General features: G+C 50.2%; 1 protein-coding gene and 1 long non-coding RNA gene across 3 annotated transcripts; one reads left to right on the top strand and one right to left on the bottom strand.

Annotated features, from left to right (window-relative positions):
• Positions 1–4,048: 4,048 nt before the first annotated feature.
• MAP3K7CL (MAP3K7 C-terminal like) lies at positions 4,049–47,214 on the top strand. 2 transcript variants are annotated; one of them, XM_087818039.1, is made up of 5 exons: positions 4,049–4,174; positions 30,009–30,021; positions 31,608–31,669; positions 39,827–39,942; positions 47,034–47,214. In XM_087818039.1, exons 1-5 carry the CDS (start codon positions 4,067–4,069, stop codon positions 47,212–47,214), a joined length of 480 nt encoding a protein of 159 aa, XP_087674165.1. In that variant the 5' UTR covers positions 4,049–4,066. The 2 variants fall into 2 exon arrangements, with proteins under 2 accessions (XP_087674165.1, XP_087674166.1); XM_087818040.1 differs by lacking the exons at positions 4,049–4,174; positions 30,009–30,021 and adding an exon at positions 20,735–20,849.
• On the bottom strand, positions 36,682–39,551 carry LOC107539900 (uncharacterized). Its single transcript, XR_015714660.1, has 2 exons — positions 37,370–39,551; positions 36,682–37,075 (listed from the first exon to the last, which is right to left on the bottom strand). It is a non-coding gene; the product is annotated as an uncharacterized LOC107539900 (long non-coding RNA).
• Positions 47,215–60,948: the final 13,734 nt, after the last annotated feature.

Here is a 60,948-nt window from a genome sequence, read left to right as displayed (position 1 = left end):
CACGTGTTGTCTCAGCCGTCACGGCCACCCTGACGAAAGCCTTCTAACTACTTCCCGTGGGACTTAGAATTAAAACCAGGCTGTGCCAGGGCCTCTAAGGCCGGCAGGATCGCGCCTGTCCCTGTTTCTTGTGCTACTTCTTTCCACTGGGCACACCCAGCTCCTTTCCTCCTCCACTCTCTCCACCAGTGTCCCTCTGCCTGGACCGCTGCCCTCCTGCCTGAGCGTGGGTGACTCCTCCTGGTCATTCTGGTCGCCGATTAAATCCCTCCTCCCAGAGAGAGCTTCCTTGACAGCTCTGTCTAAAGACCCCCGAATGCCTGGTCCACATCACTCTGTCCCTATCATAACACCTAAAACGCCCTGAAAATTTTCATGTTACTTTTTAAAAAATCCCTCTACCAGCTGCGTTGGTGTTGCTCAGCAATTGAACATCAACCTGTGATCCAGGACATCGCAGTTTGATTCCCGGTCAGGGCACATGCCTGAGTTTCGGGCTTGATCCGCAATGGGGGTGTGCAGGAGGCAGCTGATCAATCACTGTCTCATCATCAATGTTTCTCTCTCTCTCTGTCTCCCTTCCTTGCTCTGAAATCAATAAAATATTTTAAAAATAATAAAATAAAAATAATAGAAATGTTTAAAAAATCTCTCTACCAATAGGAATGTAATCTTCCTGAGAATTTGGATCAAACATATATTTTAAAAATATAGCTTTATTGATTTTTAGAGAGATGAAGGGAGAGGGAGAGAGAGAAACATCGATGAGAGTCATTGATCGGCTGCCTCCCGCACGCCCCCAGTGGGGATCGAGCCCGAAACCTGGGTATGTGCCCTGACCAGGAATCGAACCACCATCTCCTGGATCCTAGGTCAGTGCTCAACCGCTGAGCCATGCCAGCTGGGCAAAGATATTCTTTATCATTATGTTTCCAGCTCTGAAAACAGTTCTTGGCACATGGTAGGTGTTCAATAAATGAAGAATTCTGAATTTTGGATCACGAAGCTGAAGCACAGAGAGGTTAGGATATCTGTCTCAGGATGCACAGCTCCTAAGACTTATGCAGGATTTATGCAGGCTTGAGTTCAAAGCCCATTTTCTAACCACTATGCCCTAAGACACTAAGAGATTTCTTTACATCAAACCTGGACTCATGAAAAGATTATAATGAAAACTAAACTTAGCTGCCTAGGAGGAGGGTTCTGGTTTTGCTTTAACCTCCTAAGTTAACTGAGTGGGTAAGAGCTTCCTTATTGAGTTATTATGCATTAAATGGTGCCCATATTTTTCAAAAGTGCTGAATTCCGGCTGCAATCAGGAGAGAGCAGAGCTGTGAAAATATTCCACATGTTCCAATAGCTTTGGTAAAAATAGATGCTTTAATTTTTCCAGCAGTTTAACTGTGAAGAGTGAAGCTTAAATAGACAGTTTACTGTTCTACTTATTCTCGATTAAGGAGTTTAAATGTGACCATGAGAAACAGCAACTAATAAATCCTGTCCCTTTCTGTCGTGCTCTCCTCCAAGTGTTGATTTAAAACATAGGATCTGTATTTAGCAAAGAGGAAAAGGCTTGGGGCTTGCAACACTTCTTCACATTTTGAATTATGTATAAGGAATAAAATGTAATTTCTGAGTTCTTCCAAGTTCCTTCTCAGAAGCTCTTTTTACGTTATTTCACACCCTGCAAAGTTTAATTTAACTGTGCTAGTTTTATTTGATAGGTTAAAAGGAATTAAATTGGTTTTTAAAAAGTATGCTGCAAATAATAAAAATGATAATAGCAAATAAATCCCGTAACGCTAATGCTGCATTTCTTGAGTTGACAGAAGCCCAGTTTTACTATCATTACAGGCAGTCTTAGCCTGCAACTGACCAATTTATGAAGTGAGTTTAGGTGACACAGGGAAAAGTGAGTGTGAGTGTGAATGTGTAACTGCGTGAGTGTGTGTATATGTGTTTGAGTGTGCGTGTGTGTATACATGTGTGTTTGTGTCAAGAAGGCAGGGACAGTCCAGCTTTTGTGGTCCTGCTTTCTCTGATCTCATGATGAGAACTTTCCTTTGTTTTGCACTTTGGAAATCCTGGGGTGTGACCGTCCCAGTGAGTTAGCTTCCTTTTTGCGCAACAGAAGGCCAAGGCGGCTGGTGCTGGGGGTCTGTGACTGGGTCTCCCAGAGGTGCTGCTCATCCCCAAATCAGGAAACTGGGGAGAAGGCTGGGCTCCTGGATCCCAAGTTGGGCCTCACAGTTGTTTTTCCCCATAAAAATACTGTTCTATGTTGCTGTTTGGTAGAGTAGAAACAATGTTAGTACTAGTCTCTCAGCTACGTTACGGGTGAAAGGGTATTTGCTTATTTGCAAACTTGCCCAGGAATAAATGAGAAGGTGTCCAGTTCTAAACAACCAGCATGTAAACGGCCTCTGGGGAGGTTGCTGTTCTTAAGTTGGGGGCTGCTTATCATGATGTGCGTGACACTAGCATGAGGTTGTGGTTGGTGATGTTTGCGGTCCTACTATCCTTGACCTTGTCTGCGAGGCTGGCTGAGAAGCGCAATCGAACTATTAACCTCACAAAGTCATTGCATAGAATTAAGCAGCACCCATCTCGAAGTTGAATTTGACCTTGTGGCTTCTGTGTTTATACAGGATTTATAAAAAAGAAATAGGTGTGTCTCAGTTCTTCAAAGTGAAAGAAAAAAGACTGAAAGGAAGGCAGGGGGTGGGGAGGCAGGAGGGACAAGGGGAGAGGGGAGAGAAGAAGGGTCTCCCTGACCTGAAAACAGCTCCACAGTTTTGAGCCTGTTTCCCTGCTTTTAGTTTCGTCGTTGCTGGGTGCAGGGTGACAGCCGCCGGCGCTGGCCTGAGCTGTAAGTCGCTCACCCACAGCTGCCTTCACCGAGCTTATTTTTCTTTTAGAATGTCACCAAGGAGCCTGCAGGGGGCGCACTTTCCTTAATTTCCGTCTTCCCAAACACCGGAGAGGACAGTTTTTTACGAGTAAAAACTCTTCTCTCAGAGGAGGAGAGGGCGGGGCAGCACAACCTTCTCCTTTCCTCTGTTGAACGTTCCAAAACGGAGCATTTAAAAGGCACAGGGAATGCAGTTCTTGTAGATTTCTGCTGGCAGAAAAGTCAGTCTCGACGACTTTTCTTTAGGTGGAGCTAGAGTCGGCCAGCCTGTGTCCGCCCTCGTGAACTGAGGCTTTTCAGCTTGTCCCACCCTTGGGATCCCTTTTCCTCACTCATGTGCGTGTGTGTCTTCCCCTCCTTCAATAACAGCTTTGTCTAACAGAAATATAACACAAGCTACATGTGCAATTTCAAAGTATTTAGTAGTCAACATTAAAAAAGTAAACAGAACAGGTAAAATTAATTTTAAAATATATTTTATTTACTCCAATTTATCAAATTTTCATCATTTTAACATAAATCCAATCGAAAAACAATAATGAAATATTTTACATTCCGCTTTTGGTACAAAGTCTCCTGAGTCTGGTGCGTATTTCACCCTACAGCACAAAAGCCCGCATTTCAAGGACCAAACAGCCCCAGAGACCAGTGGCTCTGAGCTGGAGCACAGCCCTATTCTCTCGGCTCCCCTGTCCCTAACTACTCCAGCAGACATCAGTGTGTTACCAAGCGGTGCTATGTATGCAGGGACCCTTATGTCTTCTCTGCTAATCTGGGTCATGCAGGGACCCTGAGAAGCGACATGTGCTCTGTCACCGTCACTGTCATCAGATCTCTCCGTCTTACAGGAAAAACTAAAACCCAAACCTGAGGCCAAGGGAGGCTGAGTGGTTTCTCCGTTAAGCTTCCAAGACTGGAACCTGGGCCTTCTGACTCCAGCCCTCGTGCTCTTCTCTCTGCGTAGAAATGTTTCTAGATTTAAACTCCCTTCCACAGGGCCATTAACGATCCTCTCTAAAGAGGAGGCAAGAGGTTTCAAGTTCTTCTTGGATCAAAAAAGAACTGACATCAAAAGGCTCGTTTGGGGTCATTTGTCTCATCCTGACTTTGATTTGGCCCCGATCTATAGTTAGCATCTCAGTTTTAGGATCTGCAATGAACTCGGCCTCTTCGGAGGACCATCCAAAGGTCAGAGAGTTGGCTGCTGGTAGCTGGATGGTCACTCAGAGGCCAGAGTCTATCTCTGTGCCTCGGAAATCCCCAGCTCACCTCTGGATGAGCATGGCACCCACGCCCTGGAAGGCGGGGTCGGGGGGCGGCGGCCCTGTGATGGTCTGGTGTCCTCACTCATACACTTTCTCATCAGGAGCTGCAGATTATTAACATTTTTTTCTTTTTTAGAGAGAGCGAGAGGTAGAAACATCAGTGATGAGAAACATGGATCAGCTGCAGCCTCACGACCCCTGCTGGGGATCGAGCCTGCAACCCCGGCATGTGCCCTGACCGGGAATCGAACCCCGACCTCCTGGTTCATAGGTCGATGCTCAACCACTGAGCCACACCAGCCGGGCAGAGGCTGCGGTTTAGAGGAGAAAGGCTAGTCCTGAGTTTAATTGCGCTATTTTTTCACTTCTCTGACTTAAGTACAAATCCCCCTGGGATTTTTGACTAAGGCTCATGATAACTATCACAAAGTTTTTATTCCCAAGTTAGAGCTCAGGCCCGCAGCTGTGGGTAGTCTCACTCCAACTTGGATAGACAGCACATTTCCATCATTGAACACTAACGGCTTGGAACCTGGTTGTCCCACAGTGAGTAGCAGGTATTTTCCTTCACCCACAGTCTCCCTGAGCCGGGTGCTGTGCATAGAGATGTCCTGGTAGAGAAGCGTCTGGGGCTCCAAGCGGCAGGCATGGCTGTGATCTGAACACTCAGCGTCTGGTTCAACAGGTCTGGGCTGGGCAGGGGCGTCTGCATTTCCGAGAATCTCCCAGGCGATGTCCATGCTGCTGGTCCAGGGACCACACTCTGGGGGAGTTAGGCTGAAGTTTCCAGAAACTGACGATTTCATCATGAGAATTGGAACAAATACACAGAGGCACATGGAACAATGACAGTGACCGAGGGTGGTGCTGGCTGTTTCTAAGGTTTAAAAGTGAGGTGAATGGGGGATAAACGGTGATGGGAGACTTGACTTGGGGTGGTGAACACAGCACAATACACGGATGGTGTGTTATGGAATTGTATCCCTGAAACCTGCATAATTTTATTAACCAGTGTCACCCCAAGAAATTCAATAAAAAGGAAAAAATAACTTTTTAAAAAAAAATTAAAAATGAGGTAGGTGGTTTTAGAACATGGTGCTCAACCCTAGGTGCCCCTGAACAGTTTATTATTTCTGCATGGAAGCACGTTTTTGGAATTAGGCATTTGGAGCAAGGAGGGAGCTGGATTAAGGTGGAAACATCCCAGACCTGGCCTAGTAACTGGGTTCTGAGCTGTGGGATCGCAGGGAACTCACTGTCCACCAGCTCGGAGATGAAAACACAGTTTAACAGTAATTTGACAATACTCACAGATTTGCTGTCAGTTTCAAAAGACAAAACACCGTTTATTTACTGTTCATTCAAAATCTTCATTGGATGCCTACTTTGTCCTCTGGGCCCAGCACTGCTCTGGGTGCTGGGGATGCACCAGTGGGGAGGAGGGAGAGTCCGACCCCGTGGAGCTGGGGTCTGCCCGTGAAGACAGCACCAGGGGCAACGGCATAGTGCACAGGGCGTCATGGGAGGCCACAGCCTGTGCGTTACCTCCATCTGTGGTCAGGAAGGACCTTCCTAAGAAAGTGGTTTCTGCTGAGACTGAAGGCAAGGGCTCCAGGTGGAGGCCTATGTCCAGAGCTAGCGATGAAAGAGCTCAGTGACCAGAGAGAGTGTCCAAGTTACCTGGAGAGTGGCTCTTGTGAGCCTGGGAGGGTCAATGTCCGAAAGCACATTCGGTTACGGAGCCCGACTCATGGAGCTCACGTGTGGAAGGCAAACGCATGGCTGCTGGAGGTCGGTGAGCGCCAGGCCCAGGGGGGAGAGGTGGGATCCTAGGTCTGTCTATGCTCCTCTGTCCTCCACTCTGCCCTGCCCGCTGGTCTCCCTCTCACCTGTTTCCCACAGATTCCTCACGTGGCTGGAAATGGGGCATCGCTAGACGCAGCTCAATGAGGTCACCTCTTCTTCAGGATTCGTGTGAAATCCCAGACAGAAATCTGACTGCATCAGGTACCTGTCTAGTCCACTGATGGTGGCTGGGGGTGGGGGGAATACTGTGATTGATGTTCCCCCAAAATCACAGGTGGGGGCAAGGGATCTTTCTTTAGGGAGAAAACAGTTGCTATTAAAAAAAAAAAAAAAAAGGGGGGAGCGAAGGAGCCAAATGACGCAGGACAGAGCCAAAAACAGACCCTGCAGGTGTCCAGAGGCATGGGAGGGGTGTGTGCCCCACAGAGAGACCTTAGACTTTCCCTCAGTGCAGCTCAGGTGTCACGCTTGGTTTGCTGGGTGCACATGGACTATACGGTACCAGCAGATACCTGGGGCTCACCTGAGGGAAATAAGAGGAAGGAAGAAAATAAAGGGCCTTTATAAATTGAAAAAACTACTGCACACAAATTATGAGCTAGAACAAAAAGTTTATTTTCAGTTTAAGATCGCCGCTGCCCTTCCCTTAAGTCGACCTTGAGGTGCCTGCCAAGGATGCTGGTGCATGACAACTTCAGCTCTTGGACTAAAAGACTCATCACCGGTGTGTGTAGGTCACAGGATTCCTCCTGCATCCTTTCAAATCAGTCATTTCTCCTGTAGGCATTATGTCAAGAAACAGGATGTGTAGTTGCCACAGCCATCAATTTACCATTAGGCAGGAAAGCAATATTCAACTTAATTAAAACATGCAAGGATATAATTTATGAGCTGCACTGAGGGAAAGTCTAAGGTCTCTCTGTGGTGCACACACCCCTCCCACGCCTCTAGACACATCCCATATAATTTATGGGATGTTTACAATTGGTCAAAATGGGTTACCCGTTAATGATATAATATTGGGATTAATAGGAGTAGAAGAGTCTTGCTCAGTTTGTTCGTTAATTCTCACCTGAGGGTATTTTTTCCATTGCTTTTCAGAGAGAGTGGAAGGGAGAGACACATCGATTGGTTGCCTCCCGCATATGCCCCAACGGGGGCCAGGGATGGAGCCTGCAACTGAGGTCTGAGCCCTCAGGCTGGAATGGAACCCAGGACCCTTACAATCCTCAGGCCAATGCTCTAACCACTGAACAAAACTGGCCATGTTTTAGCTCAGTCAACAGAAACTGGTTGAGAGTTAAGACTGGACGAGATCAACCCCTGGCCGGTGTGGCTCCATAGCTAGAGCACGGTGACTATAGGTAACAAGACTGTGCTGTATGTTTGAAAGTTGCTAGCAGAGTAGACGTTAACAGTTCTCATCACAAGGAAAATAATTGTAACAGTTGGTGATAGATGCTGACCAGACATTGTGGGGATCACTTCAGGATGTGTACAGACAATGAATCGTTACATGTACATCCGACACTGACATAATGTTATATCTCAGTTACACCTGAATTAAAAAGCAGATTTCCCCCCTCACATTTCCTCTGTCCTTTCAGAAACGCCTCCAGGTCTCCTGTTGCCAAGAGCAATGGTCTCCATTTAAACTATTGCTGTCCCAGCAGAAACCCCTTTGCCCACTTTTCAATGCATCCACCCCCCGCCTCGCTGTCCACGTGGGGAGGTGTCCAGCCGCTGATCAGCAAGGAGACCTGCACCTGTGGGTGGGCTGCAGACGAGCATGTGAGAGCCTCTGCCCGAGGGAGGCTCACGTGGACTAGAAAAGCCCTCTGGGGACTTGGAACCACACATGGGAAAGGCCTGCGTGACGAGGGCAAGATGTATGGCCGTCCCTACTGACAGCTCCAGGCAGCACCACCCAGGGTTCGCTGGGACCCCAGTGGCTCTCGGCACCTTCTCTCCCCAGGTGGGGAGGTGGCATTCTCAGCAGCGTCCCTCACGCAGCCTTTCGGGGTGCTCCGCCTAACTGCTCCCACCAGGTACAGGCAACAGGTATTATTTTTTAATATATCTTTATTGTTGAAAGTGTACTGTAGGAGCTCCAACCCAGGGAGCACCACGCTGTTCTTCGCTAGTCTGAAAGAACCATGCAGGGGACCCGAGGGAAAAGACAGCCTTTATTACATACATAGTGGGGCAGATCAGACGGCGAAAGGCCGGTCAGGTGTGTCTCAGTGCCAGGCCAGGCCAGGGTTGAGCTAGTGGTTATCTAGCAGCTAGCAGGGGGTGGGGAGGGAGCAGTGCTGGGTACAGTCTGCAGGCCAAAGTCAGAGCCCAGTGGAGCTTGTTAGCCGTACTGACGTGGGAAACACTTGGGTCTGAGCTGCTCTGCTCCTCGTGGCCACTGGCCAGGCAGACACCTTTCCACTGACTGGGAGGGGAAATTGGGCCATATCCTCGCTTGACACTAAGAAGTATTACAGACGTCCCCTTTTTTCCGTCCCCCCCCCCCCCCCCCCCGGCCTCCTCCGCACTGTCTGTGGCCACGGCTATGCTTACTCTGCGTCAGCAGTTTGCTAGTGTTTGACTAACCAGTTCTCCTCAACTCTGGGTCCCAGGGAAGGACCACACCCAGGGGCTGCAGAGCCATGGGCATATTTCTCACCCAGAGAAGCACTGTTTCCGGAACACAAGGGAAGGAGCCCTCAGCAGCCCCTGTATGGTTTCCACTCAGGTCTCCAGCCCCAGCCATGGGGAAACTGTCCCTGATGAGCTTTTGCCCCGACCCTGATCTTTGCTTTGTGTCTCTGGCACCCCACGGGAAGTGGATTTCATGGGTAAGGGAGGCCTGTCTCTGATCAGTCCCAATCCTCCTACAGGTGTCCTCTCTTCTCCCTGCCTCCCCCACCCTTCCTCACCCTCCTTCAGCCTCCCCCACCCCATGCTGACCCTTAACGTTCGGAGGGCCAGGTGCTGTGCTTCACTCCGCTCTCGCCCTGGCTCCTGCTAGTGAGCTCCTTTGGCTCTGAGATACTTTCCTGCTTAGCTGCCGAGTCCCACCTGTAAACTATAACCCCAGCGAAATCCCAGTGACCTGAAGGGATCCCTGAGGAGGGGTCAAGTCCTTCACCTGGAGGAGACGTGGGAAGGGGAGGGGATTCCAGGTGGTGGGAACAAGCAGCCCCTGCAGGAGCGGGGCCCTGAAGACTGCCGTGCTTGGGGAGGACCTAGAACAACACCTGCAGAGCTCTGCTTCCACAGCTCATTTGGGAAGTTCAGTGAAGGGTTGGAGGCAGGGGTGGTGACCTTTGAGAGTGCTCATGATGACCTCACTGCGCAGAATGGAGGGGCAACCTGCCCAGAGCTGCCCATGCGACGTGCCCTCGCCTGGAGCAAGAGGGAGGTTTGTTTCAGGGGAGGCCAGGACATCCTACCCCTAAATATTGAAGATAGCTCTTAAAATAGGCCCTGGGCAGCCCTTGCCTCTCAGCCTTTCCTCCCACACCTGGGGTTCCCGACCCTCCCTGTCCTCTCATCACCCCTGGCCCCAGTGTCTAGGATCGAGCCAGACGGGGCTGCAGGTAACTCCTGTGAGGTCCTCACACAAGGGAGAGAAGGCAGCTTCCTGTGGGTGGTCAGGTGGGGCCAGCCTCAGGCTCCTCTGTGAGCACCAGGAGGTCCTTCTCCAGGCTGGGGGAGCTTAGCCATGGGGTCAGGGCTTGGAGGGCAGAGCGGAGCTGGGTTGGCCCCCCCACTCCCCGCCCGAGGCCTCACACAAATACCATCTGCACGACACCAGGCAGCCCTGGACCATGGCCTGTAGCTGGAGAGTCCAGAATCTCAAATCCTGGAATTGAAACACCACGGCTACCAGCTCCCCTCTGGCCTGATGACTCAACTCTGACCCGTGGGCGAGGGCTCTGTGCCCTGGACCAGCTCCTGCCTTGTTCTGGTTCTGAGACCCTGGTCCTTCCTGTGGCCAGTCTGTTGGAGGCATCTTCCGCCTTGCTGTCAGTCCCCGCGCCACCCGGAGGCCTCTCTCTGCTATCCGTCCTCTGAGTACAGGACCCCCTGGCTCTGACCAGTCCTACCCGGGCTGTGGCTTGTTGCTGGAGAAAGGAGGCCTGTTGGGCTTTCGGGCTGAAGGCTAGGAGGAGGTGCCTGGCGTTCACAGACGGGGATGTGATAAATTCTGCTTACAGAAAACTAGCCTGATCTGGGGGGGTGAGATCCCAGGACTAGAAGGGAACAGCATAGAAACTGCAGACAGCCTAAGCAAAAGCGATTTCCTCTTCTGTGGCTACTCTGTTCAGCTAGGACAATGGTCTAAGCTAATTACAGAAATCCCATTTTCTCTCAGTGCTGAGGGTAGGCATGTGACCCAGTTCTGGGAAGTCTGCTGAGGGGTTTTGGGAATGACTTCCTCCCGCACCACCCCTACCTACCTACCTACCTACCTTTGGAAGGTGTCATGTGGGTGGGGTGGGGTGTGGAGCTGCAGCAGCCGTCTTGAGGCTGTGAGGACAGCAGGGACACTAATAAGCCCTGACTTTATCGAGCTGCTAAGTGGACCAGTCCTGCTTCTGGACTTGTTCTGTGAGGATAATTGTCCACCGGTTAAGACATCTTTATTGAGTATTCTGTTAATGGCTAATGAAATGTCTTAACTGACATGGAAACTCTTATTTGCCAGGCACTGTGCTAGATTTTCATAGTAATGTAACTACTCCGTGCAGCATGAATTGCCGTTGTCTCTTCTTTTGGATATGAGTAAACTGAAGTTCAGAAACGTAGAGCATTTTGTCCAAAGTTGCAGGAACATCTTGGTACCTATGTTTTAGTTAAGGCGACACACCCACTATTACCTTAGATAGAAGGCAAGGATGGAAAAGGGGTGGGCAGAGACGGGGGACAGGTGCTTCTCTCCACAGGGGATTTGACCTTGGACTCGGCCCTCAGGAAATCTTGACTTTTTTTTAGGGTTTGACCCTCAGCTGATGCAAGCCTGTTATTTCTGTTCCCCCACTGCATAGGGCAGCTCGCGGTTTTCGCATCTATAAAAGGCAGCGAGCAGAGCGCCTTTGATGTGTCCCTTCTGTGACATTGCCGTGGCCGCCAACTTGGTCATCCCACGATGGGCCTCTGGGCCCACTCCTAAAAGCTCTAATTTGGGGAGCAGAGCTGAAACAGCCCCAGAGGGATCTTGCTTGCTTGTCATTTAAATAGCTGAGCCCCTGCCACGACCATTTCAAACCTCTCATCTTTCAGTTAGCTAAGCAGTTCTTTTTTCAAATCTGGCTTGTTTGTGAATGCAAAACCTCCTTTACTTTATCCGCTGCAATGTGGTCTCTATAAAAAGCACCGGCTGCAGGAGGAGAGAGTGGAACCAATGTTCTGTTAATAAACGACCTCAGCTGGAACTGCAGAACCAGCTGGGCACGAGCATGTGGTTCCCACATCTCCTGGTGGGTGCGGAGGTGTGCAGTGGGGGGTCCTGGCAAGAGAGTGAACTGCCCTTTGTCTCAGTTTCTGCATCTGTAAAATGGGAGTGATGACAGTTGTAACCTCACAGACAGGACTAGTTACAACGTATGCAGAGCCCCTTGTTCAGATCTCAGTGAACTGAAAATGCTGGGCCCCTTGTTCCAGTTTTGAGATGACAACACCAGCATGTTGATCCAAGTGTGGGGTCCTCCTGAGCAGGGGCCTCTGCGCCAGGGCCCAGGACACTGGCCCTGGTCACAGGGCTGTTAGGAGTAAGTGGATTCTTGTATTTAAAGTGCTTAGCATATTTCCTGGCACATCCAGGTGGATGTTAGTGGAATCTGAAAAAGAGACAAGTGATCTGGGGACCAAAGAGACCACGGCCAGCTCAGGGAGCACAGGGAGCTGGTGGGAAGCAAGGTGTGGGCTCTGTCCGTGGCCCCGCACGTTGTTTACCTGAATCCACGCTACACGCTCTCCAGGGAAGGCCTCTCATCCAGTCATTGCCTCCGGATGCTTTTGGTGCTCCCTGCACTGCAGGAGGCAGTGGCCCTACCTCCTGAGCTTTGAGTTCTGCAGCTTATTCTGTACGATGCTGCAGACCCTGGGCCAGGCCTCGGCGCACACTGAGCTCGTCACGGGGTGGGCCACGGGGTTCTTTCCTTATTAATCCATATGGGTTTAGAAGAACCAAGTAATGACAATTGGGGTCTGGTCACGAGAACATGAACAAAACTTACAAGAGTAAATTATTTTTCAGAAGATAAATGTAAATATAAATGATGCACAAGTTTCCTCAGGAGTCCAACCAGGGGGTGACAGGTGGTTTGAAATCTTCTGGCCTGGCAGGTGTGGCTCAGCGGTTGAGCACCGACCCTGCACCAGGAGGTCACGGTTCGATTCCCTCCCGGTCGGGGCGCATGCCCGGGTCACGAGCTCCATCCCCAGTAGGGGGCGTCCAGGAGGCAGCTGGCTGATGTTGATTTTTCTGTCATCGATGTTTCTACGTCCCTCCCTCTCTAAAATCGGTAAAAACATTTTTTAAAAAAAACTCCTAGTTTTAGTATTAGCAATACAATCACACGTGCCCCAATCCCTTGTCACTGTCTTCAGGCACAACCAGGAAGCCCTACTTGAAGTTACTCTACCTTTTGTTCTTAACGTGCACTTAAAGATCATTGAAAACATCTCAGATCAATGACAGGTAAAATTTTCTTGAAATCTTTGAAGAACTTAAACAGAGTGCAAAATAATCTGTCTATATTTTCATTACTCTTCATTTACTTTCGTTCTTGGTAAAAAGGGAATGTCGCTCTCCTTCATTGTGAATTTCAGAATCTAAATTTGGAAAAAGAATTCTAAAGCCATACTAATTAGGCTCTGCAGAGTTCTTTAAAAATTTGAATATATAAATAATTTTAGCACTCAAAGTATGAATTAGCTTGTAGTTAGTCCAGAGGGCTTTTTAAAGTAGTCAGCTTTTTTTTCATGTTCAGGAACATCTTCCTGATAAATAACTTCCATTTTCATGGAACTCAGGCCATAAAGGGTACTCGGCATCGACATGTCTAATTCAAATTACTTGGCTTAATTTGGCAAACTGTGAAGTGCTCTGATTCCCATCTTGGCCACATTCACCCTGAGTAAGGCCTTTTGCTGGTCAACGAAGTGTTGGTGAGCTCTGTCCTAATTGTTGGTGGCTTTAATATATTCTCACATCTCCAAAGGAGACACTCTCCTGTCCTCTGGGTTTTTCTGCTGTAGGAAATGTTTCTATTCGTAGCCTCTTCTAGGAAACCTTCCTTCCCATTTAGCTGGAGCCCTGATGGGAAGCCAGCCCTCCTCTGATGGAGCTAACGCCCTATTTCTGTACCTCATTTGAGAGGCCGGCAGCCACTCATTTGTGGTTGATACTGTAATTTCTAAAATGTATTTTTAAGAAGGGGACGGACGTATCAGGCTCCTTTTTAGTCCGAATGCGATCACTGCTCAGGCACACACAGAACTGTCATCGACACGCCGTCTGAGCCAGGCAGGTCCTGCGCAGTGAGGGTGTGGGAGCTAAAAGGGGGCACCAACAGGTGTCTTCCGAGGCCGCGGAGGTCGGTCATTTTTGTGTCCACACCAGCGGGCGACACCCCACTTCTAAATGTGGCGCATTCCCGGGCTTTCAGGAAGAGGTCCCTCGGGTGATTCTGTGCCACTATTTTGGGATGTGATGGCTTAATTTGAAAAATGCTTTGATGGACAAACACGATCTCATCCTAGTCACTTTTCTGAATGTCCTTGGATTTCAGTGTCACCGGGGACGGAACAGGTTCTGTTTGGGCATGAAATGCCCAATGCCTACGAGGCTTTGGCGTAAAGTCCGGGGGGGGGGGGGGGGGTGACCCTTCAGCGGGAGGAGGAGGAGGGATTGTCTTCATTCTGTTCTTTCCTTGCCGGTTGCTGTAAAATGTATTTTTGGCTTATTACAAACCAGTGGACTCTCTACTGAATCAAAACTAGGGAAGGGGTCTTCAGGATAATTATTTTTTCATTTTGGGGCTGCTCCACCCCCTAAAATGAAAGGATTTGGAATTCGACAGGACTCTGGAGAGCATCCGCTTGAAATCTCTGCTAAACCACTCGGGCCATTCGTGGAACTGGAGGCCTCGTTCTTGCATTTTGTCACAGAAGGGTGACTTGCTAAGCGATATCCCAGCCCCCACTTTTGACCCAACCTCTGATAACATTGACTCTGTGGAAACTAATAAGCAAAGAGAAGCTTGAGGTGGTAATTTGATCAGTTAAATGCCACCACCATCCCCAACAACAAGCTCCTGTAGCAGTGCTGAGAAGTCCCAAATCTGGAGAAAGTTCTGGAGAATTTGTCAGGCATGTTGTTTTATATGTTTATAGAATCACTGCATGAGCATGGTGAAGGGATGCAGTCCATGGGTTGGGTGGTAGATCGAGGGGGAGAGAGAACGCAAAGCTGGAAATCTCTGGGATAAAAAGTCAAAGGGAGACTTGTGCTTGTGTCACCTGGGCAGGTGTGTTTCACGTGCACAGTGTACAGGGACCTGCGAGTAAAAGGTCCCAGTGCCAGGGGTATTTGTCTTTGGAGGTCCTGAGAAGGGGTCTTCTCACAGCTTACATATATTATTCTCTCTGCAGTGGACAGGGCTTTGTCAAGGTAAACATCGATCCATTCTACAGGCCTTAGGACTGAACTTCCCACCATAACCCACTCAGTTTGGAATTATTTTAATGATCAAATGTCCTGTGTGGCTACTTTACAGTGTTGACGTTGCTGAACTGCCAGGGCAGCCTCCTTTCTGTTCACCAGCAATTTCCGAGTTGGTTGGATGCTGCAACGCTTCGTGACATTGGACTTTGTGACACTTTGGGGGTGGTGACTGCACCCACTGGGTCACCTCTGTTGCCTCCCACAATGAGCTGTGAGATCAGACTCAGCATTTCTTTCCATGCTCAAAATACACGGTTCTGAAAGCATCGGAGAGCGATGTGGATTTTACTGTTTCCTAGGGAGCTGGGGGGGGGGGGGGGGGGTGAGCAGAAAAACTTAGACTGTCCCGTGGGCTTGCACATTGCTCTCCCCACTCCTGGTCCCCTGTCCTGCCTTTCTTCCTCTTACGCAGCTTTACAAACGCCTTTATGTTCTGGAGCTGCTCAGCTCCAGCCTGAAGAGTTCGTGCCCTGGGAAGGAGAACACAGCCCGTGGCAGACACCGAGCGGGCGTGTTCGGCAAGCACGCTGTTTAGGACGGGGGCACCTCACTTCATTCAGTCAAACCTGTGGCTTTTTGGCTACTGAGTCGCTGCCTTGGCAGAAGCCAGGATTGAGGCAAATTTGAGAAACGCTGGCCTGGAACAAACTCAGTCTTCCAAAATGTTTATTGAATTGATGAAATCACATTTGCTGTGACCACAGTCTGTCCCACGAGCTGCTGAGGATATTAGCGGCCGTAACTCGGAGCAAGTCTAGAGTTCATTCTCTGAAAGCTCCTTGAATACTATAAAAATCACTTTCTACATAATAGTAAAAATACATTTACTTCTGAAAAGGTAAAATAAGTAACAGATGTTGCTGCCTGGTAATGTTTTGATGTGACATAATCCTTATTGGACTGAATTACTATAATTTTATTGAATTTTTAAAATACAATATGGCTATTTGGGGTTACAGTTCTGGAAAGAAATTCCACTTGGGGTTCAGGTTTGTTACTTTCTTGGAAAAGTTTAGCTAAAGAGCCAGGAAATACATGGCTGCTCCTATGGGAATAGAACTAGGGAATATTCATTATTATTTGAAAATCTTAAATTTATGTGGTCAGACTTGGAAAGAACACATTTAGCTTATTTAGATGTATTCTTTTAGTTTCTTGTCGTGGTCAAATTGTCCTTTAATGAGATCTTTTCCTTTGTAGCTCTTCACCAACTGGGCCTCTGCCACACCATGGTGATGTCATCCCTGATGTCACGAGGATGCCGCGTGGACACACAGCCTGCACCCTGGGCAGCCCCGGCATCCTGTCCTGATGCTGGAGAACCCCTGGGTAAAGCTCTATGCAAATCTGTGAGGTGGTGGACAGTATCATACAGATGATCATTTCCATTGTGTTCAGTGTGGAGCTGCCCCTTTCTACCTCTGGGCGGTTCCCCAAGGGCTTTGGTGGTCAGGGCGGAGAAGGGAGGTGCCACCTCATTCCGGGTCTTTTTATTCCGAGGGGTCAGTTTCATTGGAATCCAGATGCTTCCAGTCACTCGTTACTGTGGCAATGCCAACATCACCCCCCTACCCCACTTTTCTGAAGTCGGACCCGGAGCTGACTGGGGGCCATGCAGGTGTGGAACCCACCTCCCCATCAGCAAACAAAAGATACACAATTTCGATTTCCGCAGGGTTGGTCACAAAGGCGCCGGGGCCAGATGAACCTGGATGGGAGACCATTGGAGAAAGTTACACCTTTGTCTGCCCCAAGCCGAGAGCCAAGAGCTAGACTTACTGTTAACGAAACAATCCTGTCAGATCTCTCACGCAGACGGCACCTGCTGCAGCTGAAACAGCAGGAGCCTGAGCGCAAGTTGTCTGAGTCTCAGTTTGCTCATCTGTCCCGTGGGGAAGATGATACAGACCATGATTATTTTATAGGGTCTTCAGGAGAATGCAGGAGAAACTGAATGAGACTCTTCAATACGTTGTATGTGTCATGTGAGGTGACAGTAACTATAAAATAACGTTGTCGTAACAGCAATGATTCCTGGACAGATCTGCAGTTAGAAACGTAAGGTTTGTATGCGGATGCTCTAAGGATCTGAATCTTCCTACTGCCCACGTTTGTACCATGAATTAGCCTTCCATTCATTAGGTCAAGGAAAGCTGCTGAGTCCTCTTATTTTAACATCTGTGGAAGCATTTTTAGGCTTACAGGTTAAAAAAATGAGTGAAAAACCTCAGTTTCCATATATTCCCTCCCCCATAACTTCTCCCTGTATTAACATCTTGCATTAGTGTGATACATTTGTTACACTTGCTACAAATTCCGTAGTTTACGTTAGGGTTTGCTCCTGGTTTTGTACATTCTATGGGTTTTGATAAATGTGGAGTGACATGTGTCCACCACTGTAGTATCACACAGAGTAGCTCCACTGCCTGAAAGTGCCCTGCACTGTGCCTACCCATCCCTCTGTCCCTCTCCCTGGACTCCTGGCAACCCCTGAGCTTTTCCTGTCTCCATAAATTTGTCTTTTCCAGAATGTTATATGGTTGATATTGGCTTCTTCCAGTTAATAATACACATGTAAGTTTCTTCCATGTTTGTGGCTTGAGAGCTCATTTTTCATTGCTGAATAATATTCCATTGCCTGGACGGACCGCAGTTAATGTACCCATCACCTGCTGAAGTCCATCTTGGCTGCCTCCAGGTTCTGGCCACTATGAATAAAGCTGCCATAGGGCTTTGTGTGCACCTACGTCTCCAGCTCCTCGGGTGAACAGCCAGGAGCAAGGCTGCTGGGTCGTGTGGTCGCAGCGCGTTTAGTCGTGTGAGAACCGCACGCTGCGGAGCCGGCACCCTCGCTTCCCACCCGCGTGGATGGCGCACCTGCTGCTCCGCGTCCGCCCAGCAGGGGGCGGTGTCGGCACTCGGGGCTGCCGCGTTCTGACAGGTGCGTCTCCTGGTCTGACCCAGTCAGCTGGGGACACAGGTGTTCACGGCCTTCCCCCGCTTGCAGGCGTCTGTACAGCTCCTTCTGTGAGCTGTCGGATCTTTTGCCCATTTTATAACTGGGTTGTGTGTTTTCCTATTGTTGCGTTTTAACAGTTCTTTCCCTACTTTGGACCCCAGCCCTTTATCTGTCACGCATCCTGCAGAGGCTTTCTCCCAGTTTGCGTTCTTTTAATGCTTGTTTATCTTTAATTATTTAACCTCATCGTCACTGTCCAATTATTTTATTTTATTTTTAAAAATATCTTTATTGATTTCAGAGAGAGGAAAGGAGAGGGAGAGAAAGAGATAGAAACATCAATGATGAGAGAGGCATTGATCGGCTGCCTCCTGCACGCCCCCTACTGGGGATCAAGCCCGCAACCCGGGCATGTGCCCTGACGGGGAATCGAACCCCGATTGCCTGGATCCGAGGTGGACGCTCAACCACTGAGCCACGCCTGGCTGGGCGCTGTCCAATTATTTTAAAGCACGCTCCACATTTCAGGTTACAGCTGCTAAGAGGCCCACAGTCCTAACACCCTCACCTCGGCCGTCGCTGGCATCTGCAGATGGGACCAAGTCATAAGCCCGTCGGTGCCCAACCTCAAGCCTCACGTTCTTAGCGGGGATCCTGGCTGCTGTCATCGAGCGTCGCTGTGGCCCGTGGGCTTGGCCGGGCGTCTGAGCTGACCAGCGGCGTTTCTGCTGACTGGGTCACACTGTGTTTGCCAGTTTGGTGGAACAGTCAGACACGGATTGGGTCACGCTGAAGACATTCCTGTCGTGTGAAGCAAGCCTGTTTGTATTTTAGGTTTGCCAGGACTAATGAATTAAAACATTTGGACTCTCGGCAACCCGCTGTTTATCAATGCCTCTGACAGGAGGAGGGCTTCTCCGCTCCGGCTTTTTCTAGAAGCATGACAACATCCCGGCTGTCGGAGAGGCGAGGACGGGAGCGGGTGGCAGCGGGAAGCGGAACAGGAGGCCCGTGGGACGAGGCCTGGGGACAGCAGGTAGCAGCGCCGCCGGGCAGCTGTCGCTGCTGCTCAGACCGCCAGTGGCTGCAGTGCGGCAGGTGCAGCCGGCTCAGTCCCTGTGGCACAAAGGCGACGGGCGGCCCGGCGGCGCTGGCCCTGGATCACAGGAGGGCGCACACCCCACCGAGTGAGGTAAGGAGCAGGTGCGGCCGCCGGCCTGCCGCGGGCACCCGCGCCCGACCGGCCCTGCCCCAGCCAGAGCAGGGGTGGGGAGGCGGGCTGCTGTGGGGCGCTGTGGGCGACACCGTGGGCCCCAGGCCCCCGACGTGGCCTGTCGCCCTTCTGAGGCGCACAGATGTCTCCGCGGGGAGCAGCTCTGCCCGGCCTGCGTCGGTCACCACCCTCCCGTCTCCGGGGACCCCGCAGACCCCGAGCAGATGGCCACTCCTGCCTCGCTTCCGGGGGAGGAAAGCGCAGGGAGAGGAGCCGGCCTCGCATCCTTGGGTGTTTCGATGACGTGGTTTGCTGGTTGTGCGTGAGTGACTGTAAGACCTTTCCTTCCAGGTACAACGCTCGGGATTTTTAGGGTTGGTTTTGTTAGATTTGAGACAACCTGCTCTGCTCCCCAGGGCCAGGTGCCTCACAAGACGCTGGGCTCTAAGCAGACGAGGCTGCACAGAGATGGGCAACCTGGTCAAGAAGCACTGATTTTTATATCACCCCTTTCTGAAGGTGGATGTTTCCGTTACTGCTCTTTTCTAGCGGGTGCCCTGGGGCTCCTCGCTGTTTGTAGTGGGAAACGGATGCAGCAAACACCATCTGCACCATGTGATAAACACTTGCTGTTTCACCCCAAAGCTAAACTAGGTGTTTAACACAAGCCTGTTTTCTTTCCACACACTGGGTGAGATGGTTCCATATATACTATATCTAAATATACACGTACATATATATGCACTCGCTTCGGGTCTATAAATAATTGTAAAAACAAAATCCAGTGTTCTGGACACTATTTTTAGATGGAGAGAAGTTATGGGAAAGAGTCAGGGACCTTCTTGTGAGAAAATGTCCTGCTGAAGCGGTTCCCAGAATCCCGCTCGGGATGGATAAAAGATTATTTATATTCTGCCGTTTCAGAGACATTTTCCTTAAAATATCCTTCAGAATTTTGGGTTTACTGTCTACATGAGAAGGAAAGTAGAGAGTTTAGGGGAAACATGACTAAAAATAGAGAAGTTAAATATATGTATTTAAATAACAAAGATATATTTATAACAATATCTTTTCCTAGTGCCAGTGAACAAAAATGATCATATATCTTGGTTTAAATGTATTTGGGCTAAATTCTCTTATTATAACAACAAAAAAATGTGTGTTTTGCCCACCCAAACCCATCTTACCTGTAGGACATTTCCCCATTCATTCTGCCCTAGTTTATTAATTAAATGATAATTTAATAGATGAGGTGGAATATCAATAGGATGTTTTCAAGTTTTGTCTTTTGCTTGTATCATGCATGGTTTAGACGTGCTGCCTTAGAGATGCTGACAGTCGCAGGGAGTGGGTCAGATATTTAAATCACATAATGTTCATAACATGTTTGTGGGATATTTTAAAATAGTCTTTGGTACTTTTCAAATGCTTCCACAACACTCATTCTTCACCACCCCCCAGATCAATAATTCACATTTAACTTAGACTTCTGAGCATGGGAAGCCAGTCTAGTCTGATGTGAAGCCATCTGCTGCCCTGTGAAGAGGTCTTCATCCCCTCAATTAAAAATAAAACGTAAGGCCTTGAAGGGCCAGGCTGGGGCTGGTCAGTGCGAAGGGCGATAAACAACAGATCTTGTATGTTTCATTCTAGGTGTCCAAAAGCAATATTTCTATAAGTCAGAAAAAGGGTTTTAAACGGGACCGGTGAACTCTTGGGATGTGGGGAAGGAAAGCTAGTTACCCGGAGTATCTTTAAAATAAGAAAGCAACGTTTAACAGCACCGCCCTCTAATTTCCAAGGGCCCTGAGTGTTGCAGAGACGACGTTGGGTGGTGACGATGCCCCTCTTGTCGTTACAGCTGGAAGACCCAGGGGAAGGCCGAGGCTGCGGTGCCCACATGATCAGCACAGCCAGGGTGCCTGCGGACCGGCCGGTGCGCATTGCCTTCAGCCTTGACCATGCCCCAGGTGCGTGAGGAGGGGAGGGGCCGCCCCAGGTGTTCTAGGTGCGTGAAGGGCATGCGCCTGGCTGCCGCCACGGGGCGGCTTTGATCGTGCCCATGCAGGTGCTTCCAGGAGCGCCCCTGCCGCAGCTTCCCCGTCGCTCGTTCTTTCCTCATCTCGCCCCGTGTGTTGCTCTTTTTCTCCTTCCCTGTTTACCTTTCTTTTATTTAAAAATTCCTGGGCTGGCCCTGGCTGGTGTGGTGCAGTGGTTAGAGCGTCACCGTGCACCCAGGTGTCGAGGGCTCAGTTCCCGGTCAAGGGCACGTACCTGGGCTGCAGGTCGATCCCACGTGCAGGAGGCAACCTATCGACGTCTCTCTCCCCCTCCCTCCCTGCCGCTCTCTCTAAAATTCAGTGGAAAAAATATCCTCGTGTAAGGATGAACGAAAAATTAAAATTCATGGGCTTTAACAATTTCCAACAATAGCAAAGTAGGTCATTGTTAAGCCTCCATGCGGAAATGGTTATTGAGGGCTGGCAGTTGGTCGGGGTTATAAAAATATCGCTGTCTCCGTTCCAGCAGCACTTCATGAAGCCTGAGCTCCTGGGCTGGGCTCTGGCCGCTGCTCCTGCACATCCGACCGGGCGCAGAGGTGCGCGGACAGGTGAGGCGGCTCGTCTCCAAGAAGTGAGGTCTGGGGTGAGGCTGCCGTGCCCAGAGCCCTGCCTCAGGCTCCCCGCATTGATCCTGTAACACTGAATTGCAGTGCCTTTGACGGGGGCCTCGGGCTGGGTGGTCGCGGCGGTGACAGAGGGAAGGCTTGGATCTTCCGCGCGGTCGGCCGTCGCCTCGGCCCCTGTCACCTGTCAGCGTCGCATACGTAATGTGTATAAGATACAATGCTGCTTAGCCCTTGAGTCTTCTGAGGACTGATTTTCTGTCTGTCACCTGCCTGTCACCTGCCTACACGTCATCTACCTTTCCTTCCCACCGTGCCCATGTAGAGGTAAAGCTTTAACAAGCCATGACTGAGGAGAGACAGGTTCATCCCCAAATAATGCCAGGTAAGGACTGGGCTTGGGGAAGTCTGAGTGACACAGGCAGTTCTGGCTTAGCTTTCCCGGTGATTCTGGCGGTTTCCGGGACTGTGTGGCCCCCAGCAGACGGTGGTCCTGGAACAGGGGAGGTGAAGCCTCAGCTCGTCACCACCTGGTCTTTCCATGGCCTGCTTGTGTGTCCGCCCACCCATCCCCACGTCCCTGTGTCCCCTTGAAAGCCAGGGGTGAGGGGAAATCCTCCCGATAGGCAGACCAGTCCATGGCAGCGTAGAAACGACAGCCAGCAATAACTGCGGTTGTCTTTTGCATCAGGCACTCGTATATGAAAGCATTAATAGTCCCAATTTGCGGAGGTCCAGAGACCACATTATTAGTGAGTCGTGGAGCCACAATTTAAACCCAGGCCCCTAGACTGACAGTCTGACCTCCCTCCACTATTTCACGCTGCTCCTCTAATTGGAAAACTCGGGGGGGGGCGGGGTACGAGAGCCCTACACGTCCTGCTCAATTTATCTGCAAACCTAAAGCTGCTCTAAAAAAAAAGACTATTAATTAAAAACAGACAAAAAACAAAAGGACAAGCCCCTTCCATCTTTATGCATTTTGTAAATGCAAGGCTTTGAGGGACACTCAGTGTTGAGTGGCCAGGTCAGTGCGTAGACGCATGGAACCCCAAGTCCAGGGAGAAAGAAGACGTAGCATTTTCTTTCTGTTCATGTCCCCTGTACGCAGAACAAGTCCTGTTAAACTCAACAGCCTTACAAAGAAAAATTCAGCCCATCAGGCTGAATTCCAGGAATATTATTGTATCATAATTTAGGAAAAGACAAATAAGTGTACTTTTCCACATCTTTACTTCAGTGGAGTTTCACTTAAGCACAGAGGAAAGCCGGGGGTAACTCTCGATCTTGGGCTGCACGAGCAGGTTTCCTGGATGCCCGAGACGAATGGAGACCTCGTCATTGACTTGCCACCACCTGCAAGCTCTCCGGGCCCTGCCTGGGAGTCTGCATGTTTTTATCAGTCACTGTAGATTGATTTGTGTCCCTTTCAAATGATGCAAGAATGCCCGCGCGTGAAAAAAATACTGGTATCATAGCTTCAAATAGGGGTGGTCATTTATTTCAAGTGATTCCTGTCCTTGATGGGTTGGGAGCCATTTTCATATGACCAGTGTGTCCCCGTATCTCTAGAAAGGGCACCTAACTCGAGAACCCCAGGCAGGAGCTGGTGTCTCTCAACCTTTCTTAAAATAATCATCTGAGAGCACTCGTCGGAAACACGCGTCCCACGCCCAGATGGAAGCCTGGGAGGCTGCGCTTTGCCTGGGCAGGGGCTGCGAGTGCAGAAGGGTGCTTCCCACATATCTGAGGACACTCCCTGCAAATTCTTGAGTCAGGGGCATGTGGAGTGTCACGCTGAGCAGCTCTGCCATCCTCACGCTGTGCGTGCCTTTCGAATTCCGGTGCATGTGGCATACAAACCCCACATTCAGGGGAAACACCCCAGACTTTCACAGGAAACGGGACAACCAAGGTGGGCTTTTTGTTATTAAATCTCATCCGAGGATACTTTTTCCATTGATTTTTTAAAGAGTGGAAGGGGGGGGGAGATAAACATGAGGGAGACACATTGATTGGTTGCCTCCAGCATGTGCCCTGACCGGGGCCAGGGGTCCAGCCTGCAACCCAGGTGCATGCCCTTGTCCAGAATCGAACCCACAACCCTTCAGTCCTTGGGCCGATGCTCCAACCACTGAGCCAAACCAGCCAGGGCCATCGTGGCCTTTTAGGGAGTAATTTCATAGCCTTGAATCTATGGTCGAGGAATCAGCAGAGTCCACGAGAACAGGACTAATTTTTGCCTGTGAATGTCGACTCCTTAATTTCTTATGAGCCTAATACAGTGCTCACTCCCCCATTTGTGTTAGGGCTTTATTTTTTGGCATGTTTCTCTGTGAGGACTTGGGATGAAGGTTGAGAACACAGGGCTCCAGCGTCAGCAGGCATGGTTTCTACACCCATTTCCTTCCATCTCTATTTGTGTGATCTTGGCTAAGTCACTACACGTTGCTGAGCTACAGTTTCCCATAAGCTGTGAGAATCCAGTGACACTCCACAGGTAAAGCATGTACCATAGTGCTTGACACAAATGAAGTCCCCAGCTGGTCCCTGTATCCTGCCTACACCTCACACTTCTATTCGATGTCAACGTGGAGTCTATGGCACTAGTGACCAGCAGTAATTTAGGGACTAGTTTTCCAGCTGGTGGGCTGTGGGTGTCCCTGCTTCTTATCAGTGGTCTGACCTTTATTTAGTTTCTATGCTCCCAGACTGCCCAAGGTGGGTGAGATGCACAAAAGGGGATACGGCATAACTCTCCCTGTGGGTCACAAGGCAGAGAGATTTGGGGGAATCTGATGTGCAGAGTGGAGGCAGCAGCTTCTGGGAAGATGTGGTCAACTTGGGTGTGAAGGCAGGTGGAGTATTGGAAGGTGTTGCAGGAAAGGTGCCATTTCTGGGTACCAGGTGCAAAAGAGGGAGCTACTCATCTCTCTTTTTAAATAAGTTTTTATTGATTTCAGAGAGAGGAAGGAAGAGAGAGAAACACCAACCGGCTGCCTCCTGCATGCCCCTTACTGGGGATCAAGCCCAAAACTCAGGCATGTGCCCTGATGGGGAATCAAACCAGTGACCTCGTGGTTCATGGGTTGACGCTCAACCGCTGAGCCACACTGGCCAGGCTGACCCTGTGTTTAAAGCTTTCAATACACAGTGACAACCATAGAGAAAATCCCTCGTGGTTGGGGTGGGAGAGGGATCCCCTGTATTTACACCCTTTACAGAGCAGAGAGCTGGGCACCATAGTATAAACTTAACTGTCAAATACTATGAAATCAGTAATACATATGTACAACCACCTTGGCTCCCTGGTATCAGATGAAGACTCTATGAAGAACAACTGGATTTATTGGTTGGAATCTGCTGCTTAAAGCTCTAAAGAAAGGCCAGAAAGGAAGTGAATGTTTATCGAGTACTTAGGTGCCTTGAGTTGTATCATTTTGTCAATTTAGTCCTGGCAGCAACTCAGAGGGGAGACATTACTGTACCCATTTTACAGATGTGGACCATCGGCTAAGGGAAGTTGAGTACTTTGCCTCAAATGGCAATTAATAGCATTTAAAAGGGATTCAAAGCCAGGCCCCTGGGCTGTCTTTCCTTTCTTACCCACTTGGAGTAGGGTCCATGTTACAAAAGAGAAGCTGAGTGTTCCAGCAAGTGTCCCCGACGGTCATGGGGCGCGATGGAGGAAGGGGAGTTCTGATATATTTTATAGAGCAGGAGGGAGGGAAAGTGGAGGTGAATTTTATTTGGTGGTAAATATACTTCCAAGAGGCTCTTTTTGAAGCAGATATTTCTGGGCGAGTATGTTATGAGCTAAATAAGTAAAAAAATTCTTACAAAGGGATAAATCAATATGAAGGCTACAATAATGGTGACCAGATGACTGTTTCTAAGAAACGTAAAACCAGCCCTCAAACTAGATCGGATCTCTCTGTGTGGAGGATACCTCAGTCTGTGTGATGAATGACCTGTTGGCCTGATAGTTTTAAGTTCTGGTTGAGGTAACATGGTGATTAATATCAATTATAAATAACTGACTACCTGCCAGGTGTCATACCAAGTCTATCTGTATTCATACCTCTATCCACATTTTTATCTATATCTATACATTTAATCTTAAGGGCTCTGAACATCTAATGTGTATTAAAGAATTCACATCTCTCATGCTTAATACACGGGAAACAAAGTTTAAAAAGCTTTTGATGTGTTTCAAAGTGATAGGATGCTCTAATGAGAAGCTGGGCATCCAGAGCTTTTAAAAAGTTGTTTGATATATTAACGTGGGTTGACAGCCTTATTTTATTTCTATAAATAAAACATGACTCTCAATTTAGATTTAAAATGAAAGTGCTCAAAGTCCTTTCATGCATAAGTTAAAACATTTGGACAATATTTCATACAGGAAGTGTTTGCTTTGATAGGAAAGTAAAAGAAACCATTCTTAAGTTGAGATTTAAGTGAAAAGAGTAAACCCACAGGACTTGAGGTTTTGGCTGCACCAGGGAAATCTCCTTTAACGGGCCTGAGGAGAGCTAAGTAGTTAGAGGCTGTCCTCTTTCTATTATTCAGATGAATAACAATACCATCAGCCTCACCATGTGCACACAGTCACACACACAGTCACATGCGCGCAGTCACGTATAGTCACAGTCACACACACGGTCACAGCCATGCACAGTCACATGCTCACAGTCACGTGCACAGCCACAGACACATGCACAGCCTCACAGCCACACGTGCAGTCACACGTGCAGTCACAGTCGCACACAGTCACGCAGTCACACATGCAGTCACAGAGTCACATACATGGTCACACACAAACATACACAAACATACACAGTGTCACACACAGTCACACACATGCACAGACACACAGGTGCCTGGCCTCCCCATTGCTCCTTGGGTGAGGTTTGTGGTGAAAAAGAATGGAAACTAAACTTGATTATCTTAAGCATTTATTATTACTGATTATTTCCCAGACACCAGGCTTTAGGATAAATGATTTACGCATTTCTTTACTAAAAACTAGTTTCTGAGACAGGGAATATCATTCCCGTTTTGCAGAGACTTAGTCTCAAAGAGGTTACATTGATTCTCCACATTCACCAACTAAAGAGTGGCTGACCCAAGTTTCTGTCCAGGTCTGTCCACTATATGTTGTACTGACCGCAGTGACCTCAGTGGTCAGGAGCCTGCACGAGTGAACAGTTCCCAGGAATGATTTTGCATGAGCCTGGCACTGTAGCCACTGCCCTAACTCACTTGCCCTTCAGTGTGCTTGCCTCTGGTGCCCTGAAGGATGGTCTCCAGGACATTGTCCAGTGCTCAGGTCACATGGCAGATAGGACCAGCTATGTGGTCTGTGGAGGTACCATGCAGTAACTGCGGGGCTCCTGTTCAGAGATGGTGAGGAGTTTGCAGACACCGTGGGCAGAGCAGTCACCTGCGTGGGCCCAGTTGGCCCAGGGCTCTGTGTGACTGCACAGTGGTGACCATGAGGTAGCTCCTGCTGCAGGATGTACAGATAGAAGGAATGATGTCTGAGCAAGTAGCCTCTCAGGGTCCCGACTAGGTGGGGGAAGGAGTTTGGGGTGTCCCCTGAGCCTGGCTTCCCCTCCCCGGGGGGTCTCCTGTGTGTGGATTCAGTTCCGGCCCAGCCCCAGATTGTGTCTGGGTTGGAGACGCCAGTTCACACGCTGGTCAGGTGTCGATGGAGTTTTTACCTCTCTGATGTAAAGCTAAGGAAATAAGGACATGGCAGTGAGGACTTTTTAGTGTTTGTGTTTATCTACAAAGCTAATTTATCCAATATAATGGACACTCTTCTGGTCTGAGATTATGTTTGTCTTACGGCTTTGGTGTTAAATGTTCTGTCACAAAGAGATTAACGACACATGGTCCTAGTTTTGAACTTTACTCACTAGCTGGATCAAAGTTTGGATACTCGGTGACACAATTTCCAGTGTTTGGGGGAAACTTGCTGGCTCCTGACATCCGATGTGTGGGTTGCGTGGACTCGTGGAACGGGGGGAGAAGGGCAGAGGCATGGTGAGGAGCCCCGGGCTGGGACACCCCTCGGTCTAAGAGGCCCCTTGTCTCCTCTACACCCAGCAGACTGGTCCAGACAGTCACTTAGAGCCGTCCAGCTGCTCGGCACCAATTACTGCGGAACAGGGAGAATCTGGAAGACAGGCCGGGGGGGTCCCACTTACTTGATTCATGGAGAAACGAAGAGAAGACAGTTTAAGGTCTAGGACAGAAAACCCACAAAACCACCTGACAGCTGCTCAATGGGCCTGAGACGAGCCTGCGCTGAATGCCCGGTGGAATGTCGCTGGGGTGCGAAGCAACAGCAGTTCTATTTCCAGTACCATTGACTTAGTCACATTGTGTTTGCAAGGCAGGCAGTGAACATCTGCGTATAAAAAACCCCTCTAATTCTTTCCTTATGTCCCATCCTCTAAATGATGTCTTGGGACCCGTTTTGGGACCATCAAGCCCACTCTGTCGTTTTAAAAAGGAAGCCTATGAATTATTTCCTTAGTACATTAAAAATATGATAAAATATACTGCAAAATATGATAAAGTGCCCTGGCGAATGTTGCTCAGGGGTTAGAGTGTCGGCCCACGCACCGAAGGGTCTCGGGTTCGATTCCTGGTCAAGGGCACGTACCTGGTTGCAGGTTTGATCCGCAGCCCTGGGTGGGGCACATTCGGGAGGCAAGCAGTCAACGTCTCTCTCACATCGGTGTTTCTCTCTGTCTCCCATTCCCTTTCCTCTAAAATCAATGGGAAAAACACCCTTCGATGAGGATTAGTGAGCACAACATGATCGTGATTTCCAAGTTCAGTGCAGAGCCTCTGTGACTGCATTCAATCGGCATTTGGCCAGTAAACTTAATAACATGTATTTGTATCTGACCTTGTCACACTATAAACATGTCTGGCAGCTACTTTTCTTTTTTACAGTTTGCCAGGGTGGTTCTCCGGCACAGCTACTGTACAGTCTGCCTTGTGCTTCCGGAATCGCCAACCAGCCTTCGTTGCTCTCGGGAGCTCAAACCCAGGGTCACTGTCCAACGGCTCCCAGCCGCGCCAAGCGTTGAGCGCACAGCTGTGGTCCTCACAGCCTGAGTCATCTTCCTCCTTCCCTTCTGGCCCGGTCCTGTGATTCATCGTTCCGCTTTTAGAATATTTGCCTATTTTTAAAACCAGTCAAAGAAGGCAGCCACTGTTTAAAAGTAAACACACCACACATCCACTGGGGCAGCTTGGAGAGCAGCCTGGAGAGCCCTGGAGCTTCTGGCGGGCGGGGGTGCCAGCTACGGCAGATGGCACGGCGCAGGACGCGCAGGGCTGGCTCGGACACAGCTGCCACCTCACATCTGCCTTTGGCTTTCTTGCTGCTGCTGCCGTTTCCTGCTTGGATTAATCCAACTGGATTCTTTTTTTTAACAGAAAAGTCTTTTATTTTGTCATTGTAAAATATCAATTATACAGGGTGTCCCCAAAAATGTATACACACTTTGAATAATTATAAAGGCAGTATTTATTAAAATGCATTTCATTTTCAAAATGGAACAGAGTCAGCTGCTAAGTGTGTAACCATTTTTGGGACACCCTGTGTATTTATTTCTATGTCAGTCGATCAGGTTTCCCTAGCAGCTGGAGGCATCCAAGGCTGAGCCTTTCCTTACCTGCGGGATTGTCGGTGTGATGGCACACATGTGCCCGGATGTGCTGCGACTCAGGTTTCTGCCTTGGGCTTCGTCGATTCTGGGTCACACCGGGTATTTGCTATTTACTTTGCTGCAGCAAAGCAAGTGAGTTCTTTATTACAGTTGAGGAGGAAGGAGTGGGACTCCATGGGGAGCCTGGTGGACAAGGCCCCGGAGGCCTGCGTCCCATGCCTGCTGTCTTCTGCGTTCCGGCAGCGGTGCCTGTCCTGCTCTAACAGGCGGCTTCTGCCCCCCGTCTGCCTGCTCACCTAGGATTATCAGGGTTGGGAGGCCAAAGTATAACATGTTCCCAGGTACCTGTGCCAAAATGTTCTGGCCTTGAACTCATTGAGCTAAAATAGTTGTGTCGGGGATGTGGATATTCTATTGAAGTACATTTAAATGCAACTTTGACCCAAATCAGTTGAAAAAATTACAGGTTTTATGCCTGGCAGGCGTGGCTTAGTTGGCTGAGGGTCGACCTGTGCGCCAAGAGGCCACAGGTTTGATCCCCGGTCAGGGCACGTGCCGGGGCTGCGGGCTCGACCCCCAGCAGGGGGCGAGCAGGAGGCAGTGGAATGATGCTCCTTGCTCATTGGTGTTTCTATGGTCTCTCCTCCGCTCCTTTCCCCTCTAAAGAACCACATAAAAACCCCCAGAAACTATAGGATTTATACTGAAGGCCACCTTTAAAGGGTCAGTGGCAACAAAGGAATATTTGTCTTCTGTCCAATTCTTTGCAAGTGACGGGTGGATTTAAAGCCCACAGTGTTTGGCAGAAGTCGTCACCTCTGAGTAGGAAGCGAGCATCTGAAGGGCCGGGCACTCGTTTCTTTAAGACCGTCCAGCCTGCAGGAAGAACTGGGGTAGGTTCCCGTTTCCACTTCTCCGTGAAGCTGGTTAGTGCCTGCGAACCCTGGGCGCCCGCGGTCTGCGCAGGCCCCGGAGCCGACGACTACAGGCTGCGGTGCCGTCACGGTAGCCGCCTGTCCGTGCAGAACCCTTACCCAGCCTTCACTAAGACATGCCAGAGGCCACTGGGTGACAAGACCCTCGCGGTGCTTGGCTGAGGCTGAGACTGTCCTTGTCGCAATCACCTCGCCGGTGATTGTCTCCGGCACCTTCCAGGAAGCCAAACCCTTAGAGGCAGGAGCTCTGCGCCCTGTTGGGGCGAGGATGGGAGCCTCTGCGCCGTGGACGACCGGGTCACGTCCTCTCGTTCTAACAAACATCAGCCTGGCTCCTGTGGCTCAGCCGGTGGGGCTTGGTCCCAGGCACAGGACGTCCCCAGTTCGATTCCGTCAGGGCACATGCCTGGGTTGCAGGCTCGATCACCCGTGGGGGGCGTGAAGGAGGCAGCCGATCCATTTGCTTCTTTCCCATCGATGTTTCTCTCTCTCCCTCCCCATTCCTATCTCACTAATACCAATAAAAACAAATTTTCTTAAAAAAGAACATCAATTCTTAGAAATAAACTGGACTACGGTAGTAAGAATGTGAAAATGATTACTACAATTTACAAGAGCTTTGGTTTTTAATTATTTGTCCAGCCTGTATTTTGGTTTAGTCTCAGGGGCTATGTCCTGGGCAGGTGCTGTCAACAGGAGGGAAAGGACAGGAGTTGCCCCTGGACCTGCTGAGCCGGAGCCACCTGGACACGTGGAGGTTCTGTTGACGGGTGCTTCCCGCTCCTGCCAGGGCCCTGTCAGCAGGATGTTCTTGAAGAGATTTGGGGGTAACTCGGTTATTTGAGACCAGACTTCTCTTAGGTTTCCGTTGATGCTTCTGAGACCTGCGTCTGCTCATCAGAAACACCTGCCAGTCTGTCGGTGTGGAGACAGATGCCCATGTCTCTCGGGCATTGAGGCAGTGGGCGGGGCCTCAGGCTGGGGGACCTCCCTTCTCCCCGTGACCCAGAACAGGTGCTGGTTAGCTGCCCTGCTCCGCTGCTCATTAGCAGGGTTTACAGTTGGGGCAGAGAGCAAAGCCATCAACACCAGTCCCCTGGTCATTCACGCAGGACTCAGGACTCATGTCCGGTTTTCACTAACATGTTCTCTACTGTCTGTCGAGGTGTCTGGGCACCTTGTTAAAGCACTTCCCTGTGCATCGTATGTTTTCGGTTTTGTCTAATGTGGGGATCATGGGAGCACAGAACAAGGAGCACTGAACTACCGCAGAACATTTGCAAAGTGCTGGCCCAGCCGACTTCGCTCCCGATCCTTCTGTGTGTTGAAAATGAGCGACATTGTCTTCTGCACCCTGTGTGTCCCCAACCAAGTGACACAGTGAGGGAGGCAGTCGGTACTGATGGTTTAACTGCAGGCCAGGCCAGGTGAAAGGAAAGGCTCCATAGTGAAAATCTTTCCTTTTCGTTTCAGATGGTGCGCCCCCCGAAGACCCCTCTCCTCTGGCCTTTCCAGAACTAGACCAGCAGCTGCAGGTGAGGATTCTTCTGGCCCCTCTTCTTTCCTTCTGCTTCAAAACACAGAACTGAGGGGCCATCTAACTGGGAGGCAGACAGAGGTGGCTTTCAGGCCTCTGGGGCCTGGGTTTCTAGAGCTGCAAGCTCAGGCCCAGGCCCTGGCTCAAGTCCCTGCCTGGTGTCCGCACAGCAGCAGACGACCGGGACCGTGCAGACGAACCGGCCCCTGTGCTCGGAGCCATAGGACTGGGATGTTGGGTCAGCTCCCCTTTGTCTCTGGGCAGCACTGGGGGCCCGCTGGATGGGTGACTTAGTAAAAGATGGAGACGTCCATGTGGCGGCCAGAATAATCTTCCTTCTCTACCCGCCCCTCTCCCTGGTTCTCTGACAGCCTTTAATGGAATATAATTATTTTACGTTAAACCTTGTGGAAACACTCTGGTCTGACCCATGGGACAACACGTCCTGGGCATAGCTGTGGGTGATGTATCAGCGATGGTCCGTTTTGTACACCACAGTGACCGGAAAGGAGCTACTTTAGGGCATTTGGTTCTCTTTAGAGGGTAGGTGCTGATTCCAGGCAGCGCAGCTCTGGGAAGACGTTGGACACTGGCCTCGGGTCAGACGTCCGTGTCCCAGGTGTCACGGGCTTGGGTCCTGCGTAAGGACAGTGGCTTAGTCGCTACTTTTCTCTAAATGCTGTGTCTGAAAGACTTCCAGTGGGGTCCACAGCCTCCAGTTCCCCGCAGACCCTGGGGTTTCCGTACACCCAGCAGCTGTCCCCTCTGTGGCTGTGCCTGGTCCCTGGAGGCCCTGGAGTTGGAGCCCCTGTTCCTGGACAGCCCTGGACAGGTGGGAAGAACCAAGAATGGGCCCTTGTGTCACCCAACCTGGTGTCCCCTTTTCTCAGCCAGTTCTTACCTCGGCGCCTGTGCCCAGAGCTGGTGCCCCTGCTGGGGTGGCCTCCAGAGGAGCCCCATCGCACCTGCCCCAGCCCCGGGCACTGCCACCGCCCTCAGCAGAGCAGTGTCGGGGTGTAGAGATTACGGGGGGTTGCCCAGGACCTTGGGGGTCACACCAATCACACTCGTTGTTGAAAGGCACCTCTGTTCTCTACACTGTCCCCTGCAGCTCCAGTGTCCTCTCCCCCCTCCTCCTGTGTCCCATGCAGGGTCTTCAGCCTGCTCCCTGCTTCCTGATACCCACACATTCCCTGGATTCCTCCTCCTCTCACATGGGTAGCACCTGGCCCTCTGTCTGCATCTCCATCCGTCTGGCACAATGTTCCCGCTTAGACTCTGGCCTCGCCGATGGGCTGTGTCTGTTGCCCCTGATACTCTGTTGACTCTCCAGGGCAGGGGACAGTGGGACCTGGAGGAAGAGACTATCAAAACCGCATCTACCGCAGAATCTTATCTCACGTTATCATAAGCATGTACCTTTAAGCCATCCTGCAGCCAGGTGTGTCTGTACCAAAATCCATGGAAGCACTACATGTGGGAAAGGAACCGTCCATTCCACAAGCGGGCGGTCTCATGGCCGTGTGCTTCCAGCACGGTCCTCGGAAGAAAGGAAGTCAGGCTCCAGCCGGTGTGGCTCACTGGTTAGAGCGTCAGCCTGCGGACAGAGGGGTCTTGGGTTCAGTTCTGATAAAGGGCACATACCTGGGTTGCAGGTTCATTCCCGCCCTAGTCTGGGCCCCTGCGGGAGGCAGCCAATCAATGTGTCTCTCTCACATTGACGGTTCTCTCTCCCTCTCCCTCCCTTCTCCTCTCTCTAAAAATCAATAGAAAATATACCCTCAGGTGAGGATTCACCCCAAAAGAAAGTTAGCTCACACGGGCACATGGAGCACCTTGTGCTTGTCACTGTTTGCTTGAGGAAGAACTGACTTGATCTCTCCTGGAGCCCAGGAACCTTGCCTGAGAAAGAGGAGTGACGCCCTCCCTGCCCCCTGAACACCCTCGATTTTGGTGCCACTGTGCACCGCCAGGCAAGGGTGTTCCCCGCAAACCATCTCCTCTGATCCTTGCAACAACCGTAGGAGCTGACTGTTATGTCTCCACTCTAGAGACGAGAAATGTAAGGTCAGATTTTGGTGTAAATACGTTTGCCAATTTAGATGACCTCTGATTCTGCATCTCCATAGCCTCCTTCCCCCGACACCTTCTTTGGAGCCTGTGAATAGCTTAAATTGCTTCAATAGGTGTAGATTTTTTTGTTTCTGGTTTGTGAGGTTGCTGTAGTGTGTCCATAGAACAACCTTATAAAAAATCTGTTCAGACTTTCCAATAGCTGTTTCATATTCTTTTGTCATTTATAATGCAGCTACAAAGTATATATTTGGTGGATACTCTATCACCAAGTTGACCCCTAGGATTTTCCCGTTGCTTTGCCAAGAATGTGGACATGTTCGAGCATGAAATTCATGGTGCTTCTATTTTCACAGAAGCCAAAAACAGGCCTGTGCAGGAGCAGCAGTGACAGACACTGCCCTTGATGTCTCTATTAATGCAGGGGGTTGGGCGGGGGACCTTGGGGCAAGGGAGGTGTTAAAACAGATATCGGTGTTCATTTGTGGGCTGCGGGCCCTGGCCCAGGGGCAGGCGGTAGGCTGACTCTATTTTGTGTGGATTCCTTTCCTGGAAATGGGTTTCTAAATTCTCCATGCCCACCAGAGGCCGTGTGTGGGTGGAGCGAGTTTAGAGCATATAGGGGCACCATTTTATGTCCACTTGTAAGAATGAATGAAACATTGTTACTCTTCTTTTTTAAAAATCCTCACTGGAGGGTATTTCTCCATTGATTTTTAGAGAGTAAAAGGGGGGGGGGGGAGAAACATTGATGTGAGAGACACATCAATCGGTTGCCTCCTGCAGAAGCCCCGACACGCCACGGATTGAACCTGCAACCCAGGTATGTGCCTTTGGGTCCTGATCCCAGGACCCTTCAGTCCGCAGGCCAGCGCTCTAACCGCTGAGCCACACCGGCCAGGGCTCATTACTCTTCTTCAGGCCTCTGTTTCCCTCTGTTTGAAAAAGGTGATGACTGGCCTCCCTTTCTAGTCTGAAGGATGGGACAACTCTTCAGTGGGCTCAGGGTCTGGGTCAGCACCAAGTTTGTCTTCAAATTTAACAATTGTGCTATGTTTCCGGGACCATGGTTTGGCCTGTAGATTATCCAAAGCTAAGCTGCAATGTGGTCTTAATTGTTATCATTGGAGTGAGGAATATGTTTTGATCATCGGGTAGGGGACATGCTAATGAGTGGGTGCTAATAACTTCCCTGAAGGGAATCACAAGATGGCTGGCAAGCAGGGACGTTGGCATTGGATTGGCCTGGACTGGAGCTCAGCTCTGCCTGTAGTTCTGTGATCCCGGGAGTGCTGTTTCCTCTCTCTAAACCCCACTTTTCAGAACTGCAAAGTGGAGATAACATCGAGCTCACGTTACTGTTGTGGGAACCAAATGTGATGACAAGTGGAGCCAGCGCAGCGCAGTGCTTGGCAGGATAATTGCTCAATTCATGTGAATTGTCTTTCCTAATGAAATTGTTTATTGAATGAAGCATTTGAGAATTTACAATTATATGTGTCATGGGAAAGGAGAGACGTTTTCAGTTAGAAATAGAGGTTCTGATGCCCTCTTCTTTTCATGAAGTCGAGGTACTTGGAAAACAATATGACTTTTGTTAAGCAAATTGAGCAATAGTTTCACCTCCCCCCTCCCCCCCAAGTCCTCCCATTGAATCTGAGAAGTGACAGGTGTCTGTGGAACACATTGAACTCGCCTTTCCTCAGACAGTGTCTGGTTCGTCCAGAACCTGAGGTCACCGCCACAAATAAGCAGTGCGCAGCCTGAGTTGTGACTCTGATGTCTCGTTATCCGAGTCGTCTCTCCAGAAACTCGTTTTAGGTCTTGCATCAGTGTATCGCTTTAGCTGGGGAAGGAAGCTGGAGCCTTAGGATTCCAGGGCCCTGGACCCTCCTGCAGGAAATGGCGGCTTTTCCCTCTCAAACCTGTTGAAAGGTATTTGAAGAATCTTGCAGCGCCTTTGCCTCCTGTGACCACAGAGACCATAAATACAGACCCTTGAAGCTTTGCAATGGTACCTTTTTTTTAGTGGTCATTAGGACATGACTTGTAGGGAGGGTCGGAGACACTCTGGAGTTATTACCTTTAATGTTGCTTATGTCAATAGAAATGACGTAAATATTCTTCATTTCAATGTCATCTAATGTATAAAATACGCTGTACATCTACTAGTGCTGTCGTTGACCATAATGTCGATACTATAGAAATCTCACTTCTTAAAATGTTTTAAAAATATTTAAAATTCCAAGATAACAGCGTTTTCCAATATTGCAACTATTCCTTAGTATGTTTTTCCATTTAGCTTTAACGAATTATGCTTGTGAATTTTGGGGCATTGAAGTGCAACATAGATTTAAACCTGACGCCCCACTGCCCCCCAAAATAAAGGTGACACCGAGAATTAAGGGATAAACACAAAGTCTGCGCAGCAACTGTAGGACATTTAGCTTCCTAAATATATCTCGTGTGTGGGAAGCCGGGAGAGGAAAACCAGCTTCTTACGTTTTCGAGGCGGACGGCCCGGTGTTTGGAGGCGCGAAGCCCCGGCCCTGCGGGGAGAGGCCCGGCCGCGGGCCTCCTGGGCGTGGGGCGCGGCTCCTGCGTGGTTAAGTGGTCCTGACGGGGCGGGGGCGGCTCAGCCCCCCCCCCCCCCGTAACTCAGGGCCCCGGAAGGTGTCCGGGGCGGCTGGGCGCTGGCCGGAGGCGCTGGCCCGTCTCCCTCCCACCCTCAGAACCCGCGCTGCGAGTAGGACAGACACGCGGCCAGGCTGCGGGTTCCCACGATCGCGCGCACCTGCCCGCGGGGCCCCCCACGGCGCCCTCCCCGCGGCTCCTGGGGACCCACAGGCCTCCCCGCGGGGCCGGTCCAGAGCGGGCGGAGCCTGACTGCGGGGAAAGTGAGACCGGCCCCACCGATGCAAAAAGAAACTCGCCATCTGCACGGAGTTTATTTATTGCTCGTTCGTTCCCGGCCCAGAAATAACTAGAAAGGCCTCTTGGAGGACAACAGTTAAAATTACGCGGTGAGAATGGAAACAAAAATAAAAGTGTTAATTCTTATTCCGAGAAGTTAATAGACGATTCCATCCGGTTACCGGCCTTCTTTAAAGATACTTTTTAGTTTTTAGCAGGAACACGTGTTAGTGTCTGAAACGCGTGTGCGCCAGTTAACGCAGGAGGGCCCGTGTGTGAAAGTCGCCTGACTCGAGCTCACTGGTGGCTCCGCTGCAAGTTGGAAGCTGGATTCTCTGCTCGAATTTCAGGAATTATTTCCTCAGGCAAACACGTCCGTGGACACTGTTGGTCATATAGTGTCTCCTCTTCTGAGGGGCTGTAAGAAGGAAAGAGTCACTCTCAGAGAGTCTCAGATACTACACACAAACACACATACCCACACACACAGACACGCACACACACATGCATACACACAGACCCAAACATACATACACAGACACAAGTATGCATGCATACACACACATACACAGACACATACAAACACATACAAACAACAGACATACACATACACACACATACACACAGACACATCACAAAGCAGTGTCACACAGAATGTCACATTGCATTCCTCTAAGTTCTACTTTTTCCATTAGGTATGAAACCTAGATACTTATGACTAATTCATCAGAACTCCTGCTGGGATAAGAACACGTTTTAAAAGTTCTTTGGCGAGTCTCTGGGCTGGAGTGAATGTCCAGTGATGTCCATGTCTTCTGAGGACAGCAGGTCCTGCTGAGCAGAGGGAGCCTTGACTTGTCTGGCAGTGTTGGGGTTTGTGGCTCCAAATTATAAGGGGCAAGAAATTTTAAGGTCCCCAGGGAGGAAGGTTGGGTGCATGTGCCATGAGGCTCTGCAGGGAATCCTGGCAGCAGGGTTTGGAGGATGGGCTGGGCCAGCAGAAATATTTAATGATAACTTCTTTTACATTAGCTTTTTTTTTATTGTGGTAAAAATCACGTAACATGAATGTTACCGTCTCGGTCATTTCTGAGTGTATAGTCCCGTGGTGTTAAGTACATCCGCACTGTTGTGCGACATCTGCAGGACTTTCCCATCTTTCAGAACTGACACTCTACCCATTAAATGGCAACTGCTCATCCCTCCCTGCCCAGCTCCTGCAACCAACACGATAATTTTACAATGTTGTGGTGGGTTGTGCAAGATAACTTCCATCCTTTCTTTAAATATGTCTATCCTGCTCTCTCATGCTTTCATGCAAACTGGGAGATCTTGACATGGTGCCGGGTTTGTGTGTCAGGTTGGGGTGCAAGACCTGGAGGCCAAGCGACCCCTGGCACCTTTCCTCCAGAAACTCTGAGCACTGAGCAAGTTTGGTTTGTTCTTTTAAAATTGGCATTGCTTCTTACTTGTGGGACATCTTGAAAATGTTATTATGTGTAAGTAGCATGGTCATCCTGCTAAGAGCGCGTGAAGATGCTAAATATATCCTGAAATATCCCGTCCTCAAATACCTTAGCAGCAGGATCCCACTACCTGCACATAATTATGTCTTCGAAGTTTCTACAATTAAGAAGGGCCAATAAAAAAAGAACCCGTGGAAAAAATTCCAGCTTAATAAAAAGCTAAGAGGGGAAAAGAGGCCTTTCTCTTTTTAAGAGAATTCTATATCTGATTTTCAGTCTTCCTTTTTAATTGTGGCAGCAAAGCACAGTCCCCCTTCATGGCGGCTGCTCTCACCTACAGCTTCAAATGTGCATGAACCTTCTACACGGTCCTGGAGTCTTTGGCTGTCACATAGGTAACTGCTGAAGTTGTGGTTCAGGCCTCTACACGTGGCGAGTGTGGACTGAACTGAGTGTAGCTTGCGAGTTTCCTGAGGACAGGACATAGGAGCAGGGAGTCCCTGCCCTCCCAATGTGCAGCCCCGTATCGGGCGGGGACTTCCAGCAGCTTGGCCCCCTGCCCAGAGCACGTTGCTGTCATTCTCGCGGTGCCGCCTGGTAACCTGCCAGCGGAACAGGTGAGCACTGGCGAGCGCGGCGAGTTCAAGGGCAGCCTGGAGAGCCAGGAGTTCTGAATTCCCTCGGGCAGCTCCGGCCGGTGCGCTGTGCTGGCCAGCGCTGCCCTGGTTTCCACGTGGAAAGGTAACGGTCCCAGCAGGTGGGCTCGCCTGGGAATATGTCCACGGGCTGGTGGGGAAAGATGCTATGTAATGGAGTTTTCATTGATTTTCCATTAATTAGGGCACCACAGATGTTCCACAGGAAGGTCGGTTTCCTCCAAACCTATTTTGAAATTTCTTTTAAAAGGTCCCTGCTCAGAGGCCTCATGGTAAATGAGGAGGGTCATGCGCTCCATCCATCAGACGACAAACTATAGAATTTCTATTGCATCCTGGGTGCGGTCCCTGCACACGACACCCAGAGAAACCTGTGGCCTTGCAGAAAGTGACAGAGGAGCGGCGGCAGGACGTTCGTTAGTTCTCAGGGCACTAGCAAGAAGGGGACGCAGCTGACTCCGCAGACCCGGGACGCGGGTCAGCCCGAGGGGACCGCGCACTGGACACCCTTCGACGCGTCATGGGAGGGGGCGATTAAAGCTCCGTAAAAGGCTGTTAGCTCATGTTTCTAAACAGATGGCTTCAGTGACGCGCTGCTACCGAGAAAGTGGACCGACAAGCTGGGGAAAGACAGTTCTTTGAAATGTGCAGAAGCAGGTGTTTCCCCGGCCAGGGTTCGCGCTCCCGCCTCGCCCCGCACACAGCCCTGGGCGGGGTCGGCCTCAGCTCCGCTGCGCACAGCGCCCCCGCCTGGCCGGCGTTTCCGCGAGCCGGTCTGCGGGGCCGGGGCTGCGGGGCTGCGGGGCCGGGGGGCCGGGGCGGGGGCGGGGCTGCGGGGCTGCGGGGCTGCGGGGCCGGGAGGCCGGGGCGCCGGGGCGGGGGCGGGGCTGCGGGGCTGCGGCCCCCCGCGGACACACGGCCCTGCTCGGGCCTGGGCAGCCAGCAGGCCCGCACGCCCCGCCGCGTCCCCGCACGCCTCGGCCCGGCAGGTGGGGAGGGGCGGCCGGGCCGGGCCGGGCGGGGACTGACCGCCCCGTCGCCCCCTAGCCCCTGCCCCCGCGGCCCGACTCGCTGGAGTCCATGCAGGTCTTCCGGCAGCACTGCAGGATCGCCGAGGAGTTCCGCGAGGTGCGGCGGGAGATCGCGCTGCTGGAGCACCGGAAGTGAGTGCGGGGGGGGGGGGGGGCCCCGGGCCGAGGGGGCGGGGCCGGCGGGTGGGGGCGGGGCCTGGCCGAGGGGCGGGGCCTGGCCGAGGTGGGCGGGCCGGGGGGGCCGAGCGGCGGGCTGAGCTGGGGCGGTCAGAGGGACCTGGGCCCAGGGGAGCTGACGTCCTGGGGTTCCCGGGTTGCTAGGCAACGTCATGCCCGTCCTGTTTGTCTCAGACAGATCCAGGTGGCACCGCTGTGCGTTCAATGCTTTATGAGCGCTGACGAACAACAGGGGTGCTTCCCCCCCCCCCCCCCGAACCTTAAGTGTTGGTTTTTTTCTAAAATATATCTTTATTGACTTCAGAGAGAGGAAAGGAGAGGGAGAGAGAGAGAAACATAAACGATGAGAAAGTCATTGGTCAGCTGTCTAGCCCGCGACACGGGCAGGTGCCCTGACCGGGAACCGAATCCCCATCGCCTGGGTCCTAGGTCCACGCTCAGCTGCTGAGCCACGCCGGCCGGGTCAGACCTTAAGTTTTTAATAAGCGTTTTTAGCTCAGGAAGTTAAAAATGCCGAAATCCCTCCCGGAGCCCCACTCTGTTCCCTGTGAACACGCCCAGCGCACTTTGGCTGTGGGTGCATGTACTGAATGGTTACCTGGGGTTCCCAGGGCAGGTAGACACGCCGCTGAGGTGGGGTCAGGGTCGGGGTCGGGGTCGGGGTCAGGGTGACGCATGCGTGTTGGACGAGTGACGGGTGGGTGTTGAGTCCAAACACTGTCTTTAACCCTCTGTTTCTCCCTTCCTCTTACTGGAGAAAGACCATATATATTTACTTCTTCATTTTTAAATTCGAGTAAGTGAAATACATTTTGTTTTGAGAAATGTATGACATTGTTGGGACCCCTGGAGCCCCAGCACGGTGGTTGCACAGGGAACGCTGTGGGGAGCGCGGGTTTAGGTCTGGACTCCGCACCTACGCGGGGACCTTTTCTTACCGCCAGGCTTTGTGTTTTGAACAGAATCGTACCTGGACTCTGGTCAGTGGTGAAAGGTGTTTACGAATCAGAAACAGCTTTCCTCAGGTGTCTGAGACTCACTCCTTGTTGGTCTGAGAGTTTTCATAAGCTGACGGGAGTGTGCAGGCTGAACATTTACACACAATCTGAGTCCTAAGAGAAGTTTCATAAGGAACTGAGGAAGCTTATTAATATTGTGACCAGCGGTGGGGTTACTGGAGGGTTTGTATAAGAAACAGATGTTTCTTCCAGTGTGAGTGTGAGAGCTTGTGAATGAGCGAGTGCAAGAGTGTGTATGTGTGAGCGTGTGAATGTGTGAATGAGTGTGTGTGCATATGTTATGAGTGTGAGTGTGTGCACCTGAGTGTATGTGAGTGTGAGTGTGGAGGTGTATGTGTGTGTATGTGAGTGAGTGTGGAGGTGTACGTGTGAGTGTGTGAGTGTGGAGGTGTATGTGTGTGTATGTGAGTGAGGAGGTGTATGTGTGAGTGTGTGAGTGTGGAGGTGTATGTGTGTGTATGTGAGTGAGTGGAGGTGTATGTGTGTGTATGTGAGTGAGGAGGTGTATGTGTGTGTATGTGAGTGAGTGTGGAGGTGTACGTGTGAGTGTGTGAGTGTGGAGGTGTATATGTGAGTGTGTGAGTGTGGAGGTGTATGTGTATGTATGTGAGTGAGTGTGGAGGTGTATGTGTGTGTATGTGAGTGAGGAGGTGTATGTGTGAGTGTGTATGTGAGTATGTGAACTGTGGTGTCACAACAGAAAAACAGGTAGTTATGTGTTTATTTGTAAACTCCTTCCACTGAGGTGCTGGAGGACTTTGTTATCTAAACCCATGTGCGGCTCTGTATTTGGGGGGCAATGGAAGACTCACCCACTAAACGATATGATCTGTAAGTTTGTGTTTTTGTATGTTCCATGTAAAGTATGCTGGGTAACAGCATGAGAGAGACCCCCTGGTGTGTGATGGGAACGTTCCTGCTGCGGGTGTTTAGAGTAAAGCAGCTGCGGCGGCCACCACAGCAGTGAAGTCAAAGAGGCAGAGCTGCCTTCTAGAAAGACGGTGGCTAGCGGACCAGTGGAAGGACTTCACACACCTGCCAAACCACAGGAATGTTGGCCAGACCCCCCATTCAGCCCCTCACAGGCCTAAATAGCGGGCTGGATGGGCTGCAAAGGCCAAATTCTCTTTTTGTCCCTTTTTCATAAAGTCTCGAATTTCCTTTTCTTCATTCCTGCTTCTGCCGCTTGGGAAGGGGGCTCCAGGCCAGATCTTGGTCAGTGTGATATTGTACCGGGTATCCTTGACCTGGGTTTCAGGACAGACCCCATGTGGCCCTCACGTTTTTGTGGAAGGTCCTCCCACCCCTGGCCTTGGAGGACACTGGCCCACCCACCCACGTGTCCTGCCTCTGCCTGAGCAGGCACCATGCCCGAGGCCCAGAGCACCCCTTCCTTCCTTTCTGCTCCCCAAGGCCACCCTCCTGAGGAAGGCTCAGCTGTTCCCTGCCCTCCACAGGGATCAGCTCTTTTCCTGGGCAAAGGGAAGCTCACAGGAATGAGACTTCTGGCACTTTTGTAGGCGGTGTCATCAGTTGTCCACCTAAGGTCTGTCCTCTTTCTGACTGTGTGTTCTCTATAGATTTGAACACCCTGTACCCTCTTGAATCCCAACCACGGAGCAGGGAGCTGCACTCAGGGTGATTATAGGGGATTGTAACCTCCGTGTACACGTTTTATGTATCATTTCTACGGTCTTTATTTAAAATATAGAGCCAATATCAGCAACAAAGGCTGAGAGAAATTGTTGAAGTAGGAAGCATGGTTATATCTTATGTATAAATAATGAGGGTGGTCCTCCAAGGGTTAGTGGGGATCATTGTTTTCATTAACGCTTTCCTGAAGCAGAAATTCATGTTGCAAGATGAATTGGGCCAAATGGATTTGACCTAATTAATCGGCTCTCCGTGTTTTGATGATTTGGAGGAAAGCTTCTTCCTCATCATTTCCTGAAATGTGGCTGATCGTGTTGCCTTTGGTCATCACAGAGGCACAAAGGGAGTGGCTGACTCAGGATTTCAGGAGCTCCCTGTTGGAGTCACTGCCCGGGTTAGGCTGAACTTCTCTCCCTTCTCCAGAGGGGGTCGCCCTGGATCACGTTTGGGAGACTACAGAGCAGCGAGAAGAGCTGGTTATTATTTTAAGTCATAGTATTGGAAAGGTAAACATTTTTTAGGATTATACACTCAGCATAGAATGAATTTAATTTAAAGAATCACTTCTGGCCTATGGAACAATAATGTCATAAAAGTTTGCTCTTAGTTTTATTGGATTTTTTTTTTCAGTTGAAAAAAGAAAGGCAATTTTATTAAGTCTTTTAAAAATTATCAAGAATTGTTACATCTTTACAGAATTCCTGCTATCATTTTTGCCTACTTATTTCTAGGCCTTTTGCATGTTAATATTTTTATATAATTACACATTAGTAACATGAAATGTGTACATGCCTTTTTCACTATTATATAACATAATTTTTGTGTATGTCATGGAAACACATGGAAGTAAGACATAGGCATTTATGACTTTTGAAATTTGTCACTAAATTGTTTGACAGAAAGTTTTTTTTTGATCCTCACCAGCGGATAAGTTTTCCACTGCTTTTCAGAGAGAGTGGAAAGGAGAGTGAGAGAGAAAGAAGCATCAATGTGAGAGAGACACATTGATTGGTTGCCTCCCACACACACCCGAACCAGGGTAGGGGATCGTGCCAGCAACCTTTGGCAGGAATCGAACCCGGGACCTTTCAGCCCCAAGGCCGACACTCCAACTACTGAACCAAACCGGCCAGGGCTGACAGAAAGTTTTTAATAGATACCATTAAAAAACAATTAGATCTACAATTAGTAAAGGTTGCTTTGCTCCTAAGAGACCATGGTATCTTGTGCAGAGGAGAAACCACTTGGCCCTTTCATGTATGAAACATTGCACTTGGTGCTGCTGTGTTTAAAAGATAGAATGTCAGAAAAACGGATACACTCTTTCAGCAGTCAGGGTGAAAACTGTTACATAATTCAAGAAATTAACTCAGTGGTTCTCAGTGTACTCACAGAGTTGTGCAACCATCGTCACAATTTAGAACATTGTCCTCACCAGGAAAGGACCCTTGTCCCCTTGAGCGGTCAGCCACTCCCCGTCCTGCCCCCTCCCCCGCCAGCCCCTGGCCACCGCTCACCTGCTCTCGGTCTCTGGGGGTTTCCTACCCTGCACACTCCCGATGGAATCTGACCGTACATCTCTTGTGAATGGCGTCTTTTATTTAGCACGATGCTTGCAAGGGTTACCCAGGTATAACAGTGAGGAAAATGGAAACAATTCCCATACATTGTAGGAAATAGGAGCTTTTCCAGGGCCGTGGCTCAGGAGGGGTGTAGGACCCAAGGTCATGGCCTTTTCCCTGGTGAGGTCGTCGTGTGGAAACTGTTACAGGTTCCTGACTTCCCATAACGGTGGTCTTCCAGCCCACACCCCTTTCCATCAAAGGGAATGATAGAAACGATGATGATGGGAACTCAAAGGCAAGACCACACTCAAGCCAATTATGGATATTGGTTTATCCCTTAGATCATCTATTTATAGGATTGGCTCTGTAGCTTACTGTGCCAGCATTAATTATGAATTGCTAATGGAAGAGCATAAATAAGTCTTGGACAGGAGATGAGTGACATTTTGACAGTATTCATTGAATATATGTATAATTGTTTATCAAGTACATGAAACTAATTTAGAAACCTATCAATTAAGTCTTCTTGATTCTAGTAACAAATTATTATTGACTTTCTCTGTTCAAGAAGATTTGACTAGACATTCATGACCATTCCTTTTAGTTGGAAAATCTGTGATTTTGTTATTTTCTCTACCTGTCAAAACTACTAACAGCTATCCAAGGGTTTTTAAAGGAGTCAGACATGGAACCAGGAGAGCAGCCACGGTCAGACCAGGATTCCAACCCTTCTACCATGATTTGAAAGTAAAACTCCACTTTAACCTGAAGTATTTGTGTGACACAGTTGATTTTAAAGGGAAAAAGAGCAGGATAGATGATCTGATGGGTGGAGGTAGAGGCATATCTCTTATACTTATGTAAGTTTTACTAATCAATTTCTTTTAAAAATTATTTAAATTACAGTTTATAGTCAACATTTTTTTTAACTAGTTTCAGGGATACACCATGGTGGTGAGACAATCATGTACTTTACAGAGTGGTCCCCTCAATATTTCCAGTACCAACCTGGCACCGTACATAGTTATCTCGATATTATTGACTATATTCCCTGTATTGTACTAATCAGTGTCCTTAGTAGAGTTACTGAGGCTTCATTATGGACATTTATTGCTTCAACTGTGCTTAGAGGTAAAGAGCCCTGACCCTTTAATAAGGAGAATATTTTCACACTGGCTCTTTCTTATTAGCTGTAAGACTTTTTCAATTAAATCAAGCACTTCGAATGTCTCTTTCCTCATCTTTAAACTATACATTATCTGTCTCTGAGGTACCTCACTCTTCAGCTGTTCATTCAGCGAGTATGTGCCGGGGGGCCTTTGTGTTCTAAACACCGTGGAGGAGGCACAGATCAGTGCAGCCCCAGGGGACGCTGTGTCTGAGCCTGTGTCTGTCTGAGCATAGCTCTGTTTACCGTCTCCCGTTGCCCGTTGTGTGTTTCATGCTTCATTGCCCTGAATCCCTCAGTGACCATTTCTTTCTCTCTTTTTCTAAATATGTTTTTACTGATTTCAGAGAGAGGAAGAGAGAGGGAGGGAGAAATAGAAGCACCATGATGAGTCATCGATCGGCTGCCTCCTGCACGCCCCCTACTGGGGGTCGAGGAGCCTGCAACCCGGGCTTGTGTCCTGACCAGGAATCAAACCTGCAACCTCTTGGTTCCTGGGTCGATGCTCAACCGCGGAGCCACAGGCCGGGCTCAGTGAGCATGTTCTAAGAACAAGGACATTCTCCCACGTGCCACAGCACAGGAGTTAAGACGAGGAATTCAGCGTCGATGCAGCACTATTACCCAATCCACAGTCTATTTAACCTTGGGCATCGTGTCCTTCACAGCTGTTGTCAGTCCGGGATTGCACAGTGCATTTTGTTGTCATTTGTCTTTGGTTTCCTTAAATATGTTCTTAACCTTGAGAAGAGCATAGGCTGGCAGTTTGTAGAATCTCTCTCAGTGGGGGGTTGTGTGCTGTGTGCATTTGCGTGCTCTTGTGTCTTTTCATTACCGTATCGTCTTCAGGCTTCTCTGCGCTTTTCCCGGCAGAGAAGAAAGAAATGGGACGTGTGCTCGTGCTGAGGAAGGGAGAGTTCAGGTTAGGACTCACTGGCCCACCCGGGGGGCGGGGACCCGCTGTGGGTTGTCATGTCTACTAAATCTAAATGTAGACTGTGAGCCTTGGGCTCCATTTTACATGCATTTACATCAGTGCGTTATTTACAACGTTTACCAAGTTTATCAGCTCAAGTTCCTTCTAGTAACCTCAGCCTGCTTCCTGAATCCTATGTGTGCAATAAAAGTACAGATACTGTTTTGTAAATTAGGGCTGCAAGATGCATGTCAGGACTGCGGAAAGGCATGGGAAAAACAGCTGCAGGAAGGAGGTGGAGTTCTTGGTTCAAAGAGCTAATGAAGATTCGTTAAACTCGGAAATGAAAGACACAGGAAGATAACTGAAGTTGGAGGATTAGCTAAGTTACAGTCTAGCTCTCCTGCCCGAAAGACAATGGGTAGCATCTTAAATTATAAACAGGTTTTTCTGGGTTTTCCCCTTAAACTGGTTGTAATTTTTACAATTCGTTGTACCCTTAAAAAGTTGGCTTTTCTGACTGCCGAGGGATTTGTGGTGCATTTTCCAGCAGATGTTTATGACTTTGGGTGTCTGAGTAGAGGCGATAGAGTGAAACAAAGGATCTAAAGCTGGTGGGGAGTGGGTGGCGGCCAGTGCAGAGGGTGAGCTGTGGAGGCCGACGGAGCTCCGTGTCTGTGCCTGTGCCTCACGGCATGTGCTCTTTCCGCTGCCCGACTCTGCAGAAAGGAGCTGGTCGCCAAGCTGGCGCAGGCCGAGAAGGAGAAAGGGGACGCGGCCCAGCTGGCCCGCGAGTTCGAGGCGCTGACCGAGGAGAACCGCACCTTGAAGCTGGCCCAGTCCCAGTGCGTGGAGCAGCTGGAGAAGCTCAGGATCCAGTATCAGAAGAGACAGGGCTCGTCCTAGCTCAGGATCGCCCCGTGTGGCCGCTGTGTGCTGGCCCAGAGGGGTAGGGACAGACCCGGGCTCCCCTCCTCGCCCACACGGCCACCGTCTTGCTGGGCTGCATCTAGCCTGACAGGAGGGGAGTTCCCTCTAAATAAGAGGTGCAGCAAACCTATTACCCGTGTATGTTCTCTGAGATAATAATTTGTTTCCAAAGGTATTTTTTTCTTATTTAGGAAGATATGGCAAATAGAATGCTGACCGACTCCACTAAGAACCTTAAACAGGATTAAGCCACAAACAGGCCAGTAAGATGCTCACGACTGTCCACATGTGTGCGTTTATAAATTTCACGTTGTTAATATTCCACCTGTGCTCTGGCCTGAAACTTCTCCACACATGCTCATCTCACCAGTTACATTCAGTCCCTCGTGATGATTGTACTAGGAATTAGTGGCCACGCAGCACAAAGCTTTTCATGAAAACGTTAGCAGAAGCGTGTCTGTGCCCACAGCACGCTGGCCGGGCCGACTTGTGCTGGGACAGGAAGAAGCAGATAGGGCCTCGCTTCCTCACGCCCCCCCCCCCCGGGAATATCTGCCGCCCTCGTGGGTGTTCGGGGGCCCCAGGAGATGGCAGGGATGGTTTAGACATTGCTTTGGTGAGTTCCTGTGAAAATACCAGCGAGATGATGACTGTTGCCCTGTTTTGGATTTGAGGTGGTGTTTTGGGTCAGTAATAACTGCGGACATCACGAGTAAGTTCAGGGTCGACGTGAGTTCCCTGTGCTACGTGACCACCATCTGCCCCCAGTGGACTCCCTGTGTTACGTCCATTTCTATTCACGCAACTTTTTCATTAAACGTGATCAAAACTGTCCGTCTGCACTTGTGCCTTTTTAACCGACCTTGTGCTAAAAGCCACGCTCGCTAACCCTCGTCAGGACGTGTTCTCACTGTGGCTGCGTGTGCCAAAGACCGAGAATCCCTTTCCTTGGAAAGACCGCGACTCCTTTTTTTCCTTATTGTCACCTCAGGGTATTTTTTTCATTGATTATTAGAGAGTGGAAGGGAGGGGGAGAGAAAGAGACACATCGATGGGTCGCCTCCCGCACACACCCCGACCAGGGCTGGGGATCGAACCTGCAACCTTTCCATGCACAGGCTGGTGCTCTACTGAGCCACACAGGCCAGGGCGGGAAGACTCGTTTCTAAATAAACAACTCAGCTCTGGTACCAATATGATGTGTGAGAGTCTTAAGGTTTTTACTCAGAAAACGTAGCGGAGCAGAGGTGATAGAAACAGCAGGTTGGCTGGGACAGGCCCGTCGTCATCACCTGGGGTGACCTCATCCCCAGGGACGTTGGCGAAGTAGAGACCTTTTTGCTGCTGTTGTCACCAGGACCAGGATGAGCGGGTACGGCTGACACCTGGCAAGCAGAGCCCAGGGCTGTGGCTGACCGTCTGTGATGCTGGGCCAGCGCCCCAGCGCCCGAGAATTGTCTGGCCTGTGTCTCTGCGGCGGGTGTGCCCTGGGCGAGTCAGCCCTGAGTTTTGGCAGATGCCAAGGGGAAGAACGGACGTTAACGTCCATGTGGTGAGGAGTCCGTGAGGTCCCTGAGAGTCCTGCCTCAGTTCCCTCGTTTATAAAATGAAGGTTTCAGTAGATCTCAAGGTTTAATGTTATGGGAGCCGAATCCCCCGTAAGCTGCTTTAACATTTGACCAAAGGTGAAAGTCCCGGGTCTGGGTCCTGACAGGAAAGGTAAAGAGGCTGCAGGACAGGGTGAAATTACGTGCGAAGCAGCTTAGCCCCGGCCTCTCCATCGCCTGCTCACGTCTCAAAACCAGAGTAAATGCTGAGCACACTGTCCCGTCATTCCCGTAACTAAGGATGTGACTCAGCCCTGCAAACTCCAGGGTGCTGTGAGGGCGATGTGATGACTTAAACGTTAAAAGTAGCTGGAAAAGAGCAAGAGATGGGTCATGGGTGGGTTCCGTGGTTTCTTTTAAAAAATATTTACTTGTTTTTTAAAAATTTAACTTGTTACTGTAAGTAGCCACAAGGATTCTGAGAACATCCGGTTTGCCAGCCAAATTCTAGGGTTTTCTGATTTCTGGGAACCAACACTGGTCAGATCTCAGATCCAGGCAAGAGACACGGCGACGACTTCCTGGGCCACTGGGCTCTGCCTGCAAATCTCTGCGGCTGTTCTTTCTCCTTCTGTAAAGTGCGGAGAGATGAGTGCTGCCGGCACTCGGGTGCCAACCCCAAACTGGCCACAGCCAGTGAAATATTATCAACACGGGCTTAGGGCCAGCGTGTAGGGAGCTGCTGAGCACGTCTGTCCACAGCAAACGAGAAACTTGAGTGTTGGGCCAAACCCCCAGAGAGAGGCTGGGAACCTAGGTCTGGGTTTGAGGTTCAGGATTAGGTTCAGGCAGGGAACCTCTGTTTCCCCTAAACCCCAGTCTTGCCCTGTGCTGATTGGGGTCCTGGCTGGGAACCAGTACACACTCCAAAGGGGCCAGTAAGGGAACTTTTACAACATTGGGGGCAGAGTCAGGGGACGTCAGGAGGGCTGGGGAATACTCGAGACCGGTGGGCCGCTTCCAAAAGGCCCCCAGTGTCTTTAAGGGCAAGGAGGGAGGAGGCAGTGGGATCTGGTAGGAACCGAGCCTGGAGAGACTTCCCCACTGCACCCCAAGAACTTGTCCTTCAGTGGGAGGGAGCCTGCAGTCTACCCAGGGCTTGCAGGCAGAAGCTGGGGGGCCTGTCTCTCCTCCGGTCCTTCCACCTTCTGCTGGCCACTGCCAGGGGCCAAACTCAACCAAGAGCCAGAGGACCAGGAGCCCGTGGCGCAGGTCAGACAGCAGGCCTCCGGGCACAGAGCAGGGAGGGAGGGGGCATGGGGAGTCCCTGGCAGAGACCAGAGCTAAAGAAGTAGATGTGCCCAGAAACCAATAAAGAGGCAGGTTGGTCCAGTTGGGGTGTCAGTCCTGTGCCCCTTCCTGGTCCCAAAGTCCCGTCATGTGTCTGGAAATGTGAGCCAGGGGACCAGGAGTCTCTCCTCCCTGGGGAGGGGTCAGGGGCATGGTCATTAGACAAAATACAACATGTCTAGTTAAAATTAAATTTCAGAAATCAGATAAAATAATTTTTTTGGTATAAGTATGACCCAAACACTGCATGGAACATGCCCATACTAAAAAAAGAAAAAAAGCCTTTTATCTGAAGTTCAATTTTAACTGAGAACTCTGTATTTTTATTGGATAAATCTGTCCCTGGGAGTCAGGGGGGGATGTGGAGCAGGCTCTGCAGGTGCATCCCTCTAACCCTGGGCTTCAGGTTGGTTTGTCAGGAGGAAGGGCCTGGGGAGTAGAAAGGGCATTGCCTCGCCCAGACCACGCTCTTGCGACACAGCGTGAAATGTTACATGTTTCTAAGAAGAAAAACACTTTCATGGTCAAAAGTTAGAGAAACACTGAGCTAAAAAAAGTTAGCTTTCTCCCAGCGCCAGGACTTCTGGTGCTTAACGCTGACATGCTGGGAGACACCAGGAAGTTTTCTCACTTTATGTAAAAACGATCACAGCAAACTGACTACAGGCCCAACACCTTTCTGTCTCACAGTGACCATCAGTTTCCATGGAAATCACTTTACATTTAGCAGAGTCATTTTGGCGTCCGTCATGTTAAAACAGAATCTTACCATTATCTTGTTTCAAGGCTGAACTTGCAGTTACAAAGAGGGTTTAATCTGGACTTGGACTGTGGAATTAACTGTCAGACTCGCAGCACTCGGAGTCGCCAGCTGTGCTCAGCACAGAGCGCCAGCTGCCAAGCGTCTTCATTCAACGCCAGGACCTCCCCGCAGCAGGGGTTTAATTAGATCCGAGGAAACCTCTCACATCAGCAGCTCGCCCGGTGCTTGTTCTGGCGACGCACAGTTAAGGCTGTGGAAACGACGCACAGCTGATTAATACGAAGGACACGGTTAGAAGCACCTTTATTTAAATGGGTTGCACCCGAGAACGGCCTCCCTTCACTTTCTGCCCTCCAGCCAGGTATGTGATTTGATTTTCTTTTGTGTCTGCACTCTTACGGCCGGAGCCCTACAGATGCCGCGGTCACTACTGTGTGGGCCGCGGTTGGCCGATCCTGGAAACACGGGATGAGGGGAGTGCGATTAGAAAGTGCCCACGGCGGCAGGTGCTGTTTCCGTGGGGCAGCAAGAGGTAGGAGGGGAACCAGAGGGACGAGAGGGCCCTGACGGAGCAGAGACTGGCGGGCGGGAGGAAGGCGGGGGGCTGGAGCTCTGCATCCTGGATGAAGACGCTCGGGTGGCACCGAGGAGGAGAGGAACCAGCCTGGCGCGGACACGGTAAGAGACGACGAGCGGTGGTTACTGATTCCTCGAGAAAAGCTGTTAGGAAGAGGCTGAGGCCTCTCGGACAGTGGCACCCGCGGGTCAGAACATGCTTGACCCAAGAGCAGGTTTGATTCGTTAATGAAACTTCACTGCAGTGACATCAAGTTTGTGTTCATGCTGTTCTCTGCCATCACCTGGTAACTCCTATGAACTATTAGGCATGAAATTATTATTAATAGTATTAATGTTAATAGTATTACTCGGTATATATTAATGATTATAGGATGATTATTAGGTGTTGTAGACTCGCTGACCCCCAGGGTCAGCCTTCCCCTGTTTTCATCTCACTCTGGGACCCCGTCTCACTGGCTGAACATCTCTGAGACCTGCCTGGTTTGCTGGATGAGCTGGGAGCTCCTTGCTGACTATGGTTGGGCCTCGTTTAAGGCTGTGTCTTCAGAATAGACGTCAGTGCCCAGTAGGAGTCTCGTGGCTATTTGCTCCCTGAAGGAAGGAGTGAGAGAGGACCCTGCTCCCGCTCAAGGGGGTGTTGTTTGGGGGCAAGGACTCTTCTGCTCTTGGGGGTGTTTGGGACTCAGAGCTGGGTGTTTGGGGTCGAGGACACTGTTCCAGGCCTCAGGGAGTCTGCAGCCCGGGTGGCATCTCTCCATCAAATGACTCTACAGCACAAGTCAGGAGTCTGGGGGTGAAGGGGGGTGAGTCAATAAATAAAAACACAAGGTGCCCCATTCAGTTTGATTTCAGGTAAACAACAGAGTATATATACATCTCATGGACTATTTGGGACATACTAGTACTAAACGTTTTAGTTGTTTATTGAAATTAAGATTTGAATGGGCTTCCTGTATTTTATCAACCCTACAAGAGGAACATGGCCTAGGAGAAATTATTTCTGTTTTTTTTAGGGTGTGTAGTGGGGGTGTAGAGAACAGGAAATGAGTCACTGAAGCTTTTCTAGAAAAGCTGGGGACTGAGTTGAGTAGCAAAGGATGCAAAACCCAAAATGTGAGGCCATGCAGCTCTGGAGAAGGTGTCCCAGGAGAGAGGCAGTGGTAGGCGGAGGCTGGGCCCTGAGAGAAGGTGTGAGCTGGGCAGAGAGAAGCCCAGTGGGATGGCTGGGCAGGGCCTGGTGACCCGCCTGTCACAGCCTCTGCCCCCTGGGCAGCCCCGCCCCTGTGCCCCCGCCAGACATTGTGAACAGGCAGGACTGGATCTTTCTGTCTGAGCAGGAGTTTCATTTACCAGTTGAGCAGGGTTGGACTTAGTCTCTCTCTGTAAATAATGAAGAGGAGACACCAGGAACATTTTGCAAGGCTCATGAATTGCTCAACTATTTGCATTTTTTTTCAAACACTGGTGTCAAAACAGCATCTCTGGCCAAGCTGAGAAAAAAGTGAACCCTAATGATGAGTTATCAAAACAAGGTGGGGTGGCGTGGGAAATACTAACAACTTCTGTGGTGTCTGTAATTTTAGGTTTTTCCAATTTTTAATTTAGCATTGTATAGTAAATATAGTCAATATATAATGAAATAGATGAAAATGTCTTATTTATGATGTAGGAAAGAAGTGGAAATACTGAAGTAATCTTATTAAGCACTGACTATGCTCCACGTGTAATTTCCCTTAATTTTGACAATACAAAAATACTATTCTATATATAAGTAGATACAGTAATACTAGAACACTATCATATACATAAGTAGATACAATAATACTAGGACACTATTGTATATGTAAGTAGATACAGTAATATAACAATTATGTGCATCTTGCTGAGGTTCGCTATGTTTATTTGCTCATCTACGATCACTCAACTAGCAATTGGTTATTTTGAAATTCAAATCCGACTTGCCTCCAACATCCCTATGGTTTCCCTCGTGTCACACTTACAGATAACAGCCCACAGGTAAGCAACAACCCCTGAGCTCTATGGCACGTGTGCTGTGGGGACAGACAGCAGGAGTGTCTGTCTGTGGACAGGCTGGGTTTGCAGCGAAGGCCATGCCTGAGGAGTGAGTGACACATTCAGCTCACCTTCTAACGAGGCAACGTGGAGGAAGGCTCACGAGTAAAAGAAGTATTACCCGTTTTAAAAACAGATATTGTGGTTCATTCTAAAAAGCTCTCATTAGGTTTATGTAATTTTTCATTAAATATTCCACACTGATGGCTCACACTTAAAGTCTCACGCTTGTTCCCTTTCCTATTAAACACCCACTAGTGTCATTAGTCATACTTATTAAATGGCTATTATTGATAATTTTCAGCTTCTTATATGATTATAGTTTGGTACCTCTTTTGTTAGAACACTACACATTTACATAGAAATATGTTTAAAATGTCTTTATAATTCTATAACCTACACAAATGGTTATAAGTTGGGTTGACTAAATCCCCCCACATAGCTATTTCAATTATATAAAATATTACTTACATAACTGGAACGGTATTTTAGTTGTAAAATATTCAATCTGTAGCTATGTGAGATTAAAGAAAGTGAAGAGAAAGGCCTGGAATCTTAGCGACATTATGCCTGAGAAAAGCCAAATAGTTGTATTTCTATATTTCAAAAAATACATGATAAAATATGAAAACAAAATGTTTTTAAATGTTTACTTTCTCAAAAGACATGAACCAAATTTTAATTTAAAACATCAAGGAGAGTGAGTCTTGAATGTACTCTTGTGAGGTGAGCTAGTACTGCTAACCTCTTAAAACCCAAATCTGGCTTCCGAATCCTCACCAGGAAGCCTGGCGTCCAGGCAGATATTGGCTCCTCTTGGTTGATTTATTTGTCTGTAGCCTTAGAAGGTTTGCAAGCTTTTCTGGTATAGAAAAAGCTATTCAAAAATGCCCCGGCCACTGCCCTTCTCTCAGCAAGCTCAGCCAGCCATCTCTGACGGCCTGATTTTCTAGCCACGGTTCAGAAGCCACAGGAAGGAGGGTGTAATTCGGCCCCGGCCAGGACATTTCCAAGGAAGGTAACATTTGAATTTCAGATATTTCCTTAGGGAGTCACATAAATTTGAAGCTCACACTTCCTTTTTAAAAAAACATGTTTTTATTGATTTTTGAGAGAGAGGAAGGGAGAGGGAGGAAGGGAGAAACACTGATGAGAGAGAAACATCCCTCTCTGCCTCCTGCCCCCCTCCTGGGATCCAGCCCCAAACCCGGGCATGTGCTGACCAGGAATCGAACCGACAGCCTTTTGGTGGATGGGACCACGCTTGGCCCTGAGCCACCGGCCAGGGCTGGAAGTGGGTTTGATGGCTCAGTCTTCCAACTCCCCATAAGAAGCAGCGAGAGAAATATTTAAATTCTGACAAAGATTTATTCAGCTTGTTCTTTGGTGGGGGAAAAAGAGCTATATAGTGAATTCTAAAATGTTCAAAACTCATAGTTTTTTTGTTCCAAGAAAATAAGTCTCTAGGTTTTTTGCCTCTAAGATGACAGGATGCCAAAAATGTCCCTTCAAGTTTTCCTCGGGCCTCACACTGTATCCATGTCAGCAAACAACGCAGCCTTCATGTGTTAAAATATGTGTCACGTAACAGGAAGTGAAAGTTACAAATATGGGGAAAGAACGTGACGCAGGGAAGCACGCTCTGTGTTCGGCAGAGAAGCCATGCCGACTTCTGAGAAGAAGCTAAATGCGTGAGGTTCACTAGCTCAACACTTAACATCCCCAGTGCTCAGTCCTTATGGTTGGCAAGCAGTCTGAGAGGCAATCTGGCTTCTAGGAAAAAGTTTTGCAACTCTGGATTTCTGCCTGTCTTTTGGCTCAAATAAGACTGTTAAAAATAAAATCATCAAGAGAACGAGGCCTGTCTCTATCACGAGGAATAACATTCTGTCCCACAAGCTCCTGATGTCACATACCTGCCAGTGTTCTCGGTGGAAAGAGGCTCCCAGGTACCGACTGCACACCTGGAGTAAACGGCCCGGGCGAGTCGGTGTGCTCGCCCACAGGGTGTCTCTAAGGACCAGAGTTCAACGCATCCCAGCAGCTGGTGGAAAGGAAACTTCTGGGGCTTAAGGCCTCCGTTCTCTCTAATTCAGACAATTTTACAAAGAGTGTCTTTAGGTGGCTATTTGTCGCCTGTTGAATTGGTTTTGGGGGCTCAGTAAAAAATGAGACAGAAAAACTTTAATTTCATACTCTGTTCCTATATAATACTCTGTTAATAGATATTGTCCAGATTTTTGGACATTAAAAAATACGATGGTCACATTTTTCGCCTCCAGAATTCTTTATCACTCAGTTCTACGTGGCTTTAAAACGACGACCAGAGTTTCGTGGGAGCAGCAGCTTCATTTCGCGCAGGTTGAAGGTTAAAGCTTTTCACTCTTTCTTCCTTGTGAGCCTCTCAGCAGCCAGTGCCGTGAAGTAAACCCCGCAGGCCCTGTGACACGCAGGACACCCCCCTCCTCCAGCTGCGTGTCTGGTGAACACAGTCACGGCAGAACTCGGAGAGAAAGAGTCTGAACCAGCCGCTGGGCTGGGTCTGATGTCGCAGATGCTTCTCGATTCCAGAAAGTCTTCCCCCTCCTTTGCCTCCATGATGTCAGAGCAACTTCTTCCCCAGCATTTAAGGCCCCTCGAGGTGACCCACGTTGTCGCCTCAGCCCTGAGCGGGTTCTCGGCAGGGGCCCCGTCTCACTCGCCTCTGACCCCCGTGACTGCCTCAGCGCCTACCTCGCAGTGGGTGCTGCGTGAACGTTCTTGGGTGGAGCTGCTGGGTGTCCCAACCACAGCGTGAAGGCCGGGAGACCGCGGGCAGCCAGGGGTCGGCAGCTCTTGGTAACCGGCCAGAGCGTAACTGCTGTGCTTTCTGGGCCACCTGGTCTCTTTCACAGCCACTCGGCTCTGACTCTGCCACGGTGGCAGGATGGGGGTCAGAGACAAGACACACACCATCACGGGGGGCTGCTTCCAGCGCAAAGTATTACAAAAACGGGGCACACGGCTTTGGCCTCGGGTCTGGCCCCTGCCCTGGGCTGGGGGTGGTGACCACCGACTTAACTCCACATGTCGAGCTTGTTTCTACTCAGCCCCTCCTTCCTCAGGTCTGAACAATATTCCTTGTATTATGGTGGAAGAGTCATGTTCTCACTGGTTTGCTAGTGGCCTGAAGATTTGATGTCCAGAGATGTGCAACTTACAACCAAAAGGCAGCTTCCTCACAGAGACTGAGCAGTTTGGCCCCACTCACGAATGTCCTCGCCAGTGGGAAGGTACAGCTAACACCAGCTGTTCAGCAAACAGTCCCTGCTTAAAAAGAAAGGGCCTGTCCCCGGGGTCCCAGGCCATCAGGGCCCGGACACTCTGAGGAGCGAGAATTATGAACTTCGTAGGATTGTCAGAGGGAGTGCTCATTACCCAGATTTATCTCCCCGAGTCTTCCTGTTCTCCCCCGTTTCTTGACATTAACAGTGTCCTGGTCCCCCCATGTCCTCTCCCCGCGGGGTCCCTGTGGTCCAGGCTGGATCTTTGCTTATCCGGCTCCTCTGCCAGGGCCAAGCTGTGGGTGTGGAGGGAGAGCAGACTCCAACTTGTCTAAGGTCCCATCCAGTCCTCAGATTTACAAGCTTCGCTCCCCTCTCCTGAAGCCTCCTCTCCCCCCGACCCCGCTCCGACCTGGCGCGTTTCCTAGTTTGGCTGAGCTGTTCCCTCCGACGCCAGCTGCCCCTCAGGCCCCGCATGCACGGCAGGGTCGTCTCGAACGGGAGCCTGCTTTCCGTGTCTCCCCCTTTCCTGTGCCTTGCCTTCACTTGAACCCAGGGGCGCCCTGATTCCAATCAATCCTACTCATTTTTGTTACATTAAAAGCTCCTCGAGGACCCAGTTTTAGTCGTCACTTGTTCCACATGATGATTCACATGACAGACTGTTATCGGGAGATGGGGTTTATGGGAAGTCTTCCCGAAGTTTCGTCATATTAATGACACAGTCATGAGCCGTCGCAGTCACCAGGTTCCTCCAAAGCTGCGTGTTCCTGCTCCTTCGAGATTCAACCCGAATGCCCCTCCTGTAAGGCCCCTGTCAGCAGCCTCTGCCCAGCCCCACGTCTGCTCTCGGCCGGACAGCACGTGGTGCGGTGGCTGCTTGTCGCACATCTGCTTCCCCGCCCCCTCACGGGCCCTTGGGGGACAGGAGCTCAGAGCCCGTGCCACCCCAGGGTCCCCAACATTTGTGCCATCTGACAGCATCAACCCTCATGTGCGTCAAAGCCAGGAGCCGCCTGCAGCCTTGGGGTTCACTGGCGACTGGGGGGCAGCCGAAGTCTGGGGCTGGTGAGCACATGAGACTGTCCCTCAGGCCTGGGGACAGACGCAGCTTGGAGCAGGAGACGCCTGGTCTACTGCACAAGCCTCCTGAGGGGCCTGCGTCTCCACTCCTGTCTCCTCTCAGCCATTCTGCAATTGCTGCCAAAAAGAACATTCTAAAAAAATCTACTCGCCCTGGCCAGTGTGGCTCAGCGGTTCAAGACTTGGGTTCGATTCCAGTCAAGGGCACGTTTCCTGGTTGCAAGTTCGATCCCCGGCCCGGTGGGGGTGCTTGCGAGAGGCAACCAATCGATGTGTGTGTCTCTCTCCCTTCCACTCTCTGAAAAGCAATGGAAAAAATATCCTTGGATAAGGATTTGAAAATTAATAATAATAATAAAGGCTTCCCCTTCCTAAGGCCTTGGGAAGTAATTGGATCACGAGGGTAGTGAAACGTTTTAGCACGGCCCCCGAGGCCCGACACCCTCGGTCCTGTCTGCCCCAGGACTGAGCTCGCGATGCCCCTCTTCCTTCAGTCCCCCCCGGCCCCCCGCACACTGGCCCCCACCCGAGGGCCGACTGCACCCGCCTGGCTCTTCGTGTTCTGTCTGGTGGGTACTGTTCCTTCTCTCAGCTCCTCCTGACAAGCCGCAGGCCCGTCACCCGCGTCCCTGTGCCGCGGCCCCCCTGTGCTGGGCTTGCTGCCTCTCGCGGGGTGGACCGTTGAGTGACTCGTGCGAGTTTCGCTGGATCTGTCCCGTCGTGGGGTCATGTTCAGTAGGGGCTGAGTTCCTCGTGGGAGTGGAGCCCCAGCAGTGGAAACACCAACTTTGCCACTTTCACGGGTCCTCACCAGAGTCGTGTTACTGTCTTCGCCAGGGATTTTGACGTTACGGGAGCAACACGAATCGACCCTACGTGCCTGTGGGCCTGCGGGTTGGGGTTTTCACTTTTTCTTCACCCCAAGCTCCAGGCAGATGGCAGGCTCCCTGGCTCCTTCCCCAGGCTTTTGGGGGAAAGTGTATAGCTCCCTGTTCCAGATGGGCCTGGCCGGGTGCGGAGCGAGCCCCGGTCTCTGCCTCGCCTGCCTGGGCTAAGGCTCGGCTTCCACCCCTGCGGAGGCCGCCGCACCTGCCCGTCGGCCTGGGGCCTCCGGCTTCGCTCCCTGAACCTTGGGTTCGTCTCTGCTCCTCCCAAGCTTGGCTGCTTGTCCTTACGCTGTTTTATCAGGCATGTGAATGAATCTGTGTTGTTCGGTCCACTCGGTTGCTGGGGGGCTTCTGCTTACCCGTCGAGGTTGCCCTGGGTCCTTCATGTTACGTACAGTGCTCTGTCCTCAAACCTGGGCCCCGGGAGCTGCGTTCATCTTTCAGTCCTCGGCTCACGCATCCCGTCCTCAGTGGAGCTTTTCCTTGTCGGGTACAGTTCATCGCCCCTCACCCGGACCCCCTGGGCACTGTTCATTCTGGCCCCGCAAGGCCTGTGGCATTGATGTGCTTAACGGTACGTGACTCTGCTCCCTGAAGATTGTATTTGTTTATCTTTGTGTCCGCAGGGCTCCGCACGCTGCGTGTATATTTTTGTATATGAGTCTTTGCAGTTACAAAATTACTTCTGCATTGAAAGTCATTCCTCCTTCAGGAGTCACCTTGACTGTCCCTTTCTCTGCAGGGCCTCTGTCAACACCCTTTGCCGTCTCTGAGGAGTAAACGGATGAACACATCCAGGGAGTGACTAGGTAGTAATAGCATTTAAGGACCCACCCGTCTGGTGTCCACAGCAGGCCGCATCATAAAGACATTGAGAACGTGAAACATAAACAGAGCATTTCATCCTGATAAGAAGGGAAATGCGAGACGAGTGATGAAGTGATCACAGCAGTTACAGGCTGCTCGCCTCTGCCAGGAGCGTTCAGTCAGCACATTCAGGTTTGCGACAAGCTTTGGAGGTAGATACTTTTACAGACAAGAAAACTGGGTCACCAAAGGGCTAACTGGATCAAGCAACTATCTGTGAGTCCAAAGTAAACAGTTGTTTGTAGGGACTGCTCAGGACCCTCCTGAAAGCCTGCTCTGTGGGGGTTTGTAGCCTCACCCAGTGAATCATCCCTGTGTTTAACTGATGGGCCTAAAAACCCACAACTGAACCTGGACCTCGCTGCCGTTCGCACCCGCCTCCGACCCCCCTCCCCGTCCTCCTGGAAGACGCCGGCTGCTTAGGAGTATTTTGTAATTAAATTTTTCTTTGGAATCCAGACAGCACCTGCTTGTCCTCGGGATACACTGACCCACACTCGCCGTGGCCCTTCCCCACCTCTCCTCACCGCCCGGGGAAGAACCGAGACCCTGTCACAAAGCCATGGCCTAGCCCCTGCCTGTGGGCGGTCACAGCGAGGCTCAGTCCTGGGGCGCAGGCACCCGCGATTCCTACGCCGCCGGTGCGGTCCCCTCTCCCCCTCGCTCCTCTGGTGGGGCCGGGGAGCAGCGATAAGCTCCTCCGAGTCGAAGCGCGGGCGAGGGGGCCTCACACCGCGAGACCCACAGACGCTAAGCAAAATGGGGATAAACTTTGAGGGCAGGAGGAGCTTCTTGTTAGGATGGTTGAAGAAGATGCTAAAGAAAGGTGGGCAGCTGGCGCGCTGTCCTCGTGTGCGGCATGCCTGGGGCTGCGGCGAGCGGGGTTGTGGGCTGCTTCTGGGGTTTGCCGAGGCTCCTCCCTGCGAAAGGGGCGCAGGAGACCTTCCCATCTGAAGTCCAGGGCAGACCCTTCTCTTTGGGGGAGAATTGTTCTAAAGATGTGACTGCCCTTCAGTAAAACACATTGATTATAAAAATTGCCTAACAACTTAAGTCACCACCGAGACGACACAGCCTAGGAGCCATGATGAGACCCGGAGAAAACAGACATAATCGGTACAGCACAAGCAAATGCCTCTTCTTTTTCTGCAATAATCCGGCTCCGTTACAGTGATGATGATTCTCAGAAAATACATGGTTATTGGGATGAGATTACTAGTGAGCGACAACATGGATTACCCAGGTAAAAAGGGCTTCTTTTCCTCTCCTTAGGCCTGAACTATGACGCGTAGATCGAT

This window comes from Miniopterus natalensis, chromosome 6, assembly GCF_054644295.1.
Source record: "Miniopterus natalensis isolate mMinNat1 chromosome 6, mMinNat1.hap1, whole genome shotgun sequence".
Taxonomy (NCBI): domain Eukaryota; kingdom Metazoa; phylum Chordata; class Mammalia; order Chiroptera; family Miniopteridae; genus Miniopterus; species Miniopterus natalensis.
Note: the sequence above shows the minus strand (reverse complement) of the source record. Positions and strands in the feature narration are given on the sequence as shown.

What these genes read in the sequence shown, in the direction of transcription:
- MAP3K7CL (XM_087818039.1), top strand. Translation starts at nt 4,067, where the DNA reads ATGAACTCGGCCTCTTCGGAGGACCATCCAAAGGTCAGAGAGTTGGCT. An exon ending in AACTAGACCAGCAGCTGCAG is followed by an intron (nt 31,670 to 39,826) that starts GTGAGGATTCTT and finishes GTCGCCCCCTAG; the next exon opens with CCCCTGCCCCCGCGGCCCGA. An exon ending in GCGCTGCTGGAGCACCGGAA is followed by an intron (nt 39,943 to 47,033) that starts GTGAGTGCGGGG and finishes CCGACTCTGCAG; the next exon opens with AAAGGAGCTGGTCGCCAAGC.